Consider the following 72089-nt stretch of genomic DNA (forward strand, 5'->3'; position numbering starts at 1 on the left):
CATTCCTATAAACTAATAATCAAAAAATCAGAAACAGAAATTAAGGAAACAATCTCATTTACCACTGCAACAAAAAGAATAAAATACCTCGGAATAAACCTACCTAAGGAGGCAAAAGACCTGTACTTGGAAAGCTATAAAACGCTGATGAAAGAAAACAAAGATGACACAAACAGATCGAAAGATATACCATGCCCTGTATTGGAAGAAACAATATTGTAAAAATGTTTATACTATCCAATGCAATATACAGGTTCAATGCAATCCCTATCAAACTACAAATGGCATTCTTCACAGAATTAGATCAAAAAATTTTACAATTTGTATGGAAACATAAAAGACCCCAAATAGCCAAAGCAATCTTGAGAAAGAAAAATGGAGCTGGAGGAATCAGGCTCCCTGACTTTAAATAATACTACAAGGCTACAGTAATCAAGACAGTATGGTACTGGCACAAAAAAAAAGAAATATAGATCAATGGTACAGGATAGAAAGCCCAGAGATAAACCCATGCACATAGGGTCACATAATTTATGACAAAGGAGTCAAGAACATACAATGGAGAAAAGACAGTCTCTTCAATAAGTGCTGCTGGGAAAACTGGACAGCTACATGTAAAGGAATGAAATTAGAACACTTCCTAACATCATACACAAAAATAAACTCCAAATGGATTAAAAACCTAAATGTAAGACCAGACACTATAAAACTCTTAGAGGAAAAAATAGGAAGAACACTCTTTGACGTAAATCACAGGAAGATATTTTATGATTCACCTCCTAGAGTAATGAAAATAAAAACAAAAATAAGCGAATGGGACCTAATGAAACTTCAAAGCTTTTGCACAGCAAAGAAAATCATAAACAAGATGAAAAGACAACCGTCAAACAGGAGAAATTGTTTGGAAATGAAGCAACAGACAGCGGATTAATCTCCAAAATATACAAACAGCTCATGCAGTTCAATATAAAAAAAAAAACACCTAATCAAAAAATGGGTGGGAGATCTAAATAGACATTTCAGCAAAGAAGACATACAGATGGCCAAGAGGCACATACAAAGATGCTCAACAGCACTAATTATTAGAGAAATGTAAATCAAATCTACAATGAGGTATCACCTCACACTGGTCAGAATGGCCATCATCAAAAAATATACAAACAGTAAATACTGGAGAGAGTGCAGAGAAAAGGGACCCCTCTTGCATGTAAGTTGATACAACCACTGTGGAGAACAGTATGGAAGTTCCTTTAAAAACTAAAAATAGAACTACCATATGACCCAGCAATCTCACTACTGGGCATATACCCTGAGAAAACCATAATTCAAAAAGACACATGTACCTCTGTATTCATTGCAGCATGATTTACAATAGCCAGGACATGGAAACAACTTAAATGTCCCTTGACAGATGAATGGATAAAGAAGATGTGGTACATATATATAATGGAATATTACTCAGCAATAACAAAAAAATTGAAATTAGGTCATTTGTAGAGATGTGGATGGACCTAGAGTCTGTCATACAGAATGAAGTAATTTAGAAAGAGAAAAACAAATATCATATATTAACACATATATGTGAAATCTAGAAAGATGTTACAGATGAACCCATTTGCAGGGCAGGCATAGAAAGGTAGATGCAGAGAACTGACATGTAGACACAGGGATGGAAGGCGTGAGTGGGATGAATTGGGAGATTAACGTAATTAACATTAATGTAACAATTAACGTTTGATGTAAATACACTACCATATGTAAAATAGATAGCTAATGGGAACCTGCTGTATAGGGCAGGGAGCTCACTTTGGTGCTCTGTGATGACCTAGATAGGTGGGATGGGGATGGGGGAGGGAGCTCCAAAAGGGTGGGGATATATGTATACATATAGCTGATCCACTTCACTGTACAGCAGAAATTAACACAACATTGTAGAACTATTATACCCCAATTAAAAAAAAAAAGTGAGTGGCTCTGATTATGTGCAGGGGCCTGTTCTGCTGATTGAACCCATGATGTGGGGCCTGCCAGCAGCCATCCCCTGCTTTGCTTTGCTTTGGGTACCATTCAACTTCCACTCCAAATAAAAGATAAACCAGTTTGTAGAAACCATCTCTCGAAAGAAGACCAATGTATCAGCTTGCCTGGCTAACCAAGTTGTGCCTGATTGTCTTTTTGGTAGGTACGACTACCTACCAAAGGAAAAAAAAAGTGATAATGCAGGGAAAATTATTTGTATTACTGAAAGTCCTTGACCTGAGACTGATCCAACACTCATCTCTTCTTATTCAGAACCCTCTGGCCACCCTTTTTTTTCGGTTCTCAGATGCCAGCCAATAGGTTTCAGGTCCCAAAGTAAGATAGTAAGAACTTTTTTGGTATACTTAAAAGAAGAACCATATGGTTTCAACTGGCAAGGAAGAAAGTGAATGGTTATACTTTCCGAAATTCATAATTTAAATGAACACGTGAATTAAAGATTCAGGAAGGCTGTGTGTTTGGCTCAGATTTGCATAGACATGGAGTCTGAACCTACATTCACATCTGATGTCCTTCCATGTTACCTTCTCTGAGGTGAACATCTTTATTTTTAACTATAAAGAAACTGTATTCTCTTTTACACATATACATAGATTGTGATGTCTGGGTTTAAAAGGTATGCTCTGAGAATTCACATGTTGATAAATTATTAAATGGTTTTTTGGTTTGTCTATTGAATTTTCATTTTGAAAGTAAAAAATAAAAATAAGATGACAAATATCAAAATATTTTATGGATAGAGATATCATTTACAACTTTGTGTTTATAAGAATTAAACAAAAACTTATCAATAGTGTATCTCCAGGAAAAATTCCAAACTTATAGCAAATTCTCACCTGACCCTTTTCTGTTGCCCATTTCCTGCCTGACATCCACACCTTTCTTCTCCTTTTAAAAAGGAATTTTTCTGTTTGTTAGAGAGGGACTGATATCATCTCTTTACTACAAGCATTAGCCTTAAATAGCCTTAGCCAATCCTTGATGTGGTGATCAGTTCAGGGATGAACACATAACCTAAGATGAGTAAGGGAAAGGTAAATTCTTTCTCTCACTGACATGAACATGAAGGAAAGTAGTTTCATTTGGTAGAAGAAATTCTGATGCAACCACAAGGAGTGTCAGCCTTGAACTAAAGCCAGCACCATGGATATCAGAGCAGAGAGACTGAAAAACAAACAAAGACAAAAAACAAAACAAAACCAAAAAAAACTCTTTCTTGTGTACATCATCAATTAGCTGTCAGATCAACTTTTTCCTGAAACCTTAAATGCTGTGCTTCTAAATATATCAATAAATAAATTGTTTTCCTTTATTTTGTTTTAAAATCAGTTTGAGGCTTTAATGTTCTCATCCCTTGAAAGCAGAAGAATCTTAAGGTATTATTGCTCACCCAAGATCTATGCAATGAATATGTGCTGGTTTACTGGTTGCAAGACTTTCTGCATCCAAAGTACACATGTTATTCTACATGTAGCATAATAGCAAACACATGTTGTTACACATGATAGACATGCAACATCTATATCCAAATGTTCACTGAGAGGATAATGATTGCACCTGCTATTCTTCCAGAACCTGATTCTCAAATCTGTGTTCTTCCTTTTCCCATTTCTGTAAATACTTAAATTCAATTTTTAAAGTTTATTTCCCAGATGTTAATCACATACATTGGCCCATAACAAAATGTCCTTTTTTCCTCCAAAGTAGGTAGTTAGCTATAATAACCTCAATCTTATCTACAACAAATCACCAAGATCTTACCCCTTTTTTAAATTTTCCTTCTGCAAATGTATTCTCAGTGGCCCCTGCTCCCATGACATGACGTTGAGTTTGGGATCATTCACGGTGTTTAAACCTTTCAGGAACATTCTCCACTTGAAAAGTCCTCTTAAAGTGAATATACATCATTGAACATGATTATCCAGGCTTAGAGGAACAATACACAGAACAATATAGTCTCTGTGGAATTTGCTAGCAATCATGCCCATGAATCTCTGTTCGCATTTTCAATTCAATTTTAGATTTGTTGTTGATTAAATACTTTGCCCTTACCTTCCATCTCTTGAAATCAAAATCTCAGGGTTAGAAGGGACTTTAAAGATCTTCTAAACTAGTGCCCCTCAATCTGGTTTGGGATCACATTTTGGAAGCCATCAATCTGGGAAGCTTATTAAATACACACAATCAGACCCCACTCTTACTTAGAGAACATGTGGAATTTCAAAAAGATTCCCAGTGGCTCTAATGTGCATTCTGATTTTAAAATCACAGAAGAATCAGTTTAAAAACTATTTAGAAGTTGCATTTAATCTTATAACTTTTATATGTGGCTATATATGGATAACCTCAGCAATAGGTAATTTTCTATCTTTTGAGACAATCCGTCCCAACTGTGGACAGTTGTTTTAGAAACATTTGTCTTGAATTGAGCCTATAATCTATCTTCTGGTAACCACTGACCATCAATTTTAATTCTACCCCTTAGGAACTACATAGAAGTCAATTCCATCTTCCACACACCATTCTTTTAAATATGTACAGAGAGTTATTACACCACCCCCACCCTGCTTAAGTATTTTCTTTTCCAAAGGAAACAGCTTTATTTCCTTCATCATTTCCATTATGGTTTCAAATGTCCTCACCACCACTTTCATCTTCATTCTCTTAACTTCCAACCTTGTTTTCTGCACAAGCCACCCTTCTTGGATAGCAAAGAAAAAAAATAATAAAGGGGATTAACAAGTATATATGAATTTAAGTCTTTGGGCCTTGTAGTGGATTGAATGTGGCCTCTAAAAAGATATGTAACTTTCTAATTCTCAGTATCCATGGAAGTTATCTTATTTGGAAAAGAGGTCTTTGCAGATGTAATTAAGTTTAAGGATTGTGAGATAAGAAGATCATCCTGGATTAGGCCTGGGTGGGCTCTAAATCCAACCGTAAGTGTCTTTATAGGGACACATAAGAGGAGAAGTCCATGTGAAAATGAAGGCAGAGATTGGAACGATGCATCAACAAGCTAAGAATGATCTGGAGCCACCAGAGGCTGGAAAAAGCAAAGAACAAACACTTCCCTAGGGCCTTATGAGAAAGCTCTATTCCACCAACACCTTGATTTCCAAGTTCTTTCCCCCAAGGGTGTGAGAAGATAAATATGTGTCATTTTAAACCATCAAGTTTGTGATAATTTGTTATGGCAGTCCTAGGAAACTAGTACAGGCCTTGATAACTAAAATTTAGGGGGTAAAAAAATTAGAAACATTATTAAATAATCACTTTTGATTTTCAATAAGAATTTTTGATGATCAGGTAATGTGTCAGTTTAAACCCAAAATCAAAAAAGTCCTTGATATTCAGAATACAAAGCCAATTTTTAGCAGGCAATGATGCCAAATTTATTAACTTTTTCTCTACTTGAATATAGATCATTGATAAATCTCTTAAAAGTGTGAAAGAACAGAAGGGTTCTCAGCACAGAGAAAAGAATTTGTTCCAGCATAAGTGCAAAAACATTATAAGCTTTACTTTTTTTTCTTGAGAGGATTAATAAGCATTCAGGTCAGGGGATGCTACAGATAGGATATATCTTGATTTGGGGCATTTGGCAAAGTCAAAATATTGTTTGGGGAAAAATAAAGGAAGGTGAACTGAATGATAGTAACATTATGTGGTTCACAAATGAAAATGTTAATTAATGGCCAGCAAGAAAGAAAACTCCAGGGATGCCATTGTCTTATACATCGATCTTATCCTCTTTCATAATATTTTTGTAATTATAGGTAGATTAAAACCTTTCTGCTTATGAAATTTATGGAGAATGGAACAAACACTACACATACTGAAAAATATTTCAGGACCAAACTATGTGAATAGGTTAAAAGAGTCTATCTCCATCATTTTTTCAAAACCCAACATCTACATAGATACCTTTCAGGCAGCCATGGTGTGTATGGAGTGAGGTTCACTCCAGCTACAGCTAGGCATTTGGGCTTTTACCCCAGCCACACAGAATATCTTTTATTTATTATACAATGGTGACACATGATATTTCTTTTGACAAAAAAGCTCAGTCTACTAAACAAATATGTATGAAAAATTAAAGCCTAGAACAACTGACCCAAAGCAAACTTAAGACCTAGATTTAGCCATTTATTTAATGAACACTTGTAGGATGTCATCAAGAAGACATGACCATGAGTAATAGGAGGTACTCAGGTACCACCAGGTAATTGGAGGTTCCTCACCACTCCCAACCCCCACTCCATCCTTGAAATGTAATTTCTGCCCACAGCGGAAACCATTTTCAAAGATGCAGCCTTGAGAGGGTAATGTCTTTTTCAGACGATCTGGACTCAGTTAAGTTTTCTATATAAAGTCTTAAGATTCTGGTGGGTGAGTGCTGAGATCTACTCGTCTTGTGATGCCCAAGATAAACCTCAGATGTAAGGCCCCTTGCTTACTAAACCTGCCACCTACCCATCTTGTGTGGTCTGCCTCCATGTACAGGCTCACATTTGGGAACCAACAAACATTTGCAAAACATTTATTATGTGCCAGCCATATTTCTAAGCACTTTACAAATATTAATTTATTTAATCTTCATGGCAAATTTACAATGTAGGTACTATAATTACTCTGATTTTACTGATGAGGAAACTGACAGAGAGTGGTCAAGTAATTTATGAGGTCACACCACTGATATGATGATGTGAGTAGTTCGGCTGTGGCATCCTTGTGGTTAATCAGTATCCTTTGCTGATTCTAAATGTATTTTAGGAGCACAAGAAAGAGAATTCTTGACTTTTTATCACTTGATGAACCGATATGTTGTGATGATGATGTCACTTCCACTCTAGAACATATTGTTATGTTTAGGAGACTGAACTTCGTGGGAATGTTCACTTACTGAAGCTCGTTTTAATGAGAGCATCCACAACAGTGGCTGGTAGGCAAAACATGTTATATCTGGGGTTCTTGAGAGTAACAGTAGTGTTGAGCCTGAATCAGAAAAGACATGCAAAGGCAAAAATAAGCAACATGTGTAAATATTTGATGGACTAAATGTGGAATAGTAATTAGACACATCCTGTACTGTGAGAAAGCAGAAATTAATCTGATGGACAAAATTTTAAGGAGAACATGACCAGTAGAGCTCTCCTACAACAATTATAAGGAGGTGAATTCTAAACTACACATTTTGTGTTAGTAAAAATTGGTGACCCACTGACAGAATTGTAGTGGAAAAATGTTCTGCATTGTGTGGGGAGCTGGATTAGATAATCTGTAGGTTTCCTTCCAAATATTAGATTCTATTTTTCTATGTTTATTTTTCTGTAGACATGCTGAGAAACTGACATGGCAATCAATGAGAGTTTTTGCTTGAATAAATTTTTCAAAGTCAAGCCCATGCTTCTCAGGAATTCTATTGTATCTCCTTTCTCTACCACTTTCCAAATGCCTATTCTAAATTGAAAGAAATCCACAAGAGTAATTTCTTTCTAATTACATAATTGCTGCATTTGGATGTATCATCTACTGGAAAAAAAATGGCTTGACATCCTGAGATTTTAGTAAAGAGTTGCTTACTAAGAACCCAGACTCAAATAACTGTTTACTTAAAGCTGAAATTTACTGAAAAACCTCAAACACTGTTTCCCCCTTACTACTGCCACATAATTAAATAATTTGACAATTAATTACTTTCAGGAGAGATAATTTATTTTCATTAAAATATGTAAATATGCATCCCTTGCTGTGATTTTTTTCTTAACGTTGTTTTTTTCACCCAGCGTTATGATGATGCTCCATGATAAAGGGTTCACAATAGGTTTCACATCATAGGCTAGAGATTTATGCCTCAGCCCTAAAGGATGCTTTTCCCCCTGCAACATGGGCTCCTTTGCCCCAGCTATGCACAGTGCAAATTTCACAGCAGACTCAAAGGTTAATGGTTTGCTCTCTTTCCCTGTCTTTGTGTACCTCAGTCTTCACTGTCTAGGACTCAGTTTGTCTTAAGACTTTATTGATAAAAGAAGACATTGGATCAAAAAATATCTAAAGAACAAATCCAATGGGGGGAAAATACACAAAAATCTAAGAAGCAAAAACACAAAACCTTGCATTTTGGATTATTTAGATAGGATTGTGATAAAGAAAACATCTAATGACACCAAACATATAGACATCAAGTTTCCGCTGCATGCAAGGTGCCGTGTGTGCTGTTGTGAGGCATGAGACACACAACTAAAAAAAGTTCTGTTAAAGGAGTTCGTATTTCTTATGAAAACCAAATATAGAATAAGCTGGTTTGGCACTACAGAGAGAATATTTATGTAGGAGAAGGCAATAGGATGAAGCAGTGTTTACTATATGTCTATAATCAGATATATACTCACCTAAAATAGTTCTATGATCATCACATCAAATTACAGAAGGCAAAGTAAAAAAGTAAAACTTCTCTTGGGTCTTGTCTCTTGCTTAATGAGACAAGTTATGGCATTCAGAAAGACTACCAACTACTAAAGAATGTCATATGGAAAGCAAACATGGGGAGTACCAGTGGCCTAAACCCACAGATTCAAAGTTAAGAATTGAGATCTTTCTATTGAAAGATTACTAACAAACAGCGGCTGCAGATGCTCATCCATTACCCACATTGCCTGAGAAATCTCTAATTCTTAAGAGTCAAAATGACTTGTCAGGCAGTCTTTTCAGACTTGTTAGCTGATCTAAATCTCAATTGATTAAAGAAGGGAGAGAAGACCAAGTCATAATGTGGTATCATCACTAAAGACACATTCAGGTATATGTAGTTGCTACATGATAGCTGTGTTAAATAGGAGGATAATTTGAACTTTTTTTCTAGGAGAGCACCATCCCTTCCCCTGCTTTTATTTTAAAGAAATATATGGCTTATTGTTGGGGGTGCTACTTCATCCTTAAACACACACATACATGCACACTTATGAGGGATCTATTTGTCTAGGAAAAAAGCAAACAAAAAAAAATCTTTGTTTTGGTGAGGCTTTCTTTTTTCTTGATTGATTACACTCCATTGGAGAAAGTTGCTTAGCTATTGGCTATTCTACACTGAAATCATGTTTTCTGGTCTTTAATTTTTTGTACCCACTAAAATCTCTAAAACTTAAAAAGAAGAGTAAACTGAAATACAGATGTGATAAAATGTTATTTGATCAAAACGATGATAATAATCTTCAAAAGAAATTAAATGTCATTCACACAAAGAGGTTTATTACTATCAGGTGTTGAAATAACTATGTATTACCGAAACTGATGTGTTTTAGAGATTTTATTTTTAAGAAGAACTGACCATATTAGACAGGGGGAAACATGATATTAGAAAAGATGCTGTATTTCTTAGTGCAAATCAAGTAAGTGAAAACCTTTATTTTATTATTTGTATTTTGCATTTTTTGGTTTACATGGAACTGTTTTTAAGGAGCCTAATCATTTGGTGTTTTCTAATTTGTTTTCCAAGTCCCCTTTCTTGGGTCGAGCACTCTATCCCCAGGTCTTTAAAATGAAATGCTAACAGACCATTAACTGCAGTGGCACTCAGAGGCCTCTCCATTAGAGCTTCTGCTTTGTTAATTAAAGACACGCCATCGAGGCTGCAAGGGTCTGAATCATGACCTACCTTTTGAGATTAGTTTGCAAATGTCTCTTCACTACTTTATGTGCAACTTAACTTTCAAATAAAATCCAATAAAAAAATCCAAGAAAAAATGAAAACCCTTCTCTTTCCCCAACATCTGTAAGAATGTATGTAACAGAAAATGTAACAGAGAGGAGCCTCATTTATCTCAGGTCATTAAGGAAGATAAGAAAGATAATGCTATAAGATAAATATAAGATAAATGGTTCTAGAAAAAAAAAAGCTGCATTTTTTTCAGTTAATTATTTGAAAGGGAATAGGCCATACTATAGCATACCATATGTTTCCTGTATTTTTATTCATTTTTGTTGTGAAATAAAACAGAGTATGCGTACAACACAAATGTACAGTTCAATATTATATTATAAGCATATTCTCCTCTAACAAGCCTTTCCCCTGCAATTCAGGAGAGGAAACAATGCCACCAAAACTCCTGAAACAAACATTACCCTGATTTTTAGTGTAATCACTTCCTTGCTGTTGTTTTTTTTTTTTTTTTTTTTTTTTTTTTCTTTTTGTGGTACGCGGGCCTCTCACTGTTGTGGCCTCTCCCGCTGCGGAGCGCAGGCTCAGTGGCCATGGCTCACGGGCCCAGCCGCTCCGCAGCATGTGGGATCCTCCCGGATCGGGGCACGAACCCGCGTCCCCTGCATCGGCAGGCGGACTCTCAACCACTGTGCCACCAGGGAAGCCCCTTGCTGTTGTTTTTTAATCACTTAGTCATGCATGAAAAAAAGCATGGTCTAGTTTGCCAATTTATTTAGTATTTTATAAAAGTATTCAGAGGTTAAGTATTCCTTTGTGTCTAATTTCTGTCAGTCAACATTACAATTTTAGAACTCATTCTTGTATATAACTGTATGTTATTCTTTTTCATTGCTGCATAGTGTTCCATTATATGAATATATCAAATTTATTTTTTCATAATACCATTGATGAACACTTTTGTTGTTTCCAAGTTAAAAATACTGTTCTTATGGGGACTTCCTCAGTGGTCCAGTGGGTAAGAATCCATGCTCCCAATACAGGGAGTCCAGGTTCAATCCCTGGTTGGGGAACTAGATCTTGCATGCATGTTGCAACTAAGAGTTCACATGCCACAACTAAAAATGCTGTAACGAAGAGCACGCATGCCACAACTAAGACCCAGAGCAGCCAAAATAAATATAAAAATAAATAAATATTCAAAATTAATCCACAACTAAGTCTCATAAGTTAGGCATTTTTTTTAAAAAATACTGTCCTTATGAACATTCTTGTTTATGTACACTGGTGTGTATTTATAGATGTTATTCTAGTGTTTACACCTATGGGTGGAATTGTTTGTTCACAGGATAGATACTGACAAATAGTTTTCCAAAGAAGTTATAGTAGTTTTCACTCCTACCAACAGAGTATGACTTTCCCATTGTAATATATTCTAGTCAACATTTGGCATTGTCACACTTCTTCATTGTAGCCAATCTGGATGGTAGAGAGTGGTATCTCACTATGATTTAAATTGAACTTCCTTATTATTAAGTTGAAACAGCTTTAAAAATATTTATTGATCAATCAGATCTTTTCTTTTGTGGAGTGTTTGTTCAAGTCTTTGCCCATTTTTGTATTAGTTTGCCCATCTCTTTTTTATCCTAAAAAGAAGGCATTCTTCTTATATTTGACTGAGACCTTTGTAAGTTATATGTATTGCAAATATCCTTTTAATTTATGTGGTTTGTCCTTTCTAAAGGTATCTTTTAGAAAACTATACTTTAATGAAATAAAATTTATTAATAATTTTCTACAAGTTCAATGTTATTGGTATGTTGTTTATGCAATTTTTTTTCATCCTGAAGTCATGAAGATATCTTATGTTACTTTCTGGAACATTTATTTTCTTATGTTATTTCTTACAACATTTTCTAAAAGGCTTCATTGTTACATCTTAAATGGTTAGGTCTATAATCCATAAGGTCTATAATCCATATTTTATTGGTGTGAAATTGAAATCCTCATTTTTTCATATATAAATATTCAATTTTTCTAGCAACTTTTGTTGAAAATACTACTCTTTCTATTGCTCTTACATGTCACTTTGTCAAAAATCAAAAATCCATATGTGCATGGGTCTTTTCTGAGCATACTCTATTATCTATCTCTACACTAATATCACACTGTCTTAATTACTATACATCAAGTCTTTCTACATTATTCTCCCAGAATGTCTTGGCCCTTCACATTTTTCATATGAATTTCAAAATCAATCCTTTCTGTTCCAAAAAAGTCATATTGGAACTTTGATTAGGAATTGCATTGAATTTAAAGAAAATCAGCATTTGGATAGCATTAGTCTTCTAATGCACAGTCATATCATATTTCTCCACTTATTTAGGTTTTTGCTAATGTCTCTCATTCTTAGGTATTCTCAGGAGAAATCTTGCACACATTTTGTTAGACTTATTCATAGGTAATTTAAATTTTTGAGCTATAAAAATGGCATATGTAAATATAGGTATATAGATAAATAGATACAATTGAATTTTATTTTTCCAAATATTTTCATTGATATTCAGAAATAAAATTGATTTTTGTGTTTTGAATTTGTATGTAGCAACCATGCTATATTATTGTTGAATCCCAGTAGTTCATCTATAGGTTCTTTTGAATTTTCTATGTATGACATAATATCATTTATAAATATCCCTTGTGAAAAATGGCAATTTTCCTCTTACTCCAAAATCCAATTTTTATACCATCTTTCTCTCTCCCTTCCTTCCTTCCTTCCTTCCTTCCTTCCTTCCTTTCTTCCTTCCTTCCTTCCTTTCTTTCTTCTTTCTTTCTTTCTTTCTTTCTTTCTTTCTTTCTTTCTTTCTTTCTTTCTTTCTTTCATCATCTAGCTAATCTTTCTGCTAATGTACTACCATAGGTATTTGCTAGGGTGTACCTACACTTGTGTTGAATAAAAGTGGTAGAAATAGACATGATTTGTTTAACCTCAGACTCGAGGAAAGCTATCATCATTTTACCAGAAACTATGGAGTTGGCATTTTTTTTTGGGTATCCGTTATTAGATTATGTTAGTTCCCATCCTTCTCTTCTAGTCCTAATTTTCTATGCATTTTAAGCATGACTGAATGTTGAATTTTATTTAAAACTTATTTTTTCATGTATTTAGGAAGCTGTTTTACTTTTCTCCCATAAACTGCTAATGTAGGGAATAACTTTGATTGTTTATTTAATGTTAAACCACAATTAGCTTCCTGGTTAAACCTAGCTTGGTGATGATAAGAATCAATTTTTGTCTTACTACACTCAGTTTATTACATGAACCTAGAATTTTTTGCATCTATGTTCATATAATTTTCCTCTTTTATACTGTTCCTGTCCAGTTTTGCTATCAAGGGTATGCTAGACTCACATAATTTGTTGGGAAGTGTAACCATTTTTTCTATATTCTGAAGAATGCAGGTAAAATTGGAATTAATTCTTTCTTAAAAGTCTGTTAGAAACTACTTGTGAAGCCATGTAGACAACAGTTTTCTTTGGGAGAATATTTTTAATTCTCCCAAAGTAATTTAATTAATTACTTTGGGAGAATATTTTTAATTACTGGGTCAATTGTTTTAATGGTCATAGGACTATTCAAATAACTATTTTTTGTTCAGATATTTTGTTTATTTTTCTAGAAATTTGTCCCATTTTAACTGGATTTCTAAGAATTTTGGCTTTTTTTTTTTTTTTTTTTTTTTTGCGGTACATGGGCCTCTCACTGTTGTGGCCTCTCCCATTGCAGAGCACAGGCTCCGGACACGCAGGCTCAGTGGCCATGGCTCACAGGCTCACCCACTCCGCTTCATGCAGGATCTTCCCAGACCGGAGCACAAACCTGTGTCCCCTGCATCAGCAGGCGGACTCTCAACAACTGCGCCACCAGGGAAGCCCTGGCATATTTTTTTTTCAAAAAATTTCCTAATTGTTTAATAGTCAGCAGGATGTGTGGTAACTTTTTCAGTCCTGATATTTATTTTATGCTTTTATTTTTCCCCTTGAAGTTTGTCAGTTATGTCTTTGCAAAGAACCAACTTTTGCTTTGTTAATTCAGTCTTTCTATGATTTCTTTCTATTTCATAAATATGTTATTAGTTTTATTATCTATTTTGCTAAATTTTATGTAAGTCATTTTCCTATTCTCTTTCTAATTTTCAAGATGGACATTTAGCTCATTAACTCACAACATTTTTTTTCTTTTTCATGAATGGATTTGAGGCTTACTCATCTTAGCCAGACAATGGAAACAATTAAAATGCCCATAAATAGGTGATTCAATAAGAATATCCTGGTATATTGATACAATGAAAAATTGCTCAGCAGAAAAAAGAAAAACACTATTGATACCTGCAACAACATGGATGAATCTTAAATAAATCATATTGAATAAAAGAAGCTAGACAAAGCAGAATGGATATGTGCTATTTTATTCATGTGAGGAGCAGGAACAAGCTAAACTACTCTGTTGTGTTAGGAATCAAAGCAAGATTTGCCCAAGATGGAAGTATTCTATTATCTTGATTGTGGTGGTGGTTGCATGGATTTATACATTTATCAAAACTCATTGAATTTCACAATTAAAGTCTGTGCCTGGTAGTGTAAAACAATTTTACCTCAATAAAAAATATATTTTTATTTGTAAAAAGGAACATGAATTACATAATATATTTTATTAATGTGATGCCCACAGGAATTACTCAGATATATAATGCTGTCTGCTCTCATTTGTAAATTTTCACCAATATTAATGCACTGTCCTGTATTTTAATTTGTCCTTATGATCAGTGATGCAGTGGGAAACGGAAACCTAAGCATGGGAACATAGGTGAGTAAGTTTCAGGCTCTGAATGGTTTTCTTGTATGTAAAATTAATGGATTTAATAAATGAATGATTTTTAGTATGTATTTAGTGAATTACAGTTCTTACTTGTAAAATAAACACACTTTATTGTGATCCAGAAAAGCATGATTGCCTAATAAGACAGACGAGAATCAATACAGGAGATTGGTTCAAGATGACAGAGTAGAATGACATGTGCTCACTCCCTTTTGTGAGAGCACCGAAGTCACAACTAACTGCTAAACAATCATCGACAGGAATACACTGGAACTCACCAGAAATGATACCCTACATTCAAAGGCAAAGGAGAAACTGCAATGAGATGAGAAGTGGGGCGCAATCACAATAAAAATAAATCTCATAACTGCTGGGTGGGTGACTCACAAACTGGAGAACAATAATACCACAGAAGTCCACTCACTGGAGTGAAGGCTCTGAGTCCCAAGTCAGGCTTCCCAACCTTAGGGTCCAGCAATGGGAGGGGGAATTCACAGAAAATCAGATGCTGAAAGTTAGTGGGATTTGATTGCAGGGCTTCAACAGGACTAGGGGAAACAGAGATTGTACATTTAGAGAGCACACACAAAGTACTGTGTGCATCAAGAGCCAGGGGGAAGGAGCAGTGACCCCATAGGAGACTGAACCAGACCTACCTGCTACTGTTGGAGGGTCTCCTGCAGAGATGGGGGTGGCTGTGGCTCATGGCAGGGACAAGGACACTGGCAGCAGAAGTTCTAGAAAGTACTCCTTGGCATGAGCCCTCCCTGAGTCCACCATTAGCTGCACAAAAAAGCCTGTAGCCTCCAGTACTGGGTTGCCTCAGGCCAAACAACCAACAGGGTGGGAACTCAGCCCCACCCATCAGCAGACTAGTGGATTAAAGTTTTATTGAGCTCTGCCCACCAGAGCAACACCCAGCTCTACCACCATCTGTCCCTCCCATGAGGAAGCTTGCACAAGCTCTTAGATAGCCTCATCCACCAGAGAGTAGACAGCAGAAGGAAGAAGAACTACAATCTTGCAGCCTGTGGAACAAAAACCACATTCACAGAAAGATAGACAAAATGAAAAGGCAAAAGGCTATGCAATAGATGAAGGAACAAGATAAAACCCAAGGAAAACAACTAAATGAAGTGGAGATAGGCAACCTTCCAGAAAAAGAATTTAGAATAATAAGAGTAAAGATGATCAAGGACCTTGGAAAAAGAATGGAGGCAAAGATCAAGAAGATGCAAGAAATGTTTAACAAAGACCTAGAAGAATTAATGAACAAACACCTAGAAGAATTAAAAACAAACAAACAGAGATGAACAATACAATAACTGAAATGAAAAATACACTAGAAGGAACCAATAGCAGAATAACTGATGCAGAAGAACAGATAAGTGACCTGGAAGACAGAATGGTTGAATTCACTGCCACAGAAAAGAATAAAGAAAAAAGAATTAAAAGAAATGAAAACAGCCTAAGAGACCTCTGAGAAAACATTAAATGCAAAAGCATTCACATTATAGGGGTCCCAGAAGGAGAAGAGGGAGAAAAAGGACCCAAGAAAATATTTGAAGAGATTATAGTCAAAAAATTCCCTAACATGGGAAAGGAAGTAGTCACCTGAGTTCAGGAAGTACAGAGAGTACCATGGAGAAACATACTGAGACACATAGTAATCAAAGTGGCAAAAATTAAAGGCAAAGAAAAATTATTAAAAGCAACGAGGGAAAAATGACAAATAACATACAAGGGAAGTTCCATAAGGTTCCATAAAGTTCCAACAGCAGATTTCTCAGCAGAAACTCTACAAATCAGAAGGGAGTGGCAGGATATATTTAAAGTGATGAAAGGGAAGAACCTACAACTAAGATTACTGTACCTGGCAAGGATCTCATTCAAACCTGATGGAGAAATCAAAAGCTTTTCAGACAAGCAAAGGCTAAGAGAATTCTGGAACACCAAACCAGCTCTACAACAAATGCTAAAGGAACTTCTCTAAGTAGGAAACACAAGAGAAATAAAGGGTCCACAAAAAAAAACCCAAAACAATTAAGAAAATGGTAATAGGAATATACATATTGATAATTACCTTAAATGTGAATGGATTAAATTATCCAACCAAAAGACACAAGCTTGCTGAATGGATACACAAACAAGACCCATATATATGCTGTCTACAAGAGACCCACTTCAGACCTAGGCATACATACAGACTGAAAGTGAGGGGATGGAAAAAGTTATTTCATAAAAATGGAAATCAAAAGAAAGCTGGAGTAGCAATTCTCATATCAGAAAAAAATAAACTTTAAATTAAAGAATGTTACAAGACCAAGGAAGGACACTACATAATGATCAAAGGATCAATACAAGAAGAAGATATTACAATTATAAATATATATGCATCCAACATAGGAACCCTCGTATATAACGCAAAAGCTAACAGTGATAAAAGAGGAAATCAACAGTAAAACAATAATAGTGGGGAACGTTAACACCTCACTTACACCAATGGACAGGTCATCCAGACAGAAAATTAAGAAACACAAGCTTGAAATGACAGAGTAGACCCTTTAGATTTGATTGATATATATAGGGCATTCCATCCAAAACCAGCATATTACACTTGCTTTTCAATTGCACATGGAACATTCTCCGGAATAGATCACATCTCAGGTCACAAATAAAGCCTCGGTAAATTTAAGAATATTGAAATCATATCAAGCATCTTTTCCGACCACAATGCTATGAGATTAGAAATCAATTATGGGGGAAGAAAGTAGAAAAACACAAACACATGGAGGCTAAACAATATGTTACTAAATAACGAAGAGATCAGTGAATGAATCAAAGAGGAAATTGAAAAATACCTAGAGACAAATGGCAACAAAAACACAATGATCCAAAACCTATGGGGTGCAGCAAGAGCATTCCTAAGAGGGAGGTTTGTAGCAATACAATCCTACAGCAAGAAACAAGAAAAATCTCAAATAAACAATCTAACATTATACCTAAAGGAACTAGAGAAAGAAGAACAAATGAAACCCAAAGTTAGTAGAAGGAAAGAAATCATAAAAATCACAGCAGAAATAAATGAAATAGAAACAAAGAAAACAGTAGCAAAGATCAATAAAACTAAAAGCTGGTACTTTGAGAAGATAAAAAAAAAATTGATATAACTTTAGCCAGACTCATCAAGAAAAAGAGGGAGAGGACTCACATCAATAATATTAGAAATGAAAAAGAAGTTACAATGATCACTGCAGAAGTTCAAAGCATCATAAGAGACTACTACAAGCGACTCTATGCCAATAAAATGGACAACCTGGCAGCAATGGACAAATTCGTAAAAAGGTAGAAACTTCCAAGACTGAACCAGGAAAAAAGAGAAAATATAAACAGACCAATCACAAGAAATGAGATTGAAACTGTGATTAAAAATCTTCCAACAAACAAAAGTCCAGGACCAGATGGTTCCACAGGTGAATTCTATCAAACATTTAGAGAAGAGCTAACACCCATCTTTCTCAAACTCTTCCAAAAAATTGCAGAGGTAGGAACACTCCCAAACTCATTCTATGAGGCCACCATCACCCTGATACCAAAACAAGAAAAAGATGCCACCAAAAATGAAAACTACAGGCCAATATCACTTATAAACATAGAGGCAAAAATCCTCAACAAAATACTAGCAAACAGAATCCAACAACACATTAAAAGGATCATACACCATGATCAAGTGGGGTTATCCCAGGGATGCAAGGATTCTTTGATATACACAAATCAATCAATGTGATACACCAAATTAACAAATTGAGGAAGAAAAAACATATGATCATCTCAATAGATGCAGAAAAATCTTTTGACAAAATTCAACACCTATTTATGATAAAAATTTTCTAGAAAGTGGGCATTGAGGGAACCTATCTCAACATAATAAAGACCATATACAACAAACCCACAGCAAACATCATTCTCAATGGTGAAAAACAGAAAGCATTTCTCCTATGATCAGAAACAAGACAAGGATGTCCACTCTTGCCACTCTTATTCAACAAAGTTTTGGAAGTCCTTTCCACAGCAAACATTGAAGAAAAAGAAATAAAAGGAATACAAATTGGAAAAGAAGTAAAACTCACTGTTTTCAGATGACATGATAGTATACATAGATGATCCTAAAGATGCCACCAGAAAACTTGAGCTAATCAAGGAATTATTGATTCATTGATAAATGAATCTGCAGGATAAAAAATTAATGCACAGAAATTTCTTGCATTCCTATACGCTAACAATGAAATATCAGAAAGAGAAATTAAGGAAACAATCCCATTTACCACTGCAACAAAAAGAATAAAATACCTAGGAATAAAACTACCAAAGGAGGTAAAAGAACTGTACTCAGAAAACTATAAGACACTGATGAAAGACAACAAAGATGACACAAACAGATGGAGAGCTATACCATGTTCTTGGATTGGAAGAGTCAATATTGTGAAAATGACTATACTACCCAAAGCAATCTAAGATTCGATGCAATCCCTAACAAATTACCAATGGCTTCTTTTACAGAACTAGAAAAAAAAAATCTTACAATTTGTACGGAAACACAAAAGACCTAAAATAGCCAAAGCAATCTTGAGGGAGAAAAAACAAAGTTGGAGGAATCAGACTCCCTGACTTCAGACTATACTGCATGGCTACAGTAATCAAGATAATATGGCACTGGCACAAAAACAGAAATATAGCTCAATGGAGCAGGATAGAAAGAGCAGATATAAACCCACGTACCTGTGGTCAACTAATCTATGACAAAAGAGGCAAGGATATACAATGGAGAAAAGATAGTCTCTTCAGTATGTGGTGCTGGGACAACTGGACAGCTGCATGTAAAGGAACATTAGAACATTCCCAAACACCATACACAGAAATAAACTCCAAATTGATTAAAAACCTAAATGCAAGACTGGACACTATAAAACTATTAGAGGAAAACATAGGAAGAACACTCTTTGATATAAATCACAGCAAGATCTTTTTTGACCCACCTCCTAGAGTAATGGAAGTAAAAACAAAAATAAACAAATGGGACCTAATGAAACTTAAAAGTTTTGCACAGCAAAGGAAACTATAAACAAGACAAAAGGACAACCATTAGAATGGGAGAAAATATTTTCAAATGAATCAATGGACAAAGGATTAATCTTCCGAATACATAAACAGCCCATTGCAGCTCAATATTAAAAAAACAAAAAAATGAATCAAAAAATGGGCAGAGGACCTTAATAGACATTTCTCCAAAGAAGACATACAGATGGCTAAGAGGAACATGAAAAGCTGCTCAATATCACTAGCTATTGAGGAGCTGCTCAACATCACTAACCAAGAGGAGATGTTTTTGTTGGGGGGTCTCTGAGGTTACACAGAAAGTTGGAACAGATTCTTTGTTTTATATTTTCCCACTCACCAGTGCCAAAGTGTCATTATTGTGACTCTGGTTTCACTAAGTAGGTTAGTACTCTTTGGGTCTGTTGACTGGCTAGTTTGTTTTGACAGGCTTCTTTGTGTAGAGTGCTCTGGGTTTGAACTTGCTTAACAACACCTTTGTCCAACCTTGGAGTCCAATTCTTGTCATCAACCCTGGTGGTGCAGTAGATAAGACTCCTCTCTCCCAATGCAGGAGGCCTGGGTTCAATCCCTGGTCAGGGAACTAGATCCTACATGCATGCTGTAACTAAGAGTTTACATGCCACAACTAAGGAGCCTGTGTGCCACAACTAAGGAGCTGGCAAGCCGCAACTAAGGAGGCCAAGAGCTGCAAATAAGGAGCCTGCCTGCCGCAACTAAGACATGGTGCAACCAAAAAAAAAAGAAAAAAAAAGAATAGCATCCCAAAACAGCCCTGCATAATAAATCAGCGAATCATTAATTTATACTATATCCCAAGTGTTGATGTGATCTTGCCATTTTTCTTCTCTGAGACAAGATTTCCAAGTGAGGAAACTGAACAAGATCACTGCCATGGTAACTGCTTTCATACCTGTTGGGTTACACCCTGCAGGCCTGCAGGCCTGCAGGCCCTGTGCTTGTCCAGCTTCAGGACTGAAGAAAGAGCCCAGAGTCAGCAAAAGAGACATCAATGGTTTAATGGATGGGGGACCTTACACATCTGAAGTAAGCTTCTGGAATGACACCTCATGTGTGCAGTGGAAGGACAGGGGGAAGGGCAGTAATAAGGGGATTGACATCAGGTGGGCTCATTAGTTACCAGGGTAACCAGTAGAGGGGCATGCCCCTCACCGCCCCTTTGATAAGAACAGTCACTAGCTGGGGCCTGGGGCAATTATTAGGAACTTCAGACATGTGCATATGGTGCAGGTGAAGCAGGCGCTGGTCAAGCAGGGGATGTACAGAGAGTAAGAGAACAGCCATCTTTTTCTAATTTTTTTTTTTATCGCTGTGCACAGGCCTCTCACTGTTGCAGCTTCTCCCGTTGTGGAGCACAGGCTCCAGACGTGCAGGCTCAGTAGTTGTGGCTCACGGGCCTAGCCGCTCCGCGGCATGTGGGATCTTCCCGGACTGGGGCATGAACCCGTGTCCCCCTCATTGGCAGGTGGATTCTTAACCACTGCGCCACCAGGGAAGCCCAGAACAGCCATCTTGAGTGTACCTTCTCCACACCAAAAGTTCTTTCAAGTAGAATGGGTCCTAAGAAGCTCTCTTGTCCAGACCCGACTTAAAGTTAGAACTGGCTCAGAAAACTAGAAATTATATTCATTTGCTGTTGAAGGGATTTCCACATGTAAGCATTTTCTATTACTTTGTCATTGACTTCTAATGCATTCCCAGAATGATTTGATTTTTTCATGAGCAAAAAAGAAAACTGAAAATGGGGGTCGAGGGAGAGAAACCTTGGTATTTATTATTATGCAGCTTTTGCTTTGCAAATCACAATTTATAGCCAAAATTGTTTTTTTGTGTGTGTGCTATGTGCCACTTCAGATGTCCAATGCTAAGCAGAAAGTGCTATAAAAATGTCTATCCTCATTCGGAAAGATTCAAATGCTAGACAATAAAGTGAAAAACTGTTACAACATGTAACCTTAGTGGCACTTTCATGGAATATTTATTTGTCAATGATTCTATTCTTAGCCCAGTTTTGTGGTTGACATTTCAAATTGTGACTTCTAGGGCTCTGGTAACCGCATCTTCTGGTAGAAGCTTACATTCCATCAACACTTCTTTAGATCTTATCTCTCCTTCCATCAATTCTGCTTTCTCTTTGGTTCAAGACTCATCTTGAGTCTCTTTTATATCATATGTAATGGGTTATGTTAGATGATTTAAATATATGTAAACCATGGTCTTTTTAAAAATCTGGATGATCAAATGGCTCTTGATTTGTTCTGATTTTTCATAAAGACGGCTGAAAAAAATAAAAAGACTTGGGGAACAATAGGAGAAATTTGAAATACAAACTAAATATTAGACCATATGAGGATATTGTCAATTTTGTTAGGTGGTTGTGGTATTATAATTATTTAAGAGAATGTCTTCAGTTTTTGTTGTTGTTGTTATTGATGTTGTTTTCTTTAACTTTTTTATTTTATTTTGGACTATAGGTAATTAACAATGTTGGGTTAGTTTCAGGTGTACAGCAAAGTGATTTACTTATACATATACATGTATCTATTCTTTTTCAAATCCTTTTCCCATTTAGGTTGTTACATAATATTGAAGAGAGTTCCCTGTGTTATACAGTAGGTCCTTGTTGGTTATCAATTTTAAATATAGCAGTGTGTACATGTCAATCCCTAACTATCCCTCCTCCCCATCCTTCCCCCCAGATAACCATATGTTCATTCTCTAAGTCTTTGTCTTTAGTTTCTGAAAGTGAGGCATGCTGAAATATATATTGGTAGAATGTTAGGATTTCTGAAATATGCCTGAACATTGTTTATAAAGAGAAAGAGAAAAGCACAAATATGGCCAAGTGTTAATAACTAGAATCAAACTGGTAGATATGTTGGTTTATGATACTATTCTTTCCACTTATCTATATTTGAAAATATCCACCAAAAAAATCGGGGGAATGAGCGACATAGCTGAATTATTTATTCTATTATGAGATCTTGAGACTTTCTCTGTACACTTGAAAAGTATATGGATTTTGTAGTAGTTGTGTGTGATGTTTTATAAATGTCAAATAGCATAATTTGTTTGAAAGTATTGTTAATATCTCCTATATTCTTACTGATATTTTGTCTGTATTTTCTACTAATTTCTGATGAAGAAGTGTTAAGCTGTTCAATTATTGTGACCCTTTCTCTTGTTAGTTCTCTCAGTTTTTGCTTCATACATTTTGAAGCTTTGTTCTTAAGTATATATATATTTGTGATAGCTACATTTTTCTAATGAATTTTTCCATTTATTATTATGAAATCCCCTCCTTCTCTCTACTAATAATCTGTCTTCTATTTTATTTTGTCTGATATTAATTTGGCCATGTCAACTTTATTGTGAGCACTATTTGCATTGTATATATTTTTTTCAACTTTTATTTTTTAACAATATGTGCGCCTAACTTTTACCTACTTGGGGATTTACATTTAAAGTAGGCTTCTTGTAGGTAGCATGTAATTGGGTCTTGCATTTCTATCCAATGTGACCATTTCTGCTTTTTCATTAGCGTGTTTAGTACAGTTACATTTCACGTGCTTGTCAACATGTTTGATTTTATGACAATTTGTCACTTCTGGATTTTTTGTTGTTGTCTATCTGTTCTGCATATACCAACTTCTTTTTGTTTAATTGACTTTTGGTTCATTCTTTATGGTTTATTGATTTTGTATTAGTAGTCAATTTTTTTCCTCTATTGAATTTTTAACTCATTGCTCTAGATCAGAAGTTGGCACACTTTTTCTTCAAAGGGTCAGAGAGTAAATATTTTAGTATTTGGGGTACTGCATATGGCCTCTGATGAGTCTTTTGTTTATTTGCTGGTTTACTTTCTGACAATTTACAAAATTTGAAAATATAATCCTTTATCATGGACCATACAGAAACAGGCCAAACTTGGACTGTGGGCAGTAGTTTGCTTAACCAAATTCTAGTGGTAAAAATATGCATTGTTATTTTATAAAAACTACTTATAGTCAATATTGTACCACTTCATACTTAACACTTCCCAATTTACACTTTCCATTTGGGACATCTCATGTCCCAAATGCAATAATATTACTACAAAATGTTTCCATTTATCTACCTCCCACTTTACAAATAGCTCTTTATGCTCTTGATGTCATTTCATTTACCTCTGCATGTTATATACCTTACCTTATAATATTATTATTCTTGGTCTACATACTAGTTGTCTTTTTTGGAAATTATGAGAAATAAAATGAAAATCACTTGTGTCTATTTTCATACCTCATATTGCTGGTGTTCTTCTTTTTTCCCTATAGGTGACAGCTTCCATTTGGTATCATTTCCCTTCAACTTAAAGAATATTCATCACCTTTTCTGCAGTGCATGGTAGTTGGCAACAAATTTCCCAGATTTTATTTTCTTGAAAATATATTTAGTTTACTCTTGTTTTTTTTTTTTTTTTTTTTTTGCAGTGTGCGGGCCTCTCACTGTTGTGGCCTCTCCCATTATGGAACACAGGCTCCGGATGTGCAGGCTCAGCAGCCATGGCTCACGGGCCTAGCCGCTCCGCGGCATGTGAAATCTTCCTAGACCGGGACACAAACCCATTTCCCCTGCATCGGCAGGCGGACTCTCAACCACTGTGCCACCAGGGAAGCCCTACTCTTGTTTTTTCTTTTTTTTTTTTTTCCTTTTTTTTTTCTTTTTTTGCTGTACATGGGCCTCTCACTGTTGTGGCCTCTCCCATTGCGGAGCACAGGCTCTGAACGCACAGGCTCAGCAGCCATAGCTCACGGGCCCAGCCGCTCCGCGGCATGTGGGATCTTCCCGGACTGGGGCATGAACTCGAATCCCCTGCATAAGCAGGCAGACTCTCAACCACTGCGTCACGAGGGAAGCCCCCTACTCTTGTTTTTTTTTTTTAAATTCTGATAATGAATTCTGGCTAAACAATTTTCTTTTTTATCTTTCTAAAATATAATTTTATTTGATTCAGTCCTGGATATTTCTGATAAAAAAGTAAAACAGAATCCTTTTTGTTTCTTTTTCTTTGCTTATAGGTAATTAGTCTTTTTTTCCCTATACCTACTGTCAATATTTTTGCTGGTTTCCAGCAGTTTGACCATAATGAACTCAGGTGTGATTTTTCTTTGCACTTATCCTGCTTGGGTTCCTCTCCATCTCTCAGTTGTGGAAGTCAACATGTTTATCAAATTTGGAAATATTTCAGCTATAATTTTGTTTTTTTTTTTTTTTTTTTTTCTGTTCCATTTTCTTTTTTTCCTTTTGGGATTACAATTGCATGTTAGATTGTTTAATATTATACCACTCATTCAGAAAGTTCTGCTCACTTTTTAAAATTTTCTTCTTTATTTTTAGAATGAATAATTCTATTGATCTGTCTTTAAGTTTGCTGATTTTTATGATACCTTCAAACTATTATACCATAGATTAAGTTTGTCATTTCAATTTTTGTGCTTTATCATGTAGTTCTTTTTAAACTTGCCATTTCTCTTGTAAGATTTCTTGTTTATCCACTCATTATCACCAAATTTACCTTTAAGTCTTAGATAATCATTCTAATAACACTCTAAAGTCATGGTCTACTAAATACAAGGTATGAGATAGCTGACAGCTTGGGATTGGTATCCTCTGACAGCCTTTATTTTTTTCTCAACTCTAGTCCACATATTCTTGTTTCTTTGCATATCTAATAATTTTTGTCATATACTGAATACCATGACATGCAATTTAGAGACTCTGGATTTTGTTTTCTTTATCCTAAGTGTGTTCTTTTCTAGCAGGCAGTTCAGTTACTGGCTCATTACCTTCAAATAATCTCCTCTGTGGGTCATGTTATGTTTGGTTTTAATCTATAGAACAGTCTACAATAGTCTACAATAGTCTACTCTAGTGTATGGAATTTACTCCTAAGGTGTGAATTTGCAATTCTCAGCTGGATGCCTAGGATATTAAAAATGTTTCTCTATTCTAGGAAGGCCAGACTTAATTCTGACAGCATTTCTTGACTTCAAATACCTGTGTTCACTGTTAAACCCAGAGCAGCCTCTGGAATTTCTCTCATAATCTTCCCTATAGAGGTGCAGTCCAGCCGTCAGTCAAACATTTATAGAGAACTTCCACTTAAATGTCTGGCCTCCCTCATGCATCTATCTTCTTTCCCTTGTCATGGCCCCTCAGACCTAGCTACTGCAGCAATCTTAAACTGTGGCCTTTGCTTCTTCAGCTCCCTGTGAACTCTGTGCAGGTCCCTGTATCAGAGTCAGGATATTTTCACAAGGTAGAAAGCTGGAGTGATTATGAGGCTAACCTAGTGAGTTTCCCTCCCCTCAGGAATTTTAGAGTTGTACTGTTTGTTGCCTAATTCCTGAAAACTAATTTCTTTTTTTTTAAATTAATTAATTAATTAATTAATTTAATTTTTGACTGCATTGGGTCTTCATTGCTGCGCGCCGGCTTTCTCTAGTTGTGGCGAGTGGGGAATACTCTTCATTGTGGTGTGAGAGCTTCTCACTGCAGTGGCTTCTCTTGTTGTGGAGCACGGGCTCTAGGCACACGGGCTTCAGGAATTGTGGCTCCTGAGCTCTAGAGTGCAGGCTCAGTAGTTGTGGCAAAGGGGCTTAGTTGCTCCACGGCACGTAGGATCTTCCTGGACCAGGGCTCAAACCCGTGTCCCCTGCATTGGCAGGCAGATTCTTAACCACTGTGCCACCAGGGAAGCCCCCTGAAAACTATTGACATAAATTACGTCCAATTTTATATTTGTTCATGGCAGGAGGGATAGTATGTTATCAGTTATCCCATCAGGGCTAGACGCAGAATTATTTCTACTTACTCTTATTTTATCTGTCTATTCCCTTTAAGCATTTGAATTTGTGAGCCATGGAAAAAAAAAAAAGGTAATCTGAGATTTAGTTGAAGCATGAGTTCAGGGTATTTGTACAAAAGGATACTGAGGGGCGTCCCTGGTGGCGCAGTGGTTGAGAGCCCGCCTGCCGATGCAGGGGACACGGGTTCGTGCCCTGGTCCAGGAAGATCCTACATGCCACGGAGCAGCTGGGCCCATGAGCCATGGCCACTGAGCCTGCGTGTCCAGAGCCTGTGCTCCACAACGGTAGAGGTCACAACAGTGAGAGGCCTGCGTACCACCAAGAAAAAAAAAAAGGATACTGAATACTAGGACTTAGATCTTAGAAAAAGGCTATGAAAGACTATTGAATTTTCTTGATCAGGAGTGGCATTTACAAATAATGAAACACTCTATGAGATTTTTGTTATGAGAACTTTGTTAACAGCTGAGAATGAGTTGTGAGCCATGGAGTAAACTGGGTTTTCACAAAACCCAAAGCACTATAACTTTATAGCTAGGTTCATGGCTTGTTAATTTGTTCAATTTTGTATTGCTTTTAAAATACTTGTTTGATGATGTGGTTTAACTTCTTTAGGCTCTAAATGTAAGCCTAGTTTAGAGATCCATGGCACAAAATCCTGGATTATTTTATGGGCATTTTATACTCTTCTAATTTTAATCTTCACCTGAGGAAATATCCCCACTGGCAATGACTCCTCAACTGCCAACTTGTAAATAGCCTACACTGTATTAGAAAGAAATATCAACAAAAGGGGGATGAATATATTATTGTGTTGAAAAAACTACCTTTCCTTATTGAATTGATGTGCACCTTTGTCAAAATTCAGTTTGGCATATGTGTGTGAGTCTTTTTCTGGGTTCTCTATTCTGTTCCATTGATCAATGTGTCAGTCCCTTTATCAATATGACACCATCTTGATTACTATAGTAAGTATTGAAAATGGGTAGACTAATTCCTCCCAATTTAACCTTTTTTTTCAAAGTTGACTTAGCTATTCTAGTTGTTTCATTTTTCCTTATACATTTTAGAATTATCTTGCCTACATCTACAAAAATCTTTCTGGAATTTTGATAGGAATTGCATTAAACTTGTATATCAATTTGGGAAGAATTGGTATCTTTCCTATGTTGAATCTTCTATACTATGAACATGGTATACTTTCCTATGTTGAATCTTCTATACTATGAATTGGTATGTCTCTACATTTTAGATCTTTTATTTCTTTCATCAACATTTTGAAGTTTTCAACATATAAGTCTTGTCCCTCTTTTGCTTGATTTACATCTAAGTATTTTTTAAGAACTGTATATGATACTGTGTTTTTCATTTTGATATCAACATGCTTATCACTACTATATAAAAATACAATTGATTTTTGTGTGTTTTCCTTGTATTTTGTGACCTTTATGAAATTGCTTATTAATTTTAAAGGGTATTTTGTTTGTTAGAGTCCTTTTTTTTTCTTTTTCTCATTGCCCTAGCTATAACTTTCCAGTTCTATGCTGAATAAGAGTGGTGAAGTAGACATCCGTTCCTGCTCCCACTCCCATTTCATATATTTATAAATCATAATTTTCTCTATGTTATTTGGTTTGCATAATTTTTTTGTGATCTAGCTTCAACTTCACTGACCATTTCTTCTGTAATCTTAATCTGTTGTTAAGCTCTTCTGTTGGAGATTTCCTTTCACTTACTGTAATTTTTAGTCTTACAATATTTATTTAGTTGTTTTTTATAGTTTTCAAGGTTTTCTATCCATTTGTTAAGAGCCCATTTTACTTTAAGTACTTGAATATATTTATAATAGGTGTTATAAAGTATTTGTGTGGGCTATCCTGAGATGAGTTTCTATCAACTGCTTTTGTCCCTGACTCTGGGGAGATTTTTGCTGGAATTTTTTTACTTTTTGTTTTTTGGTGGTATGGGGTGTGTTTCTTTCTTTCTTTCTTTCTTTCTTTCTTTCTTTCTTTCTTTCTTTCTTTCTTTCTTTCTTTCTTTCTTTCTTCCTTCCTTTCTTCCTTCCTTCCTTCCTTCCTTCTTTCTTCCTTCCTTCCTTCCTTCCTTTCTTTTCTTTTTCTTTCTTTCTTTCTCTCTTTCTCTCTCTCTCTCTCTCTCTCTCTTTCTTTCTGTTTTGTATGTCCAGTATGTTTCATTAACTACTTGACCTTATGAATGTTATATTTAGAGATTCTGGATTCTGTAATCTTTAGGAGTGTTGTTTGTTCTCTCAGAAAGCTAACTTGGCTAGACTCAAACTTTAACCATTTTTATTCCCTGTGGAAGGCCACTGCTGAAGTTTCAGTTTTTATCTTTCAGACATCCAGGTATTTAGTTTTAGTGGGGTTTTCTGGAACCTCCACTTTATAAGCATAGTTAAGGGGCTGTCTAAGGATTTAGTGCCTCTCTGTGACTCCCTGTTCAATTTCCTTCTCAGTTTCCTGATGCACTTTCAGTTTTGAACTTTGTTCTTTGTCTTTTCAAGCTTTAAGGCTCCTTCATGGACTGGAGAGTGCCTTCAGTTGAAACATCATATATAATAGATCTCAGCTTATACAGTTTACATCTCTCTAGGATTGACTCCTCTATAGTTTCTGCTTATTGTTGTTCTCTCTCTGGTACCTTCAAATAGCTTTTTACACTTTTTTATCAAAAATTTATAGTTGTTATTTTTTGGAGGTTAAATCCATCATGAACTACTCTGTCAATACAGCAATGAGTTAAATTTTGAATTATCTTCTTTTTTCTTGCAAGCACCCCTTCTGGAGCTCTCTGCTCCAAAATGAGCTGAAATTTTTGTTCAAACTTCCTTTCCCTACATTCACCTAATTTATCCTTTTACCATAGATGACATGTCTGTTTCTTTCTTCATTTACTCAGTCATTTTGGAAGAGGGCACCTTCTAGTAACCTCTTTCTCGGAGGCAATTTTTGAAAACTTGTGAGTTTCCCCCCCAAAAAAATCTTTATTTTTTCAGATGCGTTTGATATTTACTGGGACATATAAGACATTAATTTGTATTTGAAAGTTTTCTCCACTCTCTGATTTCTCCTCAGTGATTTTCTTTTTAATTAAATTATTTTCCTTTTCATTTACGTTGGAGAGCTTTTAAATTTTTTTCTGATGTTATTTTTACACAGATATTTATATTTAAGACCAAGATAACAAAAAAACTGTGGAAGTCCTGTGTGGGGTGATGGTAAGATTTTGTTTACTGTGAGCTTTATTCTAAGGCTATTGGACAGGAACTTGTCCATTTTATTGGAAACCCACAAATGGCAGTATCTGTGTTTACTTCTCCAAAGAAGAAAACTTGATACCTGATGTTGGTCAAGAGATGATAATGATGGCTGCCAGTACTCTGAGAATCAAGTGAAAGAAGAAACCAGGGAGACTTCATCATTCAAGGAACAGATTTTCACCTGATGCCTGGATTTTTAGCACCTTGTCTGAATATCAACCCAACCTCCAAACTACAGCTTCATAACTTGAACTGATGATGTCTCTCATCTGTTATCATCTCCTCTCACATCATCTTTATATTGGTTTACATCATTTTTAATTCATCTGTTGTCATTTTTATTAATAACAAAAGAAACAACCATTTTTAACTAGAAAAAAGTATTTTATATTTAATTCAATTTTAACATCTATTCTTATTAATTTGAATTTAAATGTTAACATTAAGTCATATTTAAATCAAGTACTTAAGTAAACTTAAATCTAATTGAATCAAAATTTTTAAGTTGAACATGATTCAATTAAAAAATGTAGGGGTTGGTGACAGAGTGTTAAAGATTCTTAACATTTGAGAAGATACTAAGTACCATTCAAAAGCTTTGTTAAAGATTATAAAATATGTGTGTAATAGTTTGTTAAAATCAATTCTTCTTTTTGGCGTATTTGGCAAATTCTTCTTTTAGTGAATTTGCTGTCATGGACTAGGCTTTCAGAGACTGATTCTTTTTTTTTTTTTTGGTCAATTATCTTGCATCTATAAGAAAAGCTGAAAGCGGGGAGGCTATGTTCCCACTCCTCACTTGGAATTCAGGGTGAAAAATATGGTGCAAGGAGTCTTGCCAGTACAGGATTGCCCCCAACAAATGAAAAGTAATAGCAGAACATGATTAGGCTGAGAAAGGAGTATTTAATGTCCGGAAACCCTCTTGGCTTCAGTATGATGTAGAGGGATGCATAGTTTCCTGCACATCTTATAGTAGACATGGAAGGATGCTGATGCAAGAAGCAAAATGGACCTACCATAAATGAAGGATATGTAACCAGAACTAGGATATGAGTGAAGGTTAATCTGGGAATTAGAGTGGTTTGCATCTAAGACAGAGCTGAGATTGCACCAAAGCAATTAAATAAGATCAGGAAGCTCTTACTTAACTGAGCAAACAGACCTGGTTTGGGTCAGATTTCATCGCTTGCAACACAAGCTTGGACCCCTATCCCATACACCTGGATGCCATCTAGGGGAGGGTTATGAAAAGAAGAGAAAAATATTTAAAAGCTGAGCTTAGTTCCAAAAGAAACTGATTTTTTTTTCATTATTCATGTTTTGATTCATTGATTTATTCACTGATGAAATCATTCATTCAAGAAACATGTGTCAAGCATCTATGGTATAACAGGCCCCATTCTCTGCAACAAGAAATAAACAAAAGTCCATTATCTCTTGGACCTTCCTTATCTGAAAGAGACTGATTAAACCAGACATGACTAGATATTTAGTTGTTAGTTATTCTTTGGGGTACCGGGGCAAGTATGGCTTTACTAGGAAGTTTAGACGGGTTAGAGAAAAAAAAAAAAGTATTCTTTTCGTATTTGTTGCATTGTTGTACCAACTATAATTCAACCAGATTTCACATTACTTTATAGTATTTAAAGTCAGGTTTTGTTTTATTTATTTAATACATATTTATAAAGCATCCATGCTAGTTCTAGGGCTAAGAATATAACTGAACAATTTTATTTGTATCCCTTTTGCCTGCTACATGGTATATACAAAATGTTTGAAAAAAAAAAAAGGCAGAGGTAACAATTCTTGTCCTAGTGACCCTGTGGAATTATTGCTCAAGGAAATGAGGTATGGTGAGGATGTGGTGAGGATAACTTCACCATCAGTCAGTGAGAACATCCTACATGAGAACCTCCATGGGTTCAGGATCTGAGGTCTTCCATGTCTCCTCTGACACCCATGCTGATCCACTCTCATCTGAGGATGTGCCAGGAAAGAAAGGATTTTGAGCACTGTGCAATCCTGGGCCATGTCTCACACATTTATCATAACATCCAATGCATATTTCTGTTTAGTTTGGATACATCATAGTTATTTGAATCTATGTGCATGTATATGCACATGCATGATGTGTCTTAGGAAGAATTCTTAGTTTTCAAGTTTATATACTTCATGAGAAAACTTCTGGGTTATTCATATTACTGAATATAGTGAGATTAAATCAGAAAAAAATGGAATATTGAGGTGCAAAACATTATAATCTAGCCCTTGAGACTTGACAAAATCTTTAACTTGTAACAGGTATACTTTTTATGGACGTTTGGCTAATCGGTGAGTCATTAGTCCCTTGATAAAACTTTTTTCAAATCCTAATATGTGCATGACCTTGAAGTTCTGTAATACATTAAGGAATATTTACATTTTTATATTGATAAAATTTTGTGATAATGATTTCCATAAGGTTACTTCTTTTCAAAATTTTTTCTGGGTTTATTTCTTTCAAATTCCTAGGGTAACCTTATTGCTCCCTTAATTCTGGCATTCTTGGATTTAATAGAAAAGTTTCATGATTTACTTCCTTTATTATATCTTTTGTACTCTTTTGTCATTTCTCTTCTCAGGTTTTGTCTTTTCAGACTAAAGCCTTCCCCATTGTCTATTTTAATTTATTAAATTCACTTTTAATGGCTATTGTGAAGCGGTTACCTTATCATTTTTCACTCCTCTTTTTGTCTTCTCTTTCCTTTTCTTCATCTTCCTCCTCAAGTATACTTCCACCTTGGGCGAATTCGTAGGCTCCGGCCATGCTGCAGTTCACATCTGTCACTAGTACTGCAGCCTCCAGCAACTTTTTATTAAAGCCAGTGATGTAGTGGGTACTTTGGCCAAAGCTGTCCACATGATGGATAGGAGCACGTCTCCAGGGGCCTTTCCCTTGCAATGAGATGAGATTGGCTGATGTTGGGAGATGAAGCCTTTCCCCTCTAGGTCAGTGCTTGCAATCCATTCCAAGTCAGAGGGGAGAGGAAGTTATTACCAGCCAGTGGCTGTTTCGTGGTCACTGGGAATTCTATGACTGGGAGAGTCTCATCCCTCTTTTCTCTCTATAGGACCACAGTTCCTATCAGCTAATACTAGTGACCATGGTATCTGTCTCAGAGGGGATGCCCTGGGCAAAATGAACTGGAGTCAATTAACTGAATCTTGACCTGCAGTGGAAAGTGAGACAGATAATTATATTCTTTGGTTCCCCTAGTTATAAAATATAGTTAGCACCATTGCCTTACAGGAAGACATCCAGCCATATAAACTATAGAAGCATAACTGAACCCAGAAATAAGTAAGGATGGTCCCATAGCAGTAAGGAAAAGAGAATCACAAAGGCCATGTACTTTAATCCACATACACAGATGGGAAACCATTCTTTTTTAGCGAAAAGAAAATCAACTAATAGTTATTGAGCACTTACTACATACCAAGAAGTTATGTCCATTGTCTCAGTGATGATAATATCAATATTAAGTACCATTTACTAAATTTTTACCATGTCACAAGCATGTGTAAAATGGTTTATATTTATTACCTCATTTAATCCTTAAAAATGTCCTGTGATATAAGTTTTTGTTTTATAATTTTCTCTATTTAACTGATGAATAAGCTCATTGTGAAAAAGTTTAGGAAACTTCAAAGAAATGAGGAAAGTGAAGTTCAGTGAATTTGAGCAAATTGTTCAAAGCCATTCTCTTACCAGTCATGCTGTTCAATGTCAAAACTCATGCTTTTTCTATTTCACCAAAAATTCAGAGTGTATTAAAAGGTACATGTTGCAGGCAGGATGCCCATACAGATACATAACAGGGATAAAAAGTAGAACTAAGAGTAAGGGAGAAGACAACAGAAGCAGGAAAACCATAATTTAAAATTTTCTTTGGAAAGCACATACTGGGAGCATTATTCTATTGGATCATTGTAGCAAACTGATATTTATGATGATGAATATGAGGTATACAGAAATGGTTAACTTTTCCAACATAATTTCATCAAGGAAGATAGGAAAATTGCAACCAAAATTTGCATGAAGAAAAATGTTGCACTTTATATTGCACTAGTAATTAAATTCACATGCTGGGGAATTTTCCACACAGAGGATGTTTAAAGAGAACTGTAATCCCACAAAAATGTGTGTTTACAGAAAATCCAGGCATTTCCGAGATGTATGGTTGACTTAACTGAACTTAGAGGGAAGCTTGGACTCTATGATACAGACCACATTATTATTTTTTTAATTTATTTATTTTTTACATAACGCATTATTTACAAAGCCACAATGGAAAGTTACTCTTAATTGATGTGCTGCTAATTATAAATAGAAAATAGTTGTTCCAGAGATTAGGATAATTTCTGCTGTCCCCATAAAAAGTCAGCCTACACAAAGGTATCTGTCGCTGCTCCAATTATATTGCTACTGCTAATTTCCTCCAAAATGAAATAACTACAGTCAAAATTGTGAATGCACCATGTTATAATTCTTCTTGAAAATAATAGATACTCAGTAAATGCTTGTTGAACAAATTCACTGATGGATGGTATATATACATACTCATACATGCTCATCCTTATTACCAAGAGTTCTCTTTGGCTAAAAAGATGACCAAAGTCCAGAGGGAAGATGAAATGAGTGTAAAAGCTCTGACCTTGTTCTCATTAGCAATTTGGTATCACTAGTGAAGTGAGGTCATTGAGGACAACATCACTGTGATCAAAGCTGCCACAGGTATCTCTGCCCAGAAAAGCAGGGTCCAAATTGAGAACCAACATAATCTTGGGTCTCTGGAAGCCCATGACCAATGATGGAAATATTGTTATAAATGAAACTTAGGCATTTCAGCTAACTAGACATGTAGTTTATCAAAATTATCCTACAGGTAAAAGGATAAATATTCCCAAATGTATTGCAATAATAGTGTTGTGTTCATGAAGTATCACATGATTTTCATGATAGTTGAGGTTTGAATTACTACATTTCCACTCAGTCAATGGACAAGCAGCCTGTCTAAGGGAAAGATGTTGCAATGTATTCTTGACATTATATCTTCCAAACAGACATTTAAATAAGGTTGTTGAAAATGTACTAAAGACACTATTAAGTGCTTTTATATCACATCCACTTTTCACAATGCACAAAATAAGTTTGATTCTGTGTTCAACTCTTTAAATCTATGTTCAAATAACCTTGTTTAATTTTTTATTAAAATGCTTTACTCAGGATCATAAATAATTTTAAATATCAATTATAAAAATGACTTTGTTGAGCCTCTATAGAAGTCATGAACATTTCTAAGGAATCATCGGAAGTTCATGACAATGAAGATCTAACCAATATTAGGTCAACTTGCCCACACCTCCACTGGAAGTATAAACTCAATTTTGAGAACATTGTGTTTCCAATTATCTCCTAATTGAGGAAAAACTTTCCTTCTCTTATGGCACCAAGCTTTCTCTAGACATTGGAAAGTCTCTTTCTCCCCTTCAGGGTTTGTGATGGCTAATAGTTTCCCATATTTTCTAGTCTCTAGGAGTTTCACTCTCCTTAGTTCATTTCTTTAACCTGGACCACAATGCTATAAATAGTTCTTCTTCAATTAAACACTTTGGATATGTTATCTCTTTCCTGCCAGTACCCTGACTGACACACAATTGCTATGTACCAGGCATTGAGGAGACAAAAACCTCTTCATGTGCCCCTCAACAAGATGTTAATCTCAGTACTGTGATTTGTTCATCTGAAAATGGGGATGGTGATTATCACATAAGGCTTTATAAAGGTAAAAATCAGATGGCATATTTGAAGTGCTTAGAAACAGTCTCTGGCTTTCCAATAAATCAGAACTATTATTATTGTCATTATAAGCGTAATTAACATTATCAGCCTCACCCTCATTAACTTTATTATTATTGATGATCAGTGTTATTGGTAAGAATCCTTACCCCACATTTTCATCAGCAGGCCTGAGGAAAATAATCCTTTACAATAATACTGTTACCAGACATCTTTGAATAAGTTCTTATATTTGGTAGAGTTTTCAATATCATCCACTTTGAGAGAATCTTTACAAAGCAGAAGAATCTGAGTCTATTTTTTCCAAGAAAATGGGTGTCAAGGCTATGAACGAATAGGGCAGAATTGAAATGAAACAGGAACAAATAACAAATCTCAAATGGTCCTACATAGACTGTTTTTATCAACCTTATCATCATCCTTTATTATGTATGTATACACATATAAGTATATATAATATTTATAAATATATTATATAACATATTTTTCTCCCATTTCTTAGGATATCCTCAGAGATAGCAGAGGGTTATTGAATTTAAAAAATAGACTATTGGGGTATAATTTATATAGAGTAAACTGTATGTATTTAAAGTATATAATTTACCATTTTGAAGTATGTATACACTTAGGAAACCATCACCACAATCAAGATAATGAAAATATCCATCACTTTCAAAACTTCCCTTATCAGTTTGTAATCTGTCACTTCCACTCTTCACTCCTCCCAGCGTCATCCACAGGCAGTCACTGATCTGCTTTCTGTTACTATGGATTAATTTGAATTTTATGTAATTTATATAAATTGAATCATACAACATGTTCTCTCTGTCTCTCTTTTTTTTTTTTTTTCTTTTTGGTCTGGTTTCTTTTACTCTTGCATAATCATTTTGAAAATCATCAAGTCTTGCTGCACATATCGATGGTTCACTCCTTTTTATTGTTGAGTAGTATTCTGTTTTATAGATATACTACAATTTATTTTTACATTTAAGTATTGATGGATATTTGAGTTGTTTCCAGTTTAGGGTGATATCAAATAAATTTCAAATAAAACTACTTTGAACATTCTTGTTATAAGTCTTTGCATGGTCATATGTATTAATTTCTCTTTCATAAATACCTAGGAATAGAATGGCTGGATCATATGGTACTTGTATGATTAACTTTTCAAGAAATTGTCTAACTGCTCTCCAAAGTGGTTTTACGAAATTACATTACCATGACCGGTGTATGTGAATTCTAATTTCTCAATGTCTTTGCAACATTTTGGCCATTCTAACAGGTATATAGTGATGTCTTACTGTAGCTAAATTTTCAATGAAGTTTTTATGATTTTCATAAGCTTTTTTGCCACCCATACATCATAAATGTCTGTTCAAATATTATATATATATTTGAGAATTTTGGTTTTCTTTATACATTCTGGATAAAAATCATTTCTCATTATATATTATCTGATATATAAAAAGTATGTATGCAACTTTTGTATATGTTTTTTAAGTATAAAACATAAACATTTATAAACCCACCACTTAATCTAAGGACCGGAAATTATTAATATCCTCACATATAGGGAAGAGATAGGACAGGAATGAAACACAAAAGTAAGTGAAATGGCGTCCATCTTTCTCTGAGAGGAATTAACAGTATCGATAATTGCCATCTGCAAACACCTGAACTCAAATATGGTATTTGGAATAGCATGTAAACTGGGCATAATTATACCAGAGCTGCTCAATGGCCAGTGCTTGCTTAAAGCTCTTCATTTTGTCATATTTTGTGCCAAAAGACCTAAGGGTTAAGAATCTGAATCCCGTTTTAACTTTACCACCCCATAAACAGTCAATGAGCTTGGAAAAGCAGCAAATTTTGAGTGATACCAAGGATCCTTGTAATAGTTCAGTAGCATACTTCTTTGTGAAGAGAATTAGTGTCTTTGGTAACTATGTTACTCCCTACACTATGTCATTATGTGAAATTGTACCCTGGGTACAATGTCCAATTGGTAAAGTATGCCAGCTTCTTTATTAGTTTTTTTTTTTTTTTCGTTCAGCTTAATTTTTGAGTGATATAATTTTGTCTAGTCCATTGAATAATAATTCCCTAATTTACAATCTTATTGATGAATAAATCATTTCACCCTGACTAGGAAAGCACTACCTCCTTTCAAGAAAAAAAAAAGATAGAGCCTTTTATTGCCTTTCAAAATCTCTAGAAAAATAACATGGCTCCTCTCTTAGCTTCCTTCGCATTATATTGGTACATTTTATTTTCTCTAATAGGCTACAGAAACCAGTAATATGATAGGAAGTCATTAATAAAATATAATCACAGCAGAAGATCAAGCTCATCTCTTTCTCTTTGCATTGTCAAGTGCTTCAATATTTTATTTTATAATGTGATGACCAGAACTGATCATGGTAATCTAAGTGTGGAACTGACTAATGCATTGTTTAATCAAAGATTTCCTTTTAGATTATGATTCGTTTGCATTTCATTGCTTTCCCCATGTCACAGTCAGGCTCAGTAGAATTGCCACTCTAGGATCTTATTCCAGAAGGAAATTGGGTAATGGGGCTACCGTGGGAGAGTGATAATAACGTGGGGCAGGAAAACCCGAGTTCCAGCTTCATTACATGCGGTGGCTTCATTCACTTGCCTGGGCCTCAGTTTCCTGGTAGGTGCCAAAAACTCACCTGCCTACAGGGTTGGAACAGAGGGTGGAAATGATCAAGCAGCAGCATGTAGAATTTGAAAGGAGCTCTGAGAACTGACTAACCACCCTGTCTAGAAGAGCAGTGGCCCCTCAGCTCCAGCTAATTGCTGACATGAAGGAATGCAGGCTAGACTTTCCTGGAAAAAAAAAATTCAACATCTCAACAAAACTGGAAGTATAGATTTTCATAGGAAATTTTTCATTTTTTAAGTGTGGAAACTCTTTCAAAACCTTGCAACTCAAGAGGCTACAGAACAAACAAAACAGTCTGTAAACAAAATGCCTCACCTCAACTGCTTTTTTTGTGCCGACCTTATTAGGACGTCTCCAGGGATAGCTTCCAGCTCTATTATCCTATATTTAAACATCGTGGGTCAGTATGGTTTTGAGAGGAATCAACCAAATTAATTGTTTAGTCTGACACCATTTATGGAAGCAGCAGCAGCCTTATTCAAAGGTACTAATTAAGCGTCAAATTTATGTTCGGGGTCCTTGAAAAGTTAAAAGACATAGTCTTTCCTTTCAGGTACATACAAGGTATTCATTGGTTCAACAAATATTTACTGAGTAATGAAAGTCAATTGGAGTGAAATAATTCCATTTACCTTCCATTCTTCTCCAAACTTATCTATATTTTTCCAAATCCTTGGTGCTCTCAGACTTCCACAGGGTGAGCCCTAATCTTTCAAATTCTTACATTAATGTTTTCTGCCTCCTCTGGAGTTTTCTCCATTAATTACTCCCTTCGTCTCTTGGTTAAGTCCTTCAGTCTCTATTTGTTCCTTTTTCTCAATGAGAACTACGTCCAGTATTTATCACATGAAATAATACCACATCTTCCAACATACCAACCTCCCCCACCCAGTCATGTCCCCAGTAAACATCTCAGAAGAGTATCACAGGATGGTTCCACTTACAGTCCTAGGGCAGCCTGGGGCAAGCAACTTTCACTCTTCACTCGCCTTCTTGAAGGTGTTAAGAGCACGAGGGAGGGGCATGTCACTGCCAGATTGCAGTAAGTGAGTACTAAACTCATGTAACACCCTCCCCTCCAAGAATGCAGGTGGACCAGAGAGCAGACTGGAGTCACACTTCCAAGGTTTGGAATTTGACACTGCTACTCTAGCTGTGTGACCTTGGGTAAGTTATTTCATCTGTTATGCCTCAGTTTCCTCATCTGTGAAATAGTGGAGTTACTGATATAATTAATAGGATCACTCTGAGAATTCAATCTGTTAAAATTTGTAAAAGTCCTTAGACCATACATGACTCATAGTCAACTCTATATAAATGCTGAGAAATAATAATAGAAGTTCTTCTCAAGTGAGAACACTGAGGTAAAGAGGGATTTAGAAACCTGCCAGCTTTCACACAGTTAATGAGTGACTGAGCTGAGAGTTATACCCAGACTGCAAAACCCAGGCCTTCAACCACCCTGCTCTTCTGTTTCACAGCTGCACTGTGTTGCCCCATAACAAAGGAAAAACAACATTGCAATGAAAGGTCATATCAGTAGCATTCTATACATCTTAAATTAGTAATAATGGGCACTGTACTACTGATTTTCATTCTCTATCCCTTGCTCAATAGAAACTTTTCATTATTTCCCTCCCCAGCAGTTTCAATAAGATGTTTGAGAATTTGTTTTGCTTTGCTGCAGATAATGTGCTTAATAAGAGGCATTGTTTTCTTTATAGGGCCAGATCTCCTTGTAAATGTTCAATGCCTTTCTGATTTTATGACTCAGAGTCATTGATTGTTGACAATTAACTCTTCCTTCCCACTTTCCATGTCCCACCTCCTGCCTACCAGCTTCCACTGTATTTATTCCCAGAGAGGTTAACTTGGATACTTGAGGCAGAAAATGCCTTGAGTAACCTGTAGTTAACTTATAGTCCCCTCCCACACTCCCAAATTGCCTTTGTTTCAGTCTTTTAATTTTTAAACAATAATATGGTTTCTGGAGACTCGGAGAAGATGGCGGAAGAGTAAGACATGGAGATCACCTTCCACCCCACAGATACATCAGAAATACATCTACAAGTGGAACTGCTCCTATAGAACACCCACTGAACGCTGGCAGAAGACCTCAGACCTCCCGAAAGGCAAGAAACTACCCACGTACCTGGGTAGGGCAAAAGAAAAAAGAAATAACAGACAAAAGAATAGGGATGGGACCTGCACCAGCGGGAGGGAGCTGTGAAGGGGCAAAGGTTTCCACACACTAGAAGCCCCTTCATGGGCGGAGACTGTGGGTGGCAGAGGGGGAATCTTCGGAGCTGCGGAGGAGAGTGCAGCAAACGGGTGCAGGGGGCAAAGCGGAGAGACTCCCGCACAGAGGATCGGTGCCGAACAGGACTCACCAGCCCGAGACGCTTGTCCGCTCACCAGCCGGGGTGGGTGGGGGCTGGGAGCTGAGGCTCAGGCTTCTGTTGGATTGCAGGGAGAGGACTGGGGTTGGCAGGATGAACACAGACAGAAGGGGGCTAGTATGCCACGGCTAGCAGGGAGGGAGTCCAGGAAAATATCTAGACCTGGCGAAGAGGCAAGAGACTTTTTCTTGCCTCTTTGTTTCCTGGTGCACAAGGAGAAGGGATAAAGAGCGCTGCTTAAAGGAACTCCAGAGACGGGCGCCAGCCTTGGCTATCAGCACGGACCCCATGAGACGGGCATGAGATGCTAAGGCTGCTGCTGCAGCCACCAAGAAGCCTGTGTGCAAGCACAGGTCACTATCCACACCTCCCCACCTGGGAGCCTGTGCAGCCCGCCACTGCCAGGGTCCCATGATCCAGGGACACTTTCCCCGGGAGAACGCACAGCGTGCCTCAGGCTGGTGCAACATCACGCTGGCCTCTGCCGCCGCAGACTTGCCCCGCACTCCATATATCTGTCTCCCCCCGCCCCGTCCTGAGTGAGCCAGAGTCGCCAAATCAGCTGCTCCTTTAAACCCGTCCTGTCTGAGCAAAGAAGAGACGCCCTCAGGCCACCTACATGCAGAGGCGGGGCCAAATCCAAAGCTGAACTCCTAGAGCTGTGCGAACAAAGAAGAGAAAGAAAAATTACTCGTAGCAGCCTCAGAAGCAGCAGATTAAAGCTCCACAATCAACTTGATGTATTCTGCATCTGTGGAATACCTGAATAGACAATGAATCATCCCAAATTGTGGAGGTGGCCTTTGGAAGCAAGATATATTATTTTTTCCCCTTTTCCTCTTTTTGTGAGGGTGTATGTGTATGCTTCTGTGTGAGATTTTGTCTGTATATCTTTGCTTTCACCAGTTATCCTAGGGTTCTATCGGTGCATTTTTTGTTTTGTTTACTTTTTTTTTTTTTTTTTTTTTTTTGCGGTATGCGGGCCTCTCACTGTTGTGGCCTCTCCCGTTGCGGAGCACAGGCTCCAGACGCGCTGGCTCAGCGGCCATGGCTCACGGGCCCAGTCGCTCCGTGGCATGTGGAATCTTCCCAGACTGGGGCACAAACCCGTGTCCCCTGCATTGGCAGGTGGACTCTCAACCACTGCGCCACCAGGGAAACCCTTGTTTTGTTTACTTTTTAAAATATTTTTCTTAATAATTATTTTATTTTTTATTTGAATAACTTTATTTTAATTTACTTTATTCTATTTTATTTTATTTTATTCTCTTTCTTTCTATCCATTTCTTCTCCCTTTTATTCTGAGCCGTGTGGATGAAAGGTTCTTGGTGCTCCAGCCAGGAGGCAGTGCTGTGCCTCTGAGGTGGGAGAGCCAACTTCAGGAAACTGGTCCACAAGAGACCTCCCAGCTCCATGTAATATCAAATGGCAAAAATCTCCCAGAGATCCCCGACTCCACACCAAGACCCAGCTCTACTCAACGACCAGCAAACTACAGAACTGGACACCCTATGCCAAACAACTAGCAAGAGAGGAACACAGCCCCATCCATTAGCAGAGAGGCTGCCTAAAATCATAATAAGGCCACAGGCACCCCAAAACACACCACCAGACATGGACTTGCCCACCAGAAAGACAAGATCTAGCCTCATCCCCCAGAGGACAGGCACTAGTCCCCTTCACCAGGGAGCCTACACAACACACTGAACCAACTTTAGCCACTGGGGACGGACACCAAAAGCAATGGGAACTAGAAACCTGCAGCCTGCGAAAACGAGACCCCAAACACAGTAAGATAAGTAAAATGAGAAGACAGAAAAGCACACAGCAGATGAAGGAGCAAGGTAAAAACCCACCAGACCTAACAAATGAACACAAAATAGGCAGTCTGTCTGAAAAAGAATTCAGAATAATGATAGTAAAGATGATACAAAATCTTGGAAATAGAATAGAGAAAATGCAAGAAACATTTAACAAGGACCTAGAAGAACTAAAGAGGAAACAAGCAATGATGAACGACACAATAAATGAAATTAAAAATACTCTAGAAGGGATCAATAGCAGAATAACTGAGGCAGAAGAATGGATAAGTGACCTGGAAGATAAAATAGTGGAAATAACTACTACAGAGCAGAATAAGGAAAAAAGAATGAAAAGAACTGAGGACAGCCTCAGAGACCTCTGGGACAACATTAAAAGCACCAACATTCAAATTATAAGGGTCCCAGAAGAAGAAGAGAAAAAGAAAGGGACTGAGAACATATTTGAAGAGATTGTAGTTGAAAACTTCCCTAATATGGGAAAGGAAATAGTTAATCAAGTCCAGGAAGCACAGAGAGTCCCATACAGGATAAATCCAAGGAGAAAAACGACAAGACACATATTAAGCAAACTATCAAAAATTCAATACAAAGAAAACATATTAAAAGCAGCAAGGGAAAAACAACAAATAACACACAAGGGAATCCCCATAAGGTTAACAGCTGATCTTTCAGCAGAAACTCTGCAAGCCAGAAGGGAGTGGCAGGACATATTTAAAGTGATGAAGGAGAAAAATCTGCAACCAAGATTGCTCTAAAAAGCAAAGATCTCACTCAAATTTGATGGAGAAATTAAAAACCTCACAGTTAAGCCAGAGGTGAGAGAGTTCAACACCACCAAACCAGCTTTACAACAAATGCTAAAGGAACTTCTCTAGGCAAGAAACACAAGAGAAGGAAAAGACCTACAATAAAAAACCCAAAAGAATTAAGAAAACGGGAACAGGAATATACATATCGATAATTACCTTAAATGTAAAGGGATTAAATGCTCCCACCAAAAGACACAGACTGGCTGAATGGATACAAAAGCAAGAACTGTATATATGCTGTCTACAAGAGACCCACTTCAGACCTAGGGACACATGCAGACTCAAAGGGAAGGGATGGAAAAAGATATTCTGTGCAAATGGAAATCAAAAGAAAGCTGGAGTAGCAATTTTCATATCAGACAAAATAGACTTTAACATAAAGACTATTACAAGAGACAAAGTAGGATGCTACATAATGATCAAGGGATTGATCCAAGAAGAAGATATAACAATTGTGAATATTTAAGCACCCAACATATAAGCACCTCAATATATAAGGCAAATACTAACAGCCATAAAAGGGGAAATTGACAGTAACACAATCATAGTAGGGGACTTTAACTCCCCACTTTCACCAATGGACAGATCATCCAAAATGGAAATAAATAAGGAAACACAAACTTTAAATGATACATTAAACAAGATGGACTTAATTGATATTTATAGGACATTCCATCCAAAAACAACAGAATACACATTTTTCTCAAGTGCTCATGGAACATTCTCCAGGATAGATCATATTTTGGGTCACAGATCAAGCCTTGGTAAATTTAAGAAAATTGAAATCATATCAAGTATCTTTTCTGACCACAAAACTATGAGACTAGATATCAATTACAGGGAAAGATTGTAAAAAATACAAACACATTGAGGCTAAACTATACACTATTTAATAACCGAGTGATCACTGAAGAAATCAAAGAGGAAAGCAAAATACACCTAGAAAGAAATGACAATGGAGACACAATGACCCAAAACCTATGGGATACAGCAAAAGGAGTTCTAAGAGGGAAGTTTTTAGCATTACAATCCGACCTTAAGAAACAGGAAATATCTCAAATAAACAACCTAACCTTGCACCTAAAGCAATTAGATAAAGAAGAACAAAAAAACACCCAAACTTAGCAGAAGGAAAGAAATCATAAAGATCAGATCAGAAATAAATGGAAAAGAAATGAAGGAAACGATAGATAGCAAAGATCAATAAAACTAAAAGCTGGTTCTTTGAGAAGATAAACAAAATTGATAAGCCATTAGCCAGACTCATCAAGAAAAAAAGGGAGAAGACTCAAATCAATAGAATTAGAATTGAAAAAGGAGAAGTAACAACTGACACCGCAGAAATACAAAGGATCATGAGAGATTACTACAAGCAACTATAAGCTAATAAAATGGACAACCTGGAAGAAATGGACAAATTATTAGAAATGCACAACGTGCTGAGGCTGAACCAGGAAGAAATACAAAATATGAACGGACCAATCACAAGCACTGAAATTGTGATTAAAAATCTTCCAGGGCTTCCCTGGTGGTGCAGTGGTTGAGAATCAGTCTGCAGATGCAAGGGACACAGGCTAGTTCTCCAGTCCAGAAAGATCCCACATGCCACGGAGAGGCTGGTCCCGTGAGCCATGACCACTGAGCCTGCACATCCTAAGCCTGTGCTCCACAACGTGAGAGGCCACAACATTGAGAGGCCCCTGTACCTCAAAAAAAAATTTTTTTTTTCCAACAGACAAACACCTAGGACCAGATGGCTTCACAGGCAAATTCTATCAAATATTTAGAGAAGAGCTAACACTTATCTTTCTCAAACTCTTCCAAAATATAGCAGAGGGTGGAACACTCCCAAACTCATTTTATGAGGCCCCCATCATGCTGATACCAAAACCAGACAAAGATGTCACAAAGAAAGAAAACTACAGACCAATATCACTGATGAATATAGATGCAAAAATCCTCAACAAAATACTAGCAAACAGAATCCAACAGCACATTAAAAGGATCATACACCATGATCAAGTGGGTTTTATTCCAGGAATGCAAGGATTCTTCAATATATGCAAATCAATCAACATGATACACCATATTAACAAATTGAAGGAGAAAAACCATATGATCGTCTCAATAGATGCAGAGAAAGCTTTTGACAAAACTCAACACCCATTTAAGATAAAAACCCTCCAGAAAGTAGGCATAGAGGGAACTTTCCTCAACATAATAAAGGCCACATATAATAAATCCACAGCCAACATTGTCCTCAATGGTGAAAAACTGAAACCATTTCCACTAAGATCAGGAACAAGACAAGGTTGCCCACTCTTACCACTATTATTTGACATAGTTTTGGAAGTTTTAGCCACAGCAATCAGAGAAGAAAAAGAAAAAGTAATCTAAATCAGAAAAGAAGTAGTAAAACTGTCACTGTTTGCATATGACATGATCGTATACGTAGAGAATCCTAAAGGTGCTACCAGGAAACTACTAGAGCTAATCAATAAATTTGGTAAAGTAGCAGGATACAAAATTAATGCACAGAAATCTCTTGCATTCCTATACACTAATGTTGAGAAATCTGAAAGTGAAATTAAGAAAACACTTCCATTTGCCATTGCAACAGAAAGAATAATATATCTAAGAATAAACCTACCTAAGGAGAGAACAGACCTGTATGCAGAAAATTATAAGACACTGATGAAAGAAATTAAAGATGATACAAATAGATGGAGAGATATACCTTGTTCTTGGATTGGAAGACTCAACATTGTGAAAATGACTCTACTACCCAAAGCAATCTACAGATTCAATGCAATCCCTATCAAACTACCCCTGGCATTTTTCACAGAACTAGATAAAAACATTTCACAATTTGTATGGAAACAAAAAACACCCCGATTAGCCAAAGCAATCTTGAGAATGAAAAACGGAGCTGGAGGAATCAGGCTCCCTGAGGTCAGATTATTCTACAAAGCTACAGTGATCAAGACAGTATGGTACTAGCACAAAAACAGAAATATATATCAATGGAACAGGATAGAAAGCTCCGTGATAAACCCACATATATATGGTCACCTTATCTTTGATAAAGGAGGCAAGAGTATACATTGGAGAAAAGACAGACTCTTCAATAAGTGGTGCTGTGAAAACTGCATGTAAAAGTATGAAATTAGAACACTCCCTAATGCCATACACAAAAATAAACTCAAAATTGATTAAAGACCTAAATGTAAGGCCAGAGACTCTCAAGCTCTTAGAGGAAAGCATAGACAGAACACTCTATGACATAAATCACAGCAAGATCTTTTTTGAGCCACCTCCTAGAGAAATGGAAATAAAAACAAAAAGAAACAAATGGGACCTAATGAAACTTAAAAGCTTTTGCACAGCAAAGGAAACCATAAACAAGAACAAAAGACAACCCTCAGAATGGGAGAAATATTTGCAAATGAAGCAACTGACAAAGGATTAATCTCCAAAGTTTACAAGCAGCTCATGCCACTCAATAACAATAACAACAAAAAAAAATCCAAAAATGGGCAGAAGACCTAAATAGACATTTCTCCAAAGAAGATATACAGACTACCAACAAACACATGAAAGAATGCTCAACATCATTAATCATTAGAGAAATGCAAATCAAAACTACAATTAGATATCTCACACCGGTCTGAATGGCCATCATCAAAAAATCTACAAACAATAAATGCTGGAGAGGGTGTGGAGAAAAGGAAACCCTCTTGCACTGTTGGTGGGAATGTAAATTGATACAGCCACTATGGAGAACAGTATGGAGGTTCCTTAAAAAACTAAAAACAGAACTACCATATAACCCAGCAATCCCACTACTGGGCATATACCCTGAGAAAACCATAATTCAGAAAGAGTCATGTACCAAAATGTTCATTGCAGCTGTATTTACAATAGCCAGGACATGGAAGCAGCCTAAGTGTCCATAACAGATGAATGCATATAGAATTGAGACACATATATACAATGCAATATTTCTCAGCCATAAAAAGAAACAAAATTGAATTATTTGTAGTGAGGTGGATGGACCTAGAGTCTGTCATACAGAGTGAAGTAAGTCAGAAAGAGAAAAACAAACACCATATGCTAACACATATATATGGAATATAAGAAAAAAAATAGGTCATGAATTACCTAGGAGTAAGATGGGAATAAAGACAGAGACCTACTAGAGAATGGACTTGAGGATATGGGGAGGGGGAAGGGTAAGATGTGACAAAGTGAGAGAGTGGCATGGACATGTATACACTAGGAAACGTAAAATAGATAGCTAGTGGGAAGCAGCCGCATAGCTTAGGGAGATCAGCTTAGTGGTTTGTGACCACCTAGAGGGGTGGGATAAGGAGGGTGGAGGGAGGGAGATGCAAGAGGGAAGAGATATGGGAACATATGTAGATATGTAACTGATTCACTTTGTTATAACGTAGAAACTAACACACCATTGTAAAGCAATTATAGTCCAATGGAGTTGTTAAAAAAATAAATAAAACAATTGGAGAAAGAAGGATAAAGAAAACGCAAAAAGATTTTAAAAAAATAATATGGTTTCCTTCTGCACCTCTCAATAGCCCCAATGCAGGCAGATGGTTGAATTGACGCAAGATTTGGATTTTGCAGAAGGAAAAGTAAACCCTTGAAGGGCTGGCAATAAATGGGTTAAAGTTATTCCTCATTGCTTCTGGGCTTAGCAGGCAAGAAAATGAAAAATAAAGCCCAGAGGAATGGGGGAAATGGGGATTGGGGGGAGAATTTGGATTGGGTTGGGTTGGGTTCATTCTCACTATTAAAGTGAGAGTAAGTGACAAAAGAGAGAGTTGGAGGGTTGTGACCAGGACCTGGAGTCTTGGGCTGTGAGAAGTCAGGGGCAGAGCTATTCAGAGTGGTAATGTTCCAGGTGTAGCAGTGGGAGTATATTTCTGAAGTGGTCCCTGTCATCTTCCTTTTCACACTGTAAGGGTAAATCCAGCCCAAGGCTGCAGGATCAATGCCCTTTCACTAATTAGTTCTAACAATTCTTTCAGGTTGTGCTTTTCCCTCTCTTGTTTCATCTGGAATTTTTAGTTTTGTCTAACCATCACTATCAGGGTAGGAAGAGTCTCTTTTACTTTATCATATTGTTTTTGAAACAACAAGGATCATTAATCTTTTTGATCAACTTCTTCCCAAGATTCTGATTCTCACTAATATCTCACTACTATTCACAAATCGTGACCCACACTTGCTTATCTAAAAGGAGTGATTATGCAGACATGTATCTCAGTTGGTAGACCCTGGAGTTTATGTCATAAAAAGAGCCGGGAAGGCAGACATCCACTGGATCTACCACATGTGTGTTTTAATTTTTTAATCTAATAGGAGATAGGGTATCGAGGAAGCCTGGAACTAGGCTCTAAAGTCTTCACTGAATGTGGATGAATACCTGAATTTTGCAGAGGACATTGAAGAAGTTGGTAGTCATGTGGCTGGAGTCTCAAAAGAGGAATTGTTTTGCATAAGAATAAAAGAATACTGTCCGGACATGGTCATCGGGCCTTGCAGGGCTTGTGATGCAGGTAAAAATGAACAGTCTCTGCTTAGGGTTTGATACATCCAGAGCAGTATTTCCCAAACCTTGGACAAATGAAACGGAACCTCCAGGAAAATTTGGAGATTACAGCTAATGAGACAATCTCATCACAATGAGAAGTAAGAAGAAGCAAATTTCTGTGGTGATGCTGAGAATGTAGAAATGTTTACTTACAAAACAAGGAGATTTCAAGAGAGTTAGGTGGAAAAGTGTGGAAAGGAAGAACCACAGAAAGTGGAAATTTTGAAAGACACACAGAAGGATGGCAGGGCCAATAATATGAAGGGAGAGGAACTCTTAGTGATATGCAGAAGAATTGGCTTGACTTTTCTCTGGATAGCAAACTAGCACTGGCTGAGGTTCCTAGAGTTGTGAGCATTTTCATGAGTTTAAAAGATTGTAGCATTTGCTGCATAGTAAAATAAAATTTTGCAGAACTATTTTTTTTTCCTGTGGTCTATGCAATGAGCTCTCCCTGCAGGGATAGGTCAACCTGCTTGCCTGGTTGCCTTTTGATGAAATCCCAACAGCAGGCAGAGGTAAAGCAGTTCAAAAGTTCTCATGGTGAAATGGGAAAGACCTGCAGTGGGTATGGAAATCTATGTTTGAATTGGATTTTGTTCCATAAATTGCTAAGAAAAAGAGCTGGTCCTTGGGTTCTTACTGCCCAGGAGAGAGTCACCCAGTCATCCTTGCAGGAAGTGTCAACTTTAATGGAAAGGAGCCAGTGCACCTATGCTGGTTTAGGGACAAGGAGCCTAGAGTAAGATGTTCCCGGTGATTGGGAGGAAGTTAGACACATTCCCACGTGCTTTACCTCTCAGTGCCTGTGTTGATTAAAAGGCATCAGACAAAAATACTTGGGTGATATCTTTCACACCCTCCCCCTACTCCCATTCTAAAGTGTCATGAATAATTCCTGTCCCATTTTCAATTATATAAAATCCAAGTTTTGCTTTGGACAATGATAGCCGAAAACAAACAAACAAAACCAAACAGGCATTTAAGCTTTCCTTGGGTTGATACAAGAAAAACCATCCAAATTTCTTTTTTTTTTTGCTATTTCTTCCCCTTTATAAGTCTTTTTTTGTTTTACCTCTGCAGCCACCCCATATTCTAATCTGTCATTAGATATTTTTATGCAGTTCCAGAGCTTCTTGTTTTGGATGATATTAATCCCTCACCACCCCCTTACTGGTGAAAACTTACTAATCCTTCAAGGTCAAATTTACACATCATATTCTTCTCAAACTTTCTTTTATACTCTTGAGTGAGAGTCATTTACTCTCAATTCAAGTTCTGTACCTCAACCGAGAGTACTTCTTATAGTCAGTAACAGTCCTGCTTTATGTTCCTTGTTTTCTCATTAGATTTAAAACCCTCCAAGGGAAAGATTGTGCTTTAGTACCGTGTTATTTTCCAGAGCACCCATCTTAATACCTTCACTACAGAGTGTACTTGACAAAATGTTGGCTGATTGAATATCCATTTCCAGTGAATAAAATAGGCCTTTTCAAGTCTTATAAGCAGATTTGAGCTACAAAGAAACATTGTACAGAAATCAAGTAGCAATTTATCAGTAGTCCCCCAGTGGCTTTAATGAGCAAATGACCTTTTCCAAACCAACTACAGAAACTTCTTCATTTCCTATTGTTTAAGAAGAATCTTGAATAATAGATTCATAGATTTTTTTTCCTGTCTAGGCTGTGGCCAACACATGTAGGCTTTGGGTGACTTGGAGACAAAGTTCCTCTTTGCTTTCAGAATGACAAAGGAAGATCTTCCTTCCAGTTCTGGAACGTTTTGTAGGATGGAGGGAAAAGCTTGGGATCTGGCAACGTCAAGCACAGTTGCTGACTCGCATTATAGCCTAATGGAACGTGAACAGGCTGGAGCCAGTAAACCCTCAATAACCATGTCTCTGGACAAGCAGCCTCGATCCTCTGCAACTCTGTCTTTCCTTTATAAAATGTGGCTACAAACACCTGCCCTGAATTTAAGTACTTACATCAGATGTCTCTAATTCACCATTTTAGACTCTCTCAGCCTCATCCATCTCTTTTCTCCATCCACAACTACAGTGGCCAGTTTTGCTGGCTCCAAGAAGTTTCCCGCTGATACAATCTGATTACCCGACTTCAGGCCTGTATCTCAGGACTCAGACACGGTGTTAAAAGCCACAAAAACCCACCCAACTTGCAGTGTAGGCAAGCATATCCCAGATGTTCAGGGCAGTTAGGTTAACAACCCACGGAGTGAACTGTGACCAGCAAAGTTTTTAGGGACTCGTAGAAAATTCTTCCCCATCTCTGACCCCAGAGAGTTAGTCCTGAAATACACCTTCATAGAACTGAGCCAACAGTTGCCTATATTTGTGGCCAGCTCATAATGCATCCTGATATTTGACTCTTTCTATCTGTGTCTTATTTCTATTAGACCTGATCTCTTAGTTCTATCCCCTGGGTCCTATCCCCCATATAGCACCATCACACACATGCCTTTGTCTCAGGCTCTGCTTTCTGGGGAACCTAGAATAAGTCTTAACCTTATTGCTACAACATGGGAAGGAAAACACAAAGGAGAAAAAATATCTGATACAAAATATAAGGTGATAGCAAATTTGCTTTTCTCTAAGGAAGGTAAATATGGAAAAGATAAGTATGTGGTAGTATCACCTTAAGATCTGAAAATTACAGTGGAGTTTATTTGATGTGGAATCTTCTAACCATGCTTATGGATGATTCAGACTTTTCTTTTGATCACCATTGTTCTGTATTCCTTTGGGATGCTGGCCTGGTCCTACTGGGTAAAACTGCATAGGAATCACACCAGGGGTCATAGTCACAGCAGTCAATTCATCAGAGCTGATGACATTGCTCTGTGCACTGAGAAAGGCACTGGAAGCTGGAAAAGAAACACTCACTAATGGAAAATAACAAACAGGCTAAGGAGAGAGATGTTATTTTTGAACTTTTAAAGAGAACTTTATAAATAGCAGAGAAAATGGAAAAGCAGAAATTAAAAACAATAAAAACAAAAGTTGACAGCAGCACTTTTAATATGACAATTTTGGTGCTTCAAAGGCCCAGGTTGGTGGATGTAATAGCTGAGTCCCCTCAAAATAGCCAAAGACCATGGGGTTTGAGCACTTAGTCACAATGGCATTTTGGGTTAAACAATCATTGACTCAATGGTGAAAAATGAGATGAATTAAAATTATTTTCTTCACAACGGCCAAGGGGCTTGGCAAGTAATATATTGAAGAAATATCCTGGACATAATAGGTTACATTAATTTTCAATGGCAAAACAATTCCTTCAGCATTATTTTTCAAGGAGAGAAAAGAAGAAGGGGGAGAAAACAACCCTGTTACTTGTGCTATTTACTTCTGACCTAAATGAGAAAACATGTTTCAAAGGGAAGATTAAGAAAGGTGTATCTAGACACAGAGCAAATCCTGACTGTAAAGAATTCAATCTAATTGGTTACCCATTTTCCTGTTCAAATGTGGTCATTATTAATCCAAGAAAAACAGAAGCATACGTGGTGAAAATCATTACATGGAGAAGCAGGATATTAAGTCCTCTGCTAGCTAAAAAGCACCTTTGTTTGGAATATGGAACAAAAATGGGAGCAAACCTTTCCATCCAGATGTGTTTACCAGTCATGGTACAAGAGCTTAGTGATTGTGGCCTCTTTATCCCTGATGTTGAGTCAATGCGTGAGCACCTCGGGCTCCAAGACTTGTGGGTTTCATATGCTGCTTGGGGAGTAAGGTAAGTGGAGTTGCGTAGGGTGGTGAGAAGAAGATGGTGCCATCAGCTGGTACCAAATAGGAGAGGCCGGTGTTCCTGCAATTCAGCATGCATGCTTCTCTCCTCCCTGCTCCCCCTAAGACCTGTGTTACTATCCTCAGCTTGTTGACCATCTGGCCCAGTGGTGTCCCGGTAAATGTTTAAGAACTGACTCTAAATGTAGTTCTGACGTGAATTTTGGTTGATATTTTCATTTTATAGTGGTTGGCAAACTTTTTCTGTAAAGAGCCAGACGGTAAATATTTTAAGCTTTGCCGGGCACAGTCCCTGTCACAACTACTCTACTCTGCCACTGGAACAAGAAAGCTGTCATAGACAATACGTAAACAAACGAACACAGTGGTGTTCCAATAAAACCTCACATAAGGATACTTTCAACTTCCTGTAATTTTCATGTGTCATGAAATATTTCTTTTGTATTTCTTTATTTTCAACCACTTAAAAATATAAAAACGATTATTATTCTCAGGCTGTACCAAAAATGGAGGTAGCCTGGATTTGGCCTAGAGGCTGTAATTTGCTCTTGTTTTACAGTAATGATTAAGTCGGACAATGGTGAAACAACTAAGACATATGATGGATCTTCATGTGCTTTTCAATGAGTCGTGAGTGACTTCTTTGCTCAGATAATTGTTTTAAAATACTGAAAGTGTTTCCTCAATTTCTTTGTGCTATTCACATTGTAATGGCTATAGACATGACATACTTTTAAGCTCAGTCTGTATTATTAACACTTTCTATAACTTTCTTATGTCTGGGAGCCCTCATTTGTAGTATTTGCCAATTCCCATGTTATAAGCATTCCCACTATGGCTGATTTCAAGTTACTAACATGACATCAGTTATACTATGTTGATGCCTTTTATAAAGAAACTACAAGAGCAAGGACTTCCTTCTTTATTATTTTTACTTCCAGGCACTGTCTTGCACTGAAATAAGCACACACTAGATGCTCAGTAAATATAAGTTTATGCAGCAGTGTGTCCACTGGGTAACTCCACTTGGCTCTCACCTCAAGCAATTTTAAGTGATGGACATGGGTCTGTGGGAGCCAAACAAGCCATCACGTTCTATCCTCAGGTTGGGTTACTGGTCTTTAGCAGCTGTGACTAGGCTTCAAAAGAGTAGAGAAGAAAATCACATTGGTTTCAAGTGCTCCTAACTCTCTCTCCTTCTCTGCTCTCTTCCTGTCTCTCCCTTCCTGATGGCTTCTCTGCTTCCTACATTGCACAGGCTCCTAGATGCCTCCTCTGGTTCTGTTACTATTCTACCCTTCCCATGCCAGTTAAATGCCTCTAATAGTGTTTATTTGGAGAGAGAGAGAAGCTTAATTTACAAATAGGAATGAAACTTTGATCTACAAGTATAGGCCTCCTTTAGCTAAAATTTTAGGAATATAACTAACACACCACTTAATGATTAGGAAGACGTAGATATGTATATATGTATGTGCATATGTGTTTATATGTGTGTATTTCTTTCAATGAAAAACACTGAACAAAAATTACCCACATTCCTACTGCTTTTAGAACTGTATAAAGTAAGAAATGAAAAAATTTCCTTCAGTCCATCTAATCCCTTAATCCCCAAAATGAACCATTATGAAAAATTTGGGGGGTGTCATTTCTGATTTTTCCTAATTTTGAGAGTACAAAAATCTTTCTTTCTCTCACTCACTCCCTCTACTCTCTCTCTCTCATTTTTGGCCCCTCATCCTCTGTTCCCCACCCCTTCTCTAGAATCCTCATTGTCTATGCTACACTTCAGCCAGTCCCTCTTGTTCTGGTCCGAGCCCACCTTTCCATGTAAGTCCATGTCTCAGTGCAGCCCCCTTGAGTTCTTACAGCTAAGCAGGCTCAGGGCCCACATTTCCACACTGACATAAAGCTGACATTTACTTTACTGGGTACTCTTATTCCCCTGGACTTTATTTGATCAGTACCCACCCGTTGCACTCTTAGTCTTTTTGTACAATGACTCTGTAACTGACACCCACAGCCACAAAACCATTTAGATTTCCTGGAACCAAATTGCTTTCCAGAACTCCACTGGCATGAAGCTAATGTGGATATTGATTTCTCGTTTGTTTGTGGCTAGTAATGAGGAGCCCAGAACGGGCAACAGGCTGGTAGAGAGAGCACCTCTTCTGTGAGCTGCTGGCCAGGAGGCAGCCCCCTTCAGCTGCTGCCACAGCTGGGCCCCCTGCTCTGTCCTGTGTCCTCTGCAGACTTCCAGGCTTGGGGCTGATGACAGACACCGCCCTGGGCTCCTGTGCCTGCAGCAGAGCTTGCCTGCACCCACTGCCGCCCTCCAAACCCATTCTGCCTTTTGTCTGCTGAGGCCCAGGTCACAGCCATCTGGGTTCCCATAGCCGTGTCTGCTGAGACAAAATTGCACGTAGTGTCTGTCTGCAGGAAAAGCACTGCCCCAGACAAATGTGTTGGACACCTAGCCAGCTAGACACCCAATTATTTGTCTTTGCTTTTATTATCTTTTAATTTGTAAAGTCTGACAACAGCACCCTGCACGAAGCAGTAGTGTGGCTGGTCATCCTTTTTCCCTCTGCTGATTTAGTTTTTCAGCTCTGGAGGGAAAGACCTGGAAGTCCAGTGCCTAATCCCTGCTCGTGGGCTCCAGGTAAACACACCTGAAGTACTAACACCTCTTTGTGGAAAACCTTGACGGTTTCCCAGGATAAATGATGAGTGGTAATATTACTGTTGTTTTAAATGAATACCAGGGTTAGTCTCTGATACAAAATAGCTAAACCTCATCCCATAGACAATTCTCCTGATTTTAGTAATTTACCTAATACAAGAAAAACTCTCTTCAGTTCTTCAACCAGATGTTGCCTTCTCAGGGAGGCTTACTCTGACCTCTCTATTTGGGATTGCACTGACCGCAGTCTGTGCTACCTCCCTTCCTTATCTTTCTTTTTCTTCTCACATCACCTTCAACACACTACCTAGATCCTCCTGCTTCTGTCAGTCTCCCCTTAGTAGAACCTAAGCTCCTCAAGGCAGGAATGTATGTCTGTTTTACTCACTGGTGTTTTTCTAGTGCCTAGAAGAGTGCCCAGCACATCTGAAATGTGCAATAAGTATTTGTTGAGTGAATGTAACAAAATCAGATCAGCCATGAGCTTCCCAGTCCTATATCCTCTCTCCCTCTGTGTGACATTCTCCGATCTCCTTTCTCCTCCTTCTTCAAGTCTTTCCCCTTTACCTCATCCTCCATCCCCCTGAAAACACAATAAATACCTCCTGGGTTCTTCAGCCCCAGCGTAAGGTTATATTCATTCATGTAGGTTGTGAATGATTGATAAGACCTAAACGTCACTGCTCCAAGAATGCAAGGGAAAAGGCAAAAGAAAACTTTTTAAATGTTTAATTGTGGCCAAATACACATAACACAAAACTTACTGTTTTAACCATTATTTTAACCAACAAATAGAATTGTAAGACATTCAAAGTGTACATTGCAACAACCCAATACACATGTACATTGTGAAAGGATTCTTCTCATATACTTAATTAACACATCTGTAAGAAATCCTTTTACAATACTTACATACATCACATCACCACTATGCATACCCTAAATATCTCACAACCCTACTCGTCAACCATATATATACATTTTTGGTGAGAACACTTAAGTTCTACTCTCTTAGCAAATTTCAATTATTCAGTACAGTGTTGTCAACTATATTCATCATGTTTAACATTGAATCCTCAGACCTTATGCGTCTTATAGCTGAAAGGTTGTACCCTTTTAGCAATCTCTTCCCATTTCCCCAAAGCCCCAACCCCTGGAGACCAGTTTTCTATCTCTTGATTATGGATATATGAATTTGTAATTATTCCTTTTTTTCTCCTTTTATTTATAGATGTTATAGTTTAATAAATAACATTTATCTTAAAATACTGATAAGGCTTCTAGGTGTATAATATATGATTAACTGATTTTCTTATTTTTGCTCAATTTTTGTTTTCTATTTTCTACAGTAATTGGATATTACTTTTTTTTAAAAAAACATGTTTTGTTTGTTTTTTTAATTTATTTATTTATTTTTGTCTGCATTGGGTCTTCTTTGCTGCACACGGGATTTCTCTAGTTGCGATGAGCAGGGCCTACTCTTTGTTGTGGTGTGCGGGCTTCTCACTGCAGTGGCTTCTCTTTTTGTGCAGCATGTGGGCTCTAGGCGTGCGGGCTTCAGTAATTTTGGCACATGGGCTCAGTTGTTGTTGTTCATGGGCTCTAGAGCACAGGCTCAGTAGTTGTGGTGCACGTGCTTAGTTACTCTGCGGCATGTGGGATCTTCCTGGACCAGGGCTGGAATCCATGTACCCTGCATTGGCAGGAGGATTCTTAACCACTGTGCCACCAGGGAAGTCCTGAGTGTTACTTTTATAATACTTCTATAATATTAAAAGTATTCTTATTTAGTTACAGCATTTTTGAACATTATTAAAATCTAATGTTATCAGAGAAAATACAGCACACTCAAAGCAGGTGGTTGTGGAGGGTTGTTTTTTTTTCTATTTAATAAATGTATGACCCCTTTGCCCATTTCTCCCATCCACCCCCTTCCTGTCTCTGGCAACCACCAATCCGTTCTCTGTATCTATGAGATTTTGTTTTTAGTGTTTTTTTTTTTTTTTTCAGATTCCACATATGAGAGATCATACAGTATTTGTCTTTTTCTGTCTGACTTATTTCATTTAGCATAATGCCTTTGAGATCCATCTACATTATCACAAATGGCAAGATTTCACTCTTTTTATGAATGAATTATATAATTACATGTATATACATTATATGTACATTATATATACACATATGTACACATATATACGTATTTTAATATATGTATATATGTGTGTGTGTGTGTGTGTGTACATATATATATACATATATATATATATATATATATATATATATATATATATATATATAATGTCTTTATCTATCCATTAATGGACACTTAGGTTGTTTCCATATCCTGGCTATTGTAAATCATGTTGCAATGAACATTGGGGTGCATATGTCTTTTTGAGTTAAGGCTTTCATTTTATTTGAATATATACCCAGAAGTGGAATTAATGTAATTATATTTTTAATTTTTTGAGGAACCTCCATACTATTTTCCATAGTGCCTGAACCAATTTGCATTCCCACCAACAGTGCACAATTGTTCCCTTTTCTCCACGTCCTCACGAACACTTGTTATTTGTTGTCTTTTTGATAATAGGTGTGAAGTGATACCTCATTATGGTTTTGATTTGCATTTACCTGATGATTAGTGATGTTGAACATCTTTTCATGTACCTACTGCTCACCTCTATGTCTTCTTTGGAAAAATGTATATTCACATCTTCTGCCCATCTTTTAATGATTTTTGTTTGTTTGTTTTTTTGCCATTGAGTTGTATAAGTTCTTTATGTATTTTGGATATTAGCTCCTTATCAGATATATGATTTGCAAATATTTTCTCCCATTCAGTAGGTTGCCTTTTAATTTTGTTGATAATTTATTTTTCTGTGCAGAAGATTTTTAGTATGATATGGTCCCACGTATTTATTTGTGCTTAAAAAAAAATCATTACCAAGACCTATGTCAAAGAGTGTACTGTTTGTTTTCTTCGAAGACTTTATGGTTTTAGGTCTTATATTCAAGTCTTTAGTCCATTTTGAGTTAATTATTTTGTAATGTTTAAGATAGTGGTCCAGTTTCTTTCCTTTGTGTGTGGCTGTCCAGTTTTCCCAACACCATGTATTTAAGAGACTGTCCTTTATCCATTGTATCTTCTTGGCTTCTTTGTCATATATTAATTGATCATATATGCATGGGAATATTTTGAGGCTTTCTATTATGTTCCATTGATTTATGTGTCTATTTTTTTGCCAATATCTTACTGTTTTAATTACTATAGTTTTGTAATATAGTTTGAAATCAGGGAGCATGATGCCTCCAGCTTTTTTTTTCTCAAGACTGCTTTGCTTTTTGGGGCCTTTTGTGGTTCCATACAAATTTTAGGATTATTTGTTATATTTATTTGAAAAATGCCAAATAAATATTTGTTCTATTTATATTAAAAATCCCAGTTAAAATTTTGGTAGGGATTGCACTGAATCTGTAGATTGCTTTAGGTAGAATGGACATTTTAACAGCAATCATTCTTCTAATCATGAGCATGGAATACCTTTTCATTTATTTGTGTCTGATTTCTTTTATCAATATCTTCTAGTTTTCCATACACAGGTTTTTCACTTCCTTGATTAAATTTATTCCTAGGTGTTTTATTCTTTTGATGCAGTTGTGAATGAGATTATTTTACTAATTTTTCTTTCTGTCAACTCATTAATTTATAGAAACACAACAGATTTTTTGTGTATTGATTTTGTATCCTGCAACATTGCTGAATTTGTTTATTAGTTTTAACAGTTTTTTGGAGCCTAGGTTTTTCTGTATATAATATTGTGTCATCTGCAAATAGTGGCAGTTTTACTTCCTCCTTTGCAATTCAGATGCCTTTTTTTTTTTCTTGCCATCTTGAGCATTTTTTTTTTTTTTTTTTTTTTTTTTTGCTGTACATGGGACTCTCGCTGTTGTGGGCTCTCCCATTGTGCAGCACAGGCTCTGGATGTGCAGGCTTAGCAGCCATGGCTCATGGGCCCAGCCGCTCCACGACATGTGAGATCTTCCCGGACCGGAGCACGAACCCGTGTCCCCTGCATTGGCAGGCAGACTCTCAACCACTGCGCCACCAGGGAAGCCCTTGAGCATTTTTAAGTGTGCAGCTCAGTAGTATTAAGTACATTCACATTGTTGTGCAAACGTCACCAATATCCATCTCCAGAAGTCTTTCCATTTTTCAAAACTGAAACTCTGTACCCATTAAACTATAACTTCCCATTTCCCCTTTTCTTAGCCTCTAGTAATAATCTACTTTCTGTCTATAAATTTGACTACTCTAGGTAGTCAAATTTATAGACAGAATATTTATCATAAAAGGAAACTATTTAATTGTAGGAACATGGATATAAACCTTTGGGGAGAAACAGAACATTCTAAGGGCCTCTAAAATTACATGCACATATAGCCAGCTATTTGATATATGAACATATAGACTTCACCTTGGCAAATGTACATGAAGGGAAGAATTTTATCTAAATCGCCAGTGTGTTCTACAATAAACAACAACAAAAAAAAAAAAAAAGAAAGAAAGAAAAGAAAAAAGAAAATCTAGATTTATGTATGATGTAATAAAACTAATGTTTAAATGTAAAATGATTAAAGCTTGATGATTAGCAATAATTTCTGAAGTGGTTTATGTTTAAAATAGTTTAACATCCTTGGTCTTATCCTTTTGTTTCTATAACATGTCCATAAAATGGAAAGGTGGAGTATCATTATTATTCTTACAGATGCCACGGCCTTAAACTGGGTTCACCACCAGGTTCTGGGGAGCATTTCACCTATTACAATTGTATTAAATTGTCACCAGCATGGCATTACCCAAACCTTAGGGGTGAAGTTGGATGAAGCCCACGTGTACTGAGGGCTTGCCCTGGCCCAGGAACTGTGCTCAGTGTTGCCACAGATATTCTTACCACATGAACACACATTGCAAATTCACTACTTACTAGCTGGGTTACCATGAAACTCATCAAGTCTCTGTCTCTACCTGAAAAATGGGCATGATACTCCAACCTCCCACTTTCCTTTCATCTTTCCATAACCTGTAATAGAGGTGTAAACAAATCAGTCCCTAAGTACTATTATGAGCATGAAACAGCCTGAAGATTTGGATGTACGGTGCTAAAATAGGCACATGTCTGCAAAGACAACCACACTACGACTCTGAAGAGTCAAAGACTATACATCACCTCATTGCCTCTAAAACTGCAGTGGTGTTCCTCCTCAGTCAGCCCACTCATCTGGTGAGGTGGGGAAGGGGACAATGTTTACTTGAATCTGAGTATTTTAATACCACTCCATAATTTTAGGAGTCTCTTTAGACAAAGCAGCTTCTGGATGGATTCCACATCTTTCAGAGGTCTGCCTCAGTTCTTCTCCTGTGGAGCCTGGGAAGATGTGTATAAAGCCACATGGCCTTGGCGGGGAGAAGCCCAACTTCCATGGGTTCTTCTTGTGCTTTGCAGACACCAAAACATGACACATTTTGGCTCTGTCATTCTTGTTCCAATAGGGACCAGCAATTCTTTCCAGCTAACATAGCTTCTCCTTGCCATTTGCTGGTGTTCAGATCTTCTGATCTCCTGTAATATTCCTTCATGTCAGAACTCAGACCACCCAGAGGCTGCAGGGGCACCCACCCCTGTCCTCATCTTGTCTCCCTGAGTATCCTTCTTCCCACCCCACCCTTACAAAAGGTCCTATGAACTAACTGTTGTTTTACAAGTTAGTGTCCATGTTACATGGGAACTGGGACAGGACAAAGGTGCAAACTAGCTACTCACTCCCTGTCCACACAATTTCATCCTCCTGATTACATTATGAATGTCTTATGTTGGCTCTGGAGGTTCCTATCTGGTGGTTCCTCTTAAAGTTCTTAAAAGAATTTAGTTAAAATCTTCTTGGTCTTAGGTGTTTTCCTTCTACCTAAGTAACACATCTCCTCCCACTTTTCATCTCAAAGCTCCTAAGCAGGAAGGTTAGGGTTCATAACTGACCACACCTATTCCTAATTTTTTCTTCCTAATCTCAGTGATACTTTGTCAGGAAAAGAGTGTTTCGTGTGTTTTTTTGTAACTCTTCCAGATTATATTCTCCTTCTAGTTGCGCTTAATTTACTATCTCTTTTCCTGAAATTAAATGCCAGTTAAAATTTTGGACACAAGCAGCACAACTCTACTAAATAATAAGAGAACACAAATACATAGGGACTTTAGAAATGACATAACAATTGCATCCACGTAGGACTTAGGCATTGTATTAGTCTGCTAGAGCTGCTATTACAAAATATCATGGGAAAGGACTGTAGTCAGACTTTGTTAATCTCACAGAAGGAACCCAAGGCCTAGAGTGAATTGCCTAAGTACACAGTTACTGTTGGCAGAGGTTGAATGCAACTCAGGTATTGCATCTCAATTCCTTGGTTTCTCCTTTGTATCATTTTGATCATGGAGAATTATCTTTCATGTGCTGCAGTATACAGTTATATAGATAAGTGTTTTACTTGAAGATTTTGTTAATGCAGCAAATGGGGTCAGTGCACAATTAGATGCATGGAGGAAGTTCATTTCATTGTTTTGCAAAGAATAAAAAAGAAAAAATAAGTTGTTTGTTTCTAGTCTGGCATCATATGTTGATGAAAGGAGAAAATTAAGAAATAGTAAGAGAAGATCTCTCCAAATACTTTACTTTTTTTCCACTCAGATTTGTTTGATTCATCCAAATTAGTGTCCATTAATAAGGAGGCATAAATAAAGGCCAATTTATCAATCTTTCATTGAAGAATTCTAACCATATTTTGCTTTTGACTATATTATTTCAGAATCAATAATAACAATTAGACATGTATCTATCTCTTCTCTTTGGAGCAACTAAAACATAAAAGTTTTACGCACATTGTGTTCTTTGTCCAATGACCTTGAATAACAGAAAAGCTAAGGTTAGTGAAAATATTTTTAAAACCTGACTTACCAATGGATCATAATACTACCTTTGCCTTTGAGCCTTATTTGAGGGTTTAGATTGTAGGAGCTAGAAGGTCCCTTAGAGTTCACCTAGGCCAACACCCTCATTTTCCAGATGAGGAACCTGCACCTGGGAGAAATGAAGTCAATTACTCAAGGTCACAAAGAAAGTTACTCTCTTAGTCCAGCTAACATTCATGTATTTTGACATCAGTTCACTTTCCATTATGCCAAGGTGTCTCAAAATTAATAAAACAGGGTAGTGTTTTGTCAATATCGTCCAATGGATTTTAATTTACCCTTTAATTTCTATTTATCTCTAAGACTTATCTTCAAGGTTAATGGAAGTAGGAAAATGTGGGTGTGATTTCCCAGAAGAAAAAGAATCCCATAAATTAGCGTTCTCCCAAGTATGACTTTTTTACCTTCCTTTGTGAAAGATAATCTTTAAAGCAAGGCTTTATGAAAGACTAAAGGATTAACAAAATTTGTTTTCTTCTTCTTTAATATACCAAGAAGTAGGCCCAGAGACCCAGATCCTAGAGACTTCTCATGAAGCTGTGTTATATGGGATGAGGAGAATGCCCAAGATAGACAGGTTTCCTCTGCATGTCATCTAGAGTTCAGTCAGCCTTGGGGCTTCTATATGGTCTGGTGCTTTTGCAGAGGGATCATTTAAAATTAATTAGAGCAATGGCAGATTCCAAGGATATTTCAACAGGATCCAGAAGTTCTTGAATATCCCTGGAGGATGATATTGGAGTTAACTGAGGCCTTAGGGAGCTTGTCAGAAAAGACCACCAACAGGAGCAAAGTGGTCATTCCACTGAGATGTTCAAGGCTGGCTGCCAAAGCCAGACACTGAGTGAGGTTCATAGCCATGTATCAGAGGCACAAGGTACTAGAAGGACAGAGAGGTTTCATTTGTTGTAAAAAAGAGATTGGTTAAAGCTCTAGAGCAACAGATGAAGCTGTAATAATGGACTGCACTCTCTGTTATTTGAGTACTCCACTCCCTCAGTGATTTTCTCCCTCTCACCTCCTCAACCCTCATCCACTGTCCTACTCTCCAGTGTTGTATCCCTCTGTTTACCACCTTCTATCTCTCCAGCTCACTTCACAAGTACTCTCCCTGCAACTATAAATAATTCAAAACCAATGATACTTTTTCCTCTTACACCTACTACTTTTTTCTCTATCACTTCCTCCTTTCTATAGCTTGACTCCAGGGGCACATTTTTGTAATCACTCCTTGCATATTCCTGATTTCCTTATCCCTTCTTGCTCTGTCATAGTCTCCTGGCCCAACCCCAACCCTGGCTTAATCCAACTCCCCTCCCCTCCGAGAATGCAGTAGTGTGGCTGAAGGAAAACTTCTGTTATGCTGAGGTCAATCAACGAAGACGAACATCAAGCAGATCTCATTGTATACAGGAAACAGTGCTCCATTCCCCCCTATCAGCTAATTCATGCCTTTTTCTTACTCATTTTCAATACTCCTCCCCTAAACCACACAGGTGATTTCCTCTTTGCCTCTTATTTTACTGATAAAATAAATTCCTATTGGTGAAGAAATATGTGTGATATCTTCCATCTTCCTGAGCTGCATGTCCCCTTCCTGCTGTCAATATCTTTGTTCCTCTTTGTTGAAGAAATCTTTGAGGAGTTTCTGTGAAAACTGGCTCATTACCTGACCTCATGGTCTTCACAATTTAGCAGGAAAAAGGTACAGTTTAATAATGAGGACATAGTGTAAATAAGCAGGACCCTATTGGTCCTTCTAGGGACAGATGCTTGCTCCATATACTCTGCTGGAGTTCCTCTCTGAAGTACCCAGACAAGAGTATCTCATGCACATTTCCCGAGTTTTTTTGATGCTAAAACTCACCACCAAATGGAAAAAAAATAAGTACCTAATGATCATGAGCAGTAGCCCCCCAGACCTCTGGCACCTAAGGATTGATAATGTTAACGACCCTGTTATCTCAGCATCAACCAGTCAGAGAATTGGGCATGAGCTAATCATATACCCATACCTTACAGCCCTCCTCCTCTGTCTTTCTTTTAAAAATGTTTTGCTGAAACCCTTTGGCAAACTTTTTTGGAGCACAAGCCAACCGCTCTCTTTGCTTGGCCCTGCAATAAAGTTTTCTTTACTCTAAATTCCAAGTTTCCCTTTGTTTGGCCTCACTGTGCATAGGGCGCACAAACTTACATTTGTAAAACAATAGAATAGCATGTAATTACAAATTATCTGTATGTGTATAGAGAGATGATAGATGATAACAGATTTATACTTACATACATACATATATGGAAAGAGAGAGAAATCTAAAGTGCAAAATTTTGAAGATTAGGATGAAAGCAACAGATATGCTCAGGATAGAAAGTATCTGGAAGCACGTCGCACAGACACACTATTTTTCTTGTCCTCCAACACATTTTAAGGTCTCCCATAGCCTTTCATAGCTTTGTAGAAATGATTTTTAATTGTAGTAAAAGGAGCAACACGAACACTGTGAAGTCTCTCGCTGGGTTGTCCCTCGCTGCAGGTGCCACTTAAGTCAATCACAGTGTGACCTGAGGGAAAGCCAGGCATCTTTTTGTGTTTTTTTTGTTTATTTATTTATTTATTTATTTTTCAAATTTATGTTGGAAGAGTGAGAACTATTTTATTTTAACATCTTTATTGGAGTATCATTGCTTTACAATGGTGTGTTAGTTTCTGTTTATAACAAAGTGAATCAGCTATACATATATCCCCATATCTCCTCCCTCTTGCGTCTCCTTCCCACCCTCCCTATCCCACTCCTCTAGGTGATCACAAAGCACGAAGCTGATCTCCCTGTACTATGTGGCTGCTTTCCACTGACTATCTATTTTACATTTGGTAGTATATATAAGTCCATGTCATTCTCTCACATCTTCCCAGCTTACACTTCCCACTCCCCATGTCCTCAAGTCCATTCTCTACGTCTGCATCTTTATTCCTATCCTGCCCGTAGGTTCTTCAGAACAACCTTTTTTTTTTTTTTTTAGATTCCAGATACATGTGTTAGCATACAGTATTTGATTTTCTCTTTCTGACTTACTTCACTCTGCATGACAGTCTCTAGGTCCATCCACCTCATTACAAAAAACTCAATTTCATTTCTTTTTATGACTGAGTAATATTCTGTTGTATATATGTGCCACATCTTCTTTATCCATTCATCTGACGATGGATAGGTAAGTTGCTTCCATGTCCTGGCTATTGCAAATAGAGCTGCAATGAATATTGTGGTACATGACTCCTTTTGAATTATGGTTTTCTCAAGGAAAATGCCCAGTAGTGGGATTGTTGGGTCATATGGTAGTTCTAGGTTTTTAAGGAAGCTACATACAATTCTCCATAGTGTCTGTATCAATTTACATTCCCACCAATAGTGCAGCAGGGTTTCCTTTTCTCCACACCCTTTTCAGCATTTATTGTTTGTAGATTTTTTGATGATGGCCATTCTGACTTGTGTGAGGTGATACCTCGTGGTAGTTTTGATTTCCATTTCTCTAATGATTAGTGGTGTTTAGCATTCTTTAATGTGTTTGCTGGCAATCTGTATATCTTCTTTGGAGGAATGTCTATTTAGGACTTCTGCCCATTTTTGGAGTGGGTTGTTTGTTTTTGTGATACTGAGTTGCGTGTAAATTCTGGTGGTTAATCCTTTGTCAGTTGCTTCATTTGCAAATATGTTCTCCCATTCTGAAGGGTGTCTTTTCGCCTTGATTATGCTTTCTTTGCTGTGCAAAAGCTTCTAAGCTTTATTCAATCACATTTGTTTATTTTTGTTTTTATTTCCATTTCTCTAGGAGGTGGGTCAAAAAGGATCTTGCTGTGATTTATGTAATAGAGGATTCTGCCTATGATTTCCTCTAAGAGTTTTATAGTGTCTGGCCTTACATTTAGGTCTTTAATCTATTTGGAGTTTATTTTTGTGTATGGTGTTAAGGAGTGTTCTAATTTCATTCTTTTACATGTAGCTGTCCAGTTTTGGAAAAGGCTGTCCAATTATTGAGAAGGCTGTGTTTTCTCCATTGTATATTTTGCCTCCTTTATCAAAGATAAGGTGACCATATGTGTGGGGGTTTATCTCTGGGCTGTCTATCCTGTTTCATTGCTCTATATTTCTGTTTTTGTGCCATTACCATACTGTCTTGATTACTGTAGCTTTGTAGTATAGTCTGAAGTCAGGGAGCCTGCTTCCTCCAGCTCCATTTTTCTTTCTCAAGATTGCTTGGGCTATTCAAGGTCTTTTGTGTTTCCATACAAATTTTGATTTTTTTTGTTCTAGTTCTGTGAAAAATGCCATTGGTAGTTTGATAGAGATTGCGTTGAATCTGCAGATTGGTTTAGGTAGTATAGTATAGTCATTTTCACAGTGTTGATTCTTCTAATCCAGGGACATGGTATATCTCTATCTGTTTGTATCATCCTTAATTTCTTTTATCAGTGTCTTATATTTTTCTGCCTACAGGTCTTTTGTCCTCCTAGGTAAGTTTATCCCTAGGTATTTTATTCTCTTTGTTGTAGTGGTAAATGGGAGTGTTTCCTTAATTTCCCTTTCAGATTTTTGTTGTATTTCTAGGAATGCAAGAGATTTATGTGCATTACTTTTGATTCCTGCTACTTTACCAAATTCATTGGTTAGGTCTAGTAGTTTTCTGGTAGCATCTTTAGGATTCTCTATGTATAGTATCATATAATCTGCCAACAGTGACAACTTTACTTCTTCTTTTCTGATTTAGATTCATTTTATTTCTTTTTCTTCTCTGATTGCTGTGGCTAAAACTTCCAAAACCATGCTGAATAACAGTGGTGAGAGTGGACAACCTTGTTTTGTTCCTGATCTTAGTGGAAATGGTTTCAGTTTTTCACCTTTGAGAAAGATGTTGGCTGTGGGCTTGTCATACATGGCCTTTACTATGTTGAGGTGATTTTCCTCTATGCCTACTTTCTGGAGGGGGTTTATCATAAATAGGTGTTGAATTTTGTAGAAACCTTTTTCTGTATCTGTTGAGATGATCATGATTTTTTCTCTTTCAATTTGTTAATATGTCTTATCACTTTGATTGATTTGTGTATATTGAAGAATCCTTGCATTCCTGGGATAAACCCCACTTTATCATGGTGTATAATCCTTTTAGTGTGCTGTTGGATTTTGTTACCTAGTATTTGGTTGAGGAGTTTTGCATCTATGTCCATCAGTGATATTGGCCTGTAGTTTTCTTTTTTTGTTACTTGTTTGTCTGGTTTTGGTATCAGGATGATAGTGGCCTTGTAGAATGAGTTTGGGGGTGTTCCTCCTTTTGCTGTATTTTGGAAGAGTTTGAAGAGGATAGGTGTTAGCTCGTCTCTAAATGTTTGCTATAATTCACCTGTGTAGCCCTCTAGTCATGAGCTTTTGTTTTGTTTGAAGCTTTTTTTATCACATTTTCAATTTCACTGCTTGTGATTGGTCTGTTTATATTTTCTATCTCTTCCTGCTTCAGTCTCGGAAGGTTGTGCTTTTCTAAGAATTTGTCCATTTCTTCCAGGTTGTCCATTTTATTGGCATTTAGTTGCTTGTAATTATCTTTCATAATCCTTTGTATTTCTGCAGTGTCAGTTGTTACTTCTCCTTTTTCATTTCAAATTCTATTGGTTTGAGCCTTCTCCCTTTTTTTTTTCTTTTTCTTTTTAAATTCATGTTTAGTTTGCTTACAGTCATTGGCAGGAATTCAAAATATACAGCTTGATGAATTTTTATGCAGGAATACACCGTAGACTCAACTAGGATTTTTTTTTTTTTTAACATCTTCATTGAAGTAAAATTGCTTTACAAAGGTGTGTTACTTTCTGCTGTATCACAAAGTGAATCAGCTATATGTATACATATATCACCCTATCCCCTCCCTCTTGAGTCTCCCTCCCACCCTCCCTATCCCACCACTCTAGGTGGACACAAAGCACCAAGCTGATCTCCCTGTGTGATGTGGCTTCTTCTCAATAGCTTGCTATTTTACCTTTAGTAGAATATATAAGATGTAGAGAATGAACTTGAGGACACAGGAAGGCTGAAGAGTAAACTCGGACGAAGTGAGAGAGTTACATGGATTTATAAATACTCCCTTTTTTTATTGATGAATCTGGCTAATGTTTTATCAATCTTGTTTATCTTCGTAAAGAACCAGCTTTAGTTTTATTGATATTTGCTATTGTTTCCTTCATTTATTTCTGTTCTGATATTTATGATTTCTTTCCTTCTGCTAACATTGTTTTTTTTTCTTCTTTCTATAATTATTTTAGGGGTAGATTAAGTTGTTTATTTGAGATGTTTCTTGTTTCTTTAAGGAGGATTGTATTGCTAAAAAATTCCCTCTTAGAACTGCTTTGGCTGCATTCCATTGGTATTGGGTCATCATGTTTTCATTTTCATTCGTTTTCTGTGTCTGTTTTGATTTCTTCAGTGATCTCTTGGTTATTTAGTAGTGTTTTGTTTAGCCTCAAATGGTTTGTATTTTTAACAGATTTTTTCCTGTAACTGATATCTAGTCTCATAACATTGCAGTCTGAAAAGATACTTGATATGATTTCAATTTTCTTAAATTTACCTAGGCTTGATTTGTGACCCAAGATATGATCTATCCCAGCCCCCACCTGCCCTGGCGGGTGAGTCAACAAGCCTCTCAGGCTGGTGAGTGCTGGTCGGCACCGATCCTCTGTTTGGGAATCTCTCTGTTTTGCCATCTGTATCCCTCTAGCTGCTCTCTCCTCCGTGGCTACAAAGCTTTCCCCCTACCACACAACACCTGTCTCCACAAGTGAAGTGTTTCCTAGTGGTTGGAAAATTTTCTTCTTCACAGTTCCCTCCCAGGGATGCAGGTCCCATCCCTATTCTTTTGCCTCTGTTTTTTTTTTAATTTTTTTTCTTTTTCCCTACCCAGGTAAGTGGGGAGTTTCTTGCCTTTTGGGAAGTCTGAGGTCTTCTGCCAGCATTCAGTAGGTGTTCTGTAGGAGTTGTTCCACATGTAGATGTATTTCTGATGTATTTGTGGGGAGGAAGGTGATCTCCATGTCTTACTCCTCCGCCATCTTGAAAGTCTCCTCAGACACACTTTTTAACAAACTCTTATTCCCCTTCCTGTCCCGTCAAAAGAAAAAAGGAGAGAGAGAGAACAGACAAATTTTAGTCACAAGCAATTACTCAACATAGAAAACTAACTACTAAAGAAGTTGTGTGAGAGGACACCAGCAGTAAGAACTGAAACAATATCATCATGGATTTAAATCTAAGTAACTATCATGAAATTCAATCATTATACCTATGGAGGAAAGATACTAATGTGAAAAACAATCATTTTGATACAATATTTGTAGACAGAAATTGCAGTGCATGCTCATTGTAGGATACGGCAGTGGGCAGGGGGAAGGGCAAGGAGGCCTAAGTAAGAACAATAGGGACTGTTTCATTTCTGATTATGCTAATTTGATAAGTAAGTATAAGTACAATTTCAAAAATAAGAAGAGAAGGAACTCTGAGGGATTACCAAAAAATGTAGTCTTCTATATTGTATTTGAGATAGAGGACATACTTTATTTTGTAATAAAAATTGACTTTATTTTAATTAAAACATCAACAAGATACAAACACTAATTGGGCTAGATGCTCTTTGAAACAAAACTTTGAAGAAAGTATATAGGTAAGAGTTTTCTGTTGATCTTGTTTTCTGTCACTTGCAGTTATTTATTTATTTATTTATTTAGTTTTGTACCTCCTATTTCATGCCTCCAAAAGTAAATGTTTAATTTTCACCCATGTTTCCTTGTTTGGAATCAACACCACCCTGTGTCCTTTATGGACTCATACTCTATTACTAGGAATAGCACTGGATTTACTGGGTCATAAACTTTAGCAGAGCTTTTTCAAACAGAGTTCTGTGTTCCACTTAGAGTTTCTGACAAGATTCCAGGCAATGACAATGTCGCTGGCCTGGATCACTCTTGGAGAACACTTGCTCTAGAAAATGTAGTCCCAAGTCTTTCTTCCCAAATATAAACTAGGTCTGTATTCTTGGTTCTGAAATTAACTTCCTCATCCCATCAACTGAAGAAAATTTTTATTAGTGAGGTAGCATGGAGAGTGGAAAACAGTGTATTAATTCTATTTACTGGCCTTAGCTTTGTTGTTCTTCCTACATGTGAAAAAATCAGAAGATAGAAATACATGTTGCTTTGTTTTCTTTGACATTGGAGATATACAGCAAAGTTTACTCTCCCATCAGAAAGTCATTTTAGAGTTTTTCTCTGGCTATGTTTGTAGAAAACTGAGAATCACCAGTCACTTTCTTCCTGTATCCCTTATTATGGGTGGTTGGGCATTTCTGTGTAATGAAATTTAAATACAGGGGTTCCCTCAGCACTGGCTCTAACTCACACACTTTGGTCAAATAGAAAATAGATTCTGATATGCAGATTTTGTTTACAAATCCAAGCTTATGCTAAAAAATACAATGTAAAGGAAGAATTTAAACAGGATTTTATAAGATTTTATTTCATGTCCTTAACTTTGTACATTAAATCCTGTTGTTGATATGGAGGATAAAGGCATAAGCTGGCTTCAGTGCATGGTAGTCAGCCACCTGCATCTAAATCTCTTTGTTTAAAATGTAGTCTCTGACCTGCAAGATGAGAACCCCTGGGGTTGAAGCTGTTTGCTAAGCAGTCTCCACACCACTGTGTGGAAACTCTAAAAGGAATGTCCCTGCCTCCTTCTACCCTCTCTATGGAGTCTTCTCTGATTCAGAACTAGGACCTGCACCCTATTCCTTTGACTCTTTCCCTCATTCTACATACTCGATCCTAGTCTTACCTAGTAACTGTTATAGTAACATATTTGTGAGATATGTTTGCATGTCCAGCTTTCCTGCCAGAATTTGCATTCTCTGTGTGTTGTAACATGTTCATTTTGAATCTCCAGTGTCCAGCAGAGTTCTAGATACACAGAAGTGCCCATAAATATTTATAAAACAACTAAATAAATGGAGGATAATATGAATGAATCAGTGAATGTGAGAGCAAGGTGAACAAGACAATTGTGTGATGTGTGAGGTAGAGATCATCAGAGGGGCAGGAAAAGCAATATTAAAAGGGAAGCAATCCATCTGAAAATATTTGGATACTTGCAAGAATGTTCACTGAAGCACTATTTGTAATAGCTGATCCTACAAAAAACATAAAACAGGTCTTTGGAGAAACAGATTGTGGTATATTTTAAAAATGGAATGCTACACAGCAATAAAAATGAACAAACTATTGATACACATAAGCACATGGATAACTCTCAAAAAAAAAAAAACATGTTGAGTGAAAAAACTCAGAGGCAAACAATTACATACTGAACAATACCATTTATAAGAAATTCAAGGACAAAAGCAAAACTAATCTATGATGATAAAAGTCAAAATAGTGGTTACCTTAGAGGTAGGACACTGATTGGGAAGGACAATAAGGGAATTTTCTGAGGATTTCTAAATGTTCTAGATCTTGATCTGACTGGTGGTTATATGGTTATATACATAAGTGAAAATTCCTC

Source organism: Stenella coeruleoalba (genome assembly GCF_951394435.1).
Source record: "Stenella coeruleoalba genome assembly, chromosome: 14".
NCBI classification, from domain to species: domain Eukaryota; kingdom Metazoa; phylum Chordata; class Mammalia; order Artiodactyla; family Delphinidae; genus Stenella; species Stenella coeruleoalba.